Here is a 60948-nt window from a genome sequence, read left to right on the forward strand (position 1 = left end):
CTCTTTTTTTTATTTTATTTTTTTTGCATTGCTGGAGATGAAACCTAGGGCCTCACACATATTAGGAGGCCCTAGAGCTCTACCACTGAGCTACATTCTCAGCCCTGGCCTGTTTTTCTTGACTATAACTTGCTTTGTACCGTCCCCAGATTCCTAGGAGAAACTTCTGCTGCATCAAGTTAAGGATTCCAGAAGCAAGTGGTTTTGTTCTCAGGAGAGTTAAATTCTAAAGTGCATATCTTCTCTTAGTTGGTGTTACCTGGAGAAGAGCTAACTACAATTCATTAAGCTCCATATAGAATATTTTCCCTATATCTGATAGAATCAGTTTTATTACTATAAATGTGATCTCTGGTAAGGGAAAATTGTCTCTCTTTTCTTTAATCTAAGATAAAGAAAAGAGTTGGAAGTATAGTGTCATAAAACAAAACATACAGAGCCAGATGTGGTTGTGCATGTCTGTAATCCTAACTACGCAGGAGGTGGAGATTGGGAGGATTGTGGTTTGAGACAAACCTGGGTAAAAAGTTCACAAGACCTCTATCCCAACTACTAGTTGGACATGGTGGTTTGCGTCTGTCATTCCAGCTATTTGGAGAAGCACAAATAGGAGAATCGTGGTTCAAGCTGGCCCAAGCCTAAAGCGAGATCTTATCTCAAAAATAACCAATACAGCCATGTGCCGGTGGCTCACACCTGTAATCCTACCTCCTTGGGAGGCTGAGATTAGGAGGATTGCAGTTCGAAGCTAGCCTGGGCAAATAGTTTGCAAGACCCCATCTCCAAAATAACCAGGGCAAAATGGCCTGGAGGTGTGGCTCAAGTGTTAGAGTGCCTGTTTTGCAAGCATGAAGCCCTGAGTCCAAACCCCAGTCTCACAAGAAAATAAAAATGCAAGAAAAGGCTGGAGGAGTAGCTTAACGTGGTAGAGTTGCCTTCCTAGGAAGGTGGTGGTAGGATTGTGGCTTGAGGTCAGCCCAAGCAAAAGCCTGACATCCTATCTGAAAAACAAACTAAAAAAGCAAAAGGACTAGAGGTCAAGTGGTAGAGCGCTTGCCTTTAGCAAGCATAAAGCCGTGAGTTCAATCTCCAGGACTGCCAAAAACCTAATCAAACCAAAACCGATTCAGTAGCTGGCTCTACTCTACTCATTGTTCAGGTTACATATAGTTAATGATATTGGCTCCAAGGTGACAGGCAAATGCAATTGCTTCTGGATGCAGATGCTTATAAAACATCTCAGGTGCTTGTAAGTTTGTATTGATAAGTGAAAGTTGAGTGAATTTTATGTTGGGTTTAGTATTGCCCTAGGCTTCCAAAGACCAGTAGCCCAGGACCTTTATTTAGGACATGATGTTGCCCGTGCATGTTCCTTTTCTGCCCACTGAGCACCTTGCCTGTGACTGCCATGCTAACTTCTGCAATTAAGGAGCTGATCTTCCTTAGGGTTTTGCAGCATGGAGTTGAGGGTTTGCTGGATTTTAGAGGTGGGAGGAGTTTGTTGATGTCACTGTAGAGACTTGGTTGTTCAGCTGAGAATGTTGTGGGTTGGCTGGCTTTCAAAAGCATGGGGCCATTTCTGGCCAGTTTTCAGAAGTGTGTTCTCTTCGGCAGGTTGCCACTGGTTCATAAATGGAGGCAAGCTGTCATGGATCCAGTCAAACAGTTTAGAACTGATTCTGGTAGTTACTTGTTTCCATAACTACAGAATATTTCATCTGTTTCTAAGGAGAGTGGGAATTATTTTATTTACTAGTCTCTGCCTTCAAGAAATCAGAATCAATGTGTAAGCTATACCTAGAAACAGCATAATTGAAAGGGTAAAAGCACAGGTGTCTTGCTGAACACGGAAGACTGGATGCTTGCATTTACTTCTGCTCCTTCTTGAATCTCCACCCAGATGATTCTAAAGGGATTAAAAAGGCATAAGCCTAGAGGAGGAAGTGGACACAAGGGAGACAACAGGAGGGGCAGAAGAACAGTTGAGAGATGCCAATCAAATTTTGGAAGACAGAAACTCAGTTAGCAATTGGTGACTGAAGTAACAGACCACAGAAAGCTGAAACCATGCTGTCTGCAGGGAAGCCAAGAATGGAAACACTGGACCACTTGAGGAAGTGGTAGTACAAGTCATCTCTGATGGCAAGGGAGAGGAGTGGGACTGGGGACAGATGATGGGTTCAAAGTGTGTAAATGAAGTAGTTAGGACCTTATCCCTTTCTATACCACAGGCAACCAGGTAACCCACTCCAGCAAAATGTAGAAGGGCCCTGAGTGGAGGCACTCTGGATCAGGCATAGGTTGAAAGGCAGGGAGCTCTGCAGAGTCAGGGGGATTAAGTGGAAAGCAGTGTATCCCAAAGTAAGTTCTAAAACCTTTCCTAACTTGGCTCCTAGAACTCTGTCAAGTTGACACCCACCATGGTTAAGAACTGGAAAAATTTCTCCCTGGGGAAAAGGAGCACCCCAGGGAGCAACCCTGGAGGTGCTGACACATTTCTGGGGGGAAGGGGAGGCCAAGGGGAGGTACCCCTAGGGAGTTCTGGGCCCCTGCCCAATCAGTCCTCAGTAGTCTGCACTCAGTACTTTTTACTCCCCACAAAGATCCTCTTGTTAGGTTTTAGTGCCTTGCTCTCAAATGTGAGTGAACAGGTAGAATCAACAGACATTTGAGGAAAGTTTCAGCATGAAAAAATAGAGATAAACAGAAAAAAATTTGGAGGAAATAGAGACAGTACAGGAATCAGAAAAATGAAAACCTGTAAGTTATGGTCTCAGACAGAAAAAGTAGTTGCTGCGTTGATGAAGAAAGAATAAGATGTTTCCAGAAAGCCCTATTTAGAGGATTTAAAGATCTCTTGAAAATAAAATCATGGTAGAAATTTAAAAAATCAAATTGAAATACAAAGAACCAAAAGATGGCACATATGCTTCTATGTCTTGGAATGCTATTCAACCTCTCAATATCTTAGTTTCCTTTTCGATGAAATAGGATAGCAGTTACAACTAACTTAAACTGTCGTCATGAGTGTTAAATGTTGGTACACGCAATGTGGATGTAGACACTGCTACATTATTTTTCTCACTTGTTATTCTGCCATTTCTAACAGCATTTACCAGTGTCTAGAAAGAAATTATATGGATCATTGCTATTTATGGCTTCTTAGAAAAAAATTATATAAACAATATAGAAAAACATGTTATATTATTCAAAAGTACCTTAAAAACTAAAGCAGTCGTTATCATCTTTCTCTCTCTCTCTTTCTCTCTCTCTCTCTCTTTTGACACAGGGGCTTGGTATGTAGTCCAGGCTGTCCTTGAATTTGTGGTCCTCCTGCTTTAGTCTTCAATATGAGGAAAGTCTTTACTATCAAAGCGTGTTGGTACTTGCAGTTCTGGGTTATTGTTCACCGAGCTCCATTTTCATGCTGAAATTATTACCTACCCCACTCCCAGATTCCACATGTAACCTTAGCCAATCCTGACCAAGCTTGACCAATCCGAGTAAAGGGGCAGGGCCCACAGGAATAAAAAGGAGGATATATTGTCTGCTCCTGTGCCTGTGCACCTGCACAACCCTTCTGCAGAAGTAAATTTTGCCTTGCTGAGACAATTTTCTATTTCTGTGTCTTCAATTATGACTCCAGTGGTCCTCAGGGGTCTTATTTCTAACACCAAGTGCTGGGCTTACAGGCATGGAACCCCCATGCTTGGGTATTGGTCACCAGTTTCTCAGAACAAGAGAGCAATGGAAAATTCATGAAGCCTGTTGTCAGCTGTTTTGATCTTTAAACTTAGAGTGGCAGGTTTGGTGTTGCAATCTACTTACTTTTCAAAAATTATGTATTCAGCACCTATTCCCACATGCCAGGCACTGTACCAGATGCTGGCATTTTCTGCTTTCATAATTGCACTTTAAGGAATATAAAAATGGTGTCTGCAAAACTTTTTCAAAGTGTAGGTTTGTAAATTAAAGGTGAAGAAAACTCTCTCAGAAAGTAGACAAAAGAACAGAGGTGGAAAACCGGAAAGCAAAGATAAGAAAATCAGAAACTCAGCTCAGGTGATACAACATCTGAATAACACTGAATGACAGAAAGAAAGGGGAGGGAGGGAGGGAGGGAGGAAGGAGAGAGAGAGAAAGAGAGAGAGGGAGAGAGAGGAAGTTATTCAAGAAATAATTTAATTTTTAAAAAATTCTCCGAATTGAGTTTCTGGTTGATAAGGCCCACTGTGTACCAAGTTGCCCCATCTTGGTATTTCAGATCTTGGAGATAAAAAGGATCATAAAAGCCTCCAGGTTAAAAAACACAAAAGGGTCACATATAAAATACTTAGGTACTCAACAGTGATATTGGAAACTGGAAAGAAACAGAACATCGTCTGCAAAATTCTGTGAAGAAACAATTTCCAACTTGGAATTATAAACTGAGTGCTCCATGAATCACATGAGAGGATGGAATAAGGTATTCTCTGACAGTTCACTCCTAATGTTCCTGTCTTTCTTTCTTTTTTTTTTCAGAAAGCTACAAGAAATGGACTCAAGAAAAAGGATTAACATAAAATCCAGAAAACAAGCAATCACTTGCAAAAAAGAGACAAAGGAGCTTCCAGGGCAGTGTGGAGGTCACGTCAGGCGAGCTGCAGCACTAGAGGATGGAAGTCCAGACCAGAGCAGCTAGAAAACGTGGGAGAGATACCTCCAGGAAAATGAAGTTCCTACAGTATTTGAAGGGATAGCATATTGAGATATGGAGGTCTAGGCCAGAGTTTGGAATGGTATGGTGACTGAAAATTAAGTCTGTCTTCAAGGAAAAAGTGGAACTCACAAATTTCTTTTTTTCTAGGCAAACAAAAACCTTAGGCAGGTTTCAATTCCTGAGTAAACACAAAGGTGTATAAGACATACATCTACCCCGGCATGTGGTTCCAAGGATCCTGCTATCAAAGACAACCCGTGCATGCTCAGGATGTACAGAGCACTGTGCTGTGGATGCTGGGTTATATTTTTATAACGCTGCCCATCTGCTAAAGACATGGTGCCCCCCTCTGTATCACTTAATATTACACGCTCTTTTTGACTTGGCGGGGGGTTACTGTAACTTCTACCTTGCTTTCGGGGCACCATTTGCTTTTTTGGGAGGGAGATTTTCACAGAATGGAGGGCAGAGAACAGTCAGCAGATCATACAATGGTTTAAGTCCAACTGAGGATAATGTGGAACTGACTTAAGAGTGTCTCTGCATCCACTGAGCTGCAGAATGCCTGTGTAGGAATTAACTATTCTTGTTTCTGAAATATTTATTTATTTTTTATTTTAACTGTTTTGATCAAAATTACATGTAATATATCCATGAATAAGGTGAACTTGCTATAATCTTATGGCGTACTCCATGTAACTAGCTCAGCTATGCCTGGCATATAGTATAAGCTTAACAAATTTAACTATGTATTAAGTGATGTAATAGAGAAATATATAAACTTGCATAAGAAGACTTTTGAAAATAGAACTTAATTTTATCAGAAAGAGCTAAGAAAGACTCCAGAGTGGTAGAAAGTTGCCATTGGCCTGAGATGGATGAATAGAGTCTGGAAAGGGCATTTCAGTGGAGAAAAATATAGCTGATAGTCTATTACATGTTAGCAAAGAAAATGTGAGCCAAGGATGTCTATCCTACTAAATTTACTTTCAAGTATAAAGGCTGTAGACAAATAGTTATAAGCATTTAAGAATTCAGGGAATATGAGTGGGAGTGTAGCTCAGTGGTAGAGAACTTGCCTAACATACACAAGGTCCTGGGTTCAATCCCAACACCACAAACAAACAAACAAACTTTGGAATACACTAGAAAATTAATTTGAGAGAAAATTTAGAAGCACCTAGATGCTTAGTTCCAATGAGGGGGAGGGAAGGTTGGGCGTCAGAGATTACTGAGACTTCTGGTGTAGGTCACCTTTGAGAATGTAATCCAACACTTCTTACCTTTAGGCTGGTGACACCATACCTCCTGTGATCTCTGAATCATACATTTTTGTTTTGCCTTAATTCTGGCTCTTCCATGTAGAAGATTGATTTAATCAGACGACTCAATTCCTAGCACATTATTATCATTAGTAGTGCAAGGTCTGACTCCTGTTTTATTTATTCTTTATTAACCCCATTGTTCACTTGCATTTCCTTCCCCTCTCAAAGACAAGCTCTCTAATCTATTTAAGGTGGTTTTGTTTGTCTGATTCTTACAAAGTAGGCATAGGGGTGTGTGTGTGTGTGTGTGAATTTTTGTTCACAAAATCTGTGCATCATATACATCTTAGCTTTGGGCATCCTGCTGTAAGCCCAGCCACGGTGTAGCAGCACGGATGACCTGTTGCTCCTGATTGCGGCACGGTATTCCATGTGTACAGTCATCAACTTCACTAAGCTATGCCCCCAGGCACACACACTCACGTTAGCTCCCACTCAGTATTGCACAACCATTGTTACAATGAACAATGAATACATTCCTTTATGGACCTCTGGAGGGAGCTTTAATACTGCCCAATGTACTTACTGAATGTTACTTGTGGCACCAGGCACTGTTTAAAGTTCTAGACATATACTGGGAAACAAGATAAACAACATCCTTAGTCTCAAATAACTTACATCTCAGGGTAGGGAAACAAAGAGAAAAACTTGCAATAGTAACAAAGAAAAAAGTCCTGCACAGAGAATTAAAATATGATGTCTTACTGTCAGAATTGCTACTTATATTAGGCAGATAAGAATAAGCATTAGAGCTAAGACTTTGAATGAGAAAAAAAAAAGTTAGCTAAGTGAAGAGCTAGGTTAAGAGCCAGAGGGCATGGCTTGTGCAGAAGCCCTTAGAGAGGAATAACCTTGACCTGTAGGGAGAGCAGCGAGAAGCCCAGGGTAGGCAGACTAGACAACATAAGGAGTATGGTGGAACTGACTGTACTAGTTATCTATTGCTATGTAGTAAGGTTAGCACAAGTTTAGCACCTTAAAACAATTGATTATCTCATTGTTTCTGTGGATCAGGAATCCAGGCACGGCTTAGCTGTAAAGCAGCAGTCAAACTGTTGGCCAGGGTAGAGTTCTCATCCAAAGTTCTGCTTCCAAGCTCCAGCAACTGTTGGCAGAATTCAGCTCCCTGCAGGCTGTTGGTCTGAACACCTTGCTTGCTGTCAGCTGGAGGTGGCTTTCAGTGCCTACCAACATGGCTGCTTGCTTCCTCAAAGCCAGCAAAGGAGAGAGAATCTGGCAAGACAGGGTCCAGTCTTACCCAATCTTATTATGGGAGTGACTTCACATCACCTTTGCTATATTCTATGATTAAAATCCACTCAGGCCACTACCATTCAAGGGGATGGAAATAGACAAGGAATGAATACCTAGACATGAGAATCCAGGCTCTACCTTAGAGTCGGTCAACTATACTAAGAGCAGAGACTTTGGGAGTGGGGGCTTGAAGGAGGGCTTATATCATTTTTGTTTGGTTTTTGGTGCTAGGGGTTGAACCCAGGGCTTCCTGAATACTAAGCACATGCTCTACCACTGATCTACACTCCAGCCCCACCATCTTAAGTAGCATGGATTTTGTTTTTTCTAAGTAGGATGGAAAACCATTAGGAGTATTGAGCAGGGAATTTTATAAGACTTAAAAAAACTTAAATGTCCCTCCGCATCAGTGTCTAGGAAAAATAATAGTGGGAGAAGCAGGGAAGCAGGAAGTCCAGAGGAGGCTGTTGCTATACCATGTATGGGAGATGGTGGCCTGGCTGCAGTGGTAGTGTGTACAGGAAGAAGTGGATAGAATTGTTGTCAACTTGATTTATTATGGACTGCTCATGGACAAATTAAATTGTTTGTTCAGGTTCAGAAACTGTCATTGGAAGAGAGTCAGAATTAGAGCTATCCCCGTTTGATTCTTGGTCCATTTCTCTTTCCACTGTGCCAGTAGAGATGTCATGATATACACAGTATAGTCTCTCTATGCCAACTTGAATTTCCTTCCCTCTACTTCTCACCCCAAATTTACCTTTAAACAAAGAGGTGAGCAAATGAACATTGTACAAGCTGCTATGAAGGAGAAGCAGTGTTGCTATCACTCTAAAGGATCTTTTTGGAATTGGTAACTGTTTTAGTTTGGATCTAAAATGTCTCCAAAGGCTCTCTTAGAAGCCTGGTCTCCAGATGGTGGTGCAGATGAGAGATGACTGGATCATGAGGGCACTGACCTTACTAATGGGTACATCCATTGATGAATTCATAGCTGAATGGGCTATTAGGAAGTGGAGTCCGGTAGGTTACTGGAGGTATGCCCCTGAAGGTTATATCGTTTTTTTTTTTTGGCAGTACTGGGGTTTGAACTCAGGGCATAAACCTTGAGCCACTCCACCAGCCCTTTTTTGTGATGGAGTTTTTCGAAATAGGATCTCACGAACTATTTGCCTGGGCTAGCTTTGAACCGTGATCCTCCTGATCTCTGCCTCCCGAGTAGCTGGGATTACAAGAGTGAGCCATTAGCACCTAGCAAAGGTTATATCTTATTCTCCCCCACACCCCACTGCCACAAGATCCCCCTCCTTTTCTCTCTGCTTCCTAGCTGCAATGAGGTGAGTAGGTCTGCTCTACCTAAATGCTCCCCACAATGATGATTCTGCCTTATCACAGACCTAGAAACAACAGAGCCAAGGGATCATGAATTGCAATCTCTGAAATTGTGAGCTAAAACAAACCTTTCTTCCCTTTAAACTATTTATGTCAGGTATTTTATCACAGTGATGCAAAATGAGTAATTCAGTAGCAAAGTGATAGTGGTAGGTAGGGCTAGCAAAAACAATTGTCTTGAAGAGAAGTCCTTCCAGGGCATGTTTACCGAAGTCTTAACAGCTCCCACAATGCAAAGCATGTGAAGGGAGACTGTGCTGTCTTCTGAGGTGAAGGGTTTCTGTCTTATAAACTCTACATGTAGTGTCCTACTTCCTTTCCTTAGGCTGCTTTCATTGTCAAGAACTTTCCATGTGATGTGTTCTCTGGCTCTTACTCATCTTCTACAGTAGATATTGGCATAAGAATAGAAGCTGTCTTTGTAAGAATAACTACCAACATTCGGGTATTATATACCAGTTAACATGCTAAGTACATCTACTAACTCAATCACCATAACACCTCTGTGAATTACTCTCCCATTTTAGAGGTAATAAAAGTAAAGCCCTAAGAAGCCAACTTACACTTAGCTCCAGCTTTTACTTATCTGTATCTGGAGGTGAATTTCTTTCTTAGAAAAAAGTGATTGGTATCAATGGAGAGACACTTAAGTGAAATTCCATTTAATCTCATTCCCCACTATGTTATTGTACTTATTAGTTGTTAGGTTTTTATTTGGGGCTGAGGACTGACCCAGGTCCTTGCACATGTCAGACAAGCACTTTACCACTGAGCTACAATCCCAGTCATATTGCTAGACATTTTGGAAAAAAAAAGTATGAAAGTTTTTAAAGTCTATCTTTTTTGTCTATTTCTTATGAAAAGTACCATGTTTGTGTAAGAATCATGTTATTGCTATCCTACAGGAAGCATATGTATTCTTTCAGTATTCCAGTTTAGATTAAGAGAAATATTCTTATTTTTCAAGTAAGTAATTCACTAATTTATTCTGGCACAGACATCTGCTTTGAAGCTTTAATTAACACTGCTTGGTTTTAACAAGGCTAGCTTCCAATAGATTGAAAAAATAACATTATGATGAATGTGAAATAGAAGTATGGACATTTATCAAATAACAAGAAGTGACTCAGTTATCTTTGGGGAGGGGTATGGCATGCTCTTCACACTTTTTGCCTGATATTAATTACAAGCAAAAAGAATTCAAGGTAAGCACTTCAAGCTGGGCAGCCAGAAGGGGGCACCGGAAAGGAAAGTATCAAAGTGCCACACAAAAGGTAAGGCAGCCCATGAGGTGTACGTTGTTAAACCAGCTACAATGCTCATCACTCTTCTAAAGAGTATTAATTCTAATACCAGAAAACAGTAGTAACAAAACTACTAGAAAGTATAATTATAATTTTGTGAAAAAACCCCACAGAAATATTAATCTTAGAAACTATGGAGTCTCTCAAACTCGAGGTGAATATGACAACATTTTTTTTCTCGAGGTGAATATGACAACATTTTTTTTCCTGCCTGGGGTCTCTATGCTTCAGCTCTTCACTTTCATGAAAAGTTTCTCTTCTCAAATATTTGAAGAGACCTGCACCCCCCCCCCCATGAATCTGAAAGTATGTGAAAATACAGTATTTCTCACAACCTCATGTTAACTGTTCCCCCAGAGTCTCTATCTTCCTTTCCTTTCTTGTCATCTTTCTTGGTTACTTTGCTTTTTTGGGGAGATTCTTTTTTGGAGTCTCTCTAGAAAGTCTTGTAGAGTCACTGAGAAAGAGACTTTTATCACTGTAACAAAATGTCCAGGATAATTTCTTATATCTCCTCTCATATGATATCAGCTTCTATATGCTTTGGTGAATTAATTTATCCAGTTTCAACAACATGAAGCTGCATTAATTGTAAGTGATTTTGGCGTAACATCCCTGCAGAGACTGTACATCTACTGGACAATGCATATTAAAGACCTTCACATTTTCAAGGGATATAAAGTCTGCCTGTTCTCACAAAAATCAAATCATCTGTTATGTCTTTCTATTTTATTGATTTGGTTGTTTTGCCATTTATATTTGTAGCTTTTCTTTTTCTTTTTTTTTGGCAGCACTGGGATTTGAACTCAGGTGCTTGCTCTACTGCTTGAGCCATACCTCCAACCCATACTTGCAGCTTTTATTGAATTCCTCAGCTCCAGGAGGGCAGGGGCTGTATCATCTCGGTCATCATTAGGTCCCCATCTCCCAACAAACAGCAGGTGTCCAATAAATATCTGTAGAATAAACTGACTGTATTCTTCCTCACTGATTTGAAACAACATTTTTTATCATATTTCAAACATAGTAGTTCCTTGCTGAGCTTGGAGGTGGCATTTTATAAATACTGCTTCCCAGCTGGTCAGACAAATCAACATATCATGGAAAACAGGGAATATATTTTTACAGTTCTCCTCTGGCTGGAAAGGTTTTTTTTTTCTCTCCTAAGGGTGGTGCTGGGGATGGAATCCAGTGCCTCATACCTCCTAGGCAGGCATTGTATCCACAGCTGAGCTCCTGGAAAGCCTTTCTCTCCCTCCTTCCCTCTCTCCCTTCCTTCCTCTTCCCTTACCTCCCTCCTCCCTCTCTCTTTCCTTCTTTCCTGCCCTCACTCCCTTTCTCCCCGCGCCAGCCTTAGACAGGTTCTCCTTATGTATCCCAGGCTGGCCTCCTGCCCCAGCCCCGAGTGCTGGAATTATAGGGGTGCACCACAACACGTGCTGACGTTTTTTTTTCCAAATCACCTTATTCATTTTTCAGAAAATATTGCTGCAACATTATAACATTATTGTAGTACATTCTCCTACCAATATGCTGTGGTTACACAGACTGTATCTTACTGGACTTGAAATTAAATTTTTTTTTTGGTGGCACTGGGGTTTGAACTCAGGGCCTCAGGCTTGCTAGGCAGGCATTCTTACACTTGAGCTGCTTGGGCCAGCCTTCTTGTTTCACTCTTCCTTGATTCATTTTCACAATCCATGTATTATATAGATTTATTTATAATTGTTCTACTTGGAATATTTAGAGTCTATGGCCAGATTTATATGGCCCAAGGGATAGTTTTTGCCTGGTCTGGAAATACCTTTTTGGTTGTTGCACTTTTGTGACAGGGTGTCACTGTATAGTCCAGGCTGACTTGAAACTTACTATGTAGCCCAAGCTGGCTTGGAATTTGTGATCTTAGTGGGTGTTGGCAGTGCCGGAATTACAGGTGTGTACCACCACTCCTGGCTCAGAGTATCATTTTTAGGTTCATTATTAGTTCAGGCTATAACAGGCATAATCTGTGTTGTAACTTTGTGCTAACTCCTTGGTCCAAATGTGTGCCCTTCACATTTTTCTTATTGTGTCCACTTTGTGTGTATGTGTGTGTGTGTGTGTGTGGTCAAATGTTAGGGATAAACTTTCTCTCCACAGCTTGTTCTTCTGGTTATAACCAATGAAGCACATGAACAACCTAATGTTTGACCTTCAAAGTTGCATATGGGATTCAGAGATTCAAAGCTAAAATGAAACATTAAGGGACATAGTATCACCAGGAGCTAAAAAGAATACAGAAAATAAGTGGCAAAATACTTTATCAGGAAATGCTACTAAAGTCAAGACAATTTTTCTGTAGACTTTGCCAGGATGTTTTAACTGGGGCATTGTTTATTACTATTGTTCTCCTCTGGCTAAAGAACTTTTTGTTTGTTTGTTGGCCTTGTGCTTGGTAGGCAGGCACTCTGCGGCTTGAGTCTCAAGGACAGAACCTAAAACAATCCTGTTTGTTAAAATGGCTGGGGGCAGAGTTATTGCCTTTTTTTTTTTTTCCCAACTCTCTTGGTACAAGAAAAATCGTCCTTTTTCCTTCAGAAATGCTGATGTCATGTTGATGTATTTCCAGACTTTTCTCCTAATTTTATGCACCCTTACAAGGATTTTTACCAGCTCTTTGCTAAAGAATGAATCCGTTTACAGTCTGAATAAAAGCAGTCTTGTTATTGAATGCTGATATGCACATTCTGCTCATACAGCCCGAGTCCCTTGCGAGAAAATGACGATTTTCCCATCCTACTACGAAAAATGTTACCTGTGGGCAAAGGTCTCCCTGCATTTCAAGAAGGCCCACCAAAACTACCAGAGCCCGAAGGCCAGTTGGTTCGGCAATTCCACAATGCACGCTCTGCCCTTTCCGAGGGATTGAGATCACCTGCTCAAGGTTGCGCAGCCAGGCGGTGCTGGATGCAATCAATGGGGCAGGGATGCGGCGTTTGCCTAAGTCTGCAGGGTCTGGGCCTCACCCGGGCCACCTGGTGTTCAGCGATCTGCGCAACCGCGGGAACACGCGCCCTCTACTGACCCACTGCCTGCCCCAGCTGGGCGGGGGGCGCCGGAAGGGGGCGGGGTCGGGGCGGGGCGAGCGCGCGCGTGGGGGTGGAGCGGGCGGGGTGCGGCCTATATAAGCCACGCACGGCAGAGAGGGCGGGCCTGGGCACGAGCGGCTGAGGTGGCGGATAGCTGGGCTTCGCGGACACTGCGGGCGAGGCCAGGGCGGGGCGGGGGCGGAGACAGGCGGAGACGAGACGCGAGTGCTGGTGGCTCGGGTCCACGTCCGCAGCTCGCCTGGCTCCCGCTAGCTTTCGGAGGCGGGCTCGGGCTGCGGCAGCGGCGGCCTGGGGAGGTGCAGCCGGCCTGCGGCGGCTTCGGTCGGCGCGGCTCGGGGAGGTGGCCGGCCCGGCGAGGGTGGGCAGGTCCCGGCGGCCGCGGTCAGGTGGAGCGGGGGGAGGCTCGGCATCCCTGGGGTGGGCGTCCTGGAGGGCAGGGACTCGCGCTTTCCCCCCAGGTCCGCCTTCCCATTGGCCTTGCACGAGTGGCTTCGGTGCCCCGAGGGCCGAGGGAACGGGGAGGTGTCGGTCCCTTTGGGGGCTCCGCGTGGAGGGGTTCCTGCGGAGACTAGAGCGGTCGTGGAAGGGTCCTTGCATGGGGATGCGCCTATAGGGAGAGCCCTGGGATACCTCGGTGCCCTTGGGGCAGTGCAAGGCTCGTCAGGATGAGCTCTGAAGCCGGTTGGGTGCGAGTGGCTATGGGCTAGTGTAAAAACAACCGAAAATCACCTTGCGCTGCAGCCAGAGCCACAAATGTGCAGCAGCGATGGACTTGTCTCTAGGTCTTGGAGCAGTCAAGGGAAAGTGAACATTCTTGTTCAAGAAACTGCTGGTTCACTTAGTGACAGTTTGAGATTTTTTTTTTTTTTATGTCATTAGTGCTTGAGGTTGGCGCTGGGCAGGGGTGAGGGATCAGGTAAAGAGGATCCCATGAAACCTTGTGTGTGTTTGTGGATATCACATGACCATAAAAATAATTCAGAATGTGGTTTGTCCTTATGCAAACAGAGAATCGCAGAAGCCATTGCTTGATTAGCAGTTCTTCCTCCCGGACTTTGTGGAAAATCGAACTTCTGGAACCATCCCTGTATTGTAGATTTTGCCAACATAAAGACTATCCTTATTGGCTACTGCTTGCCACTAATTACCTTAAAAGTAGTGGGATGGAAGCACAGTAGCTGAAGCACCATTAGGTCTTGAGCTCATTTCTGTGGAAGAGAATTTTAAGAAAGTGGGTGTAAGACTTTTCAGAGAAGTTAAAGCCTGGCAGTTTACTTTTTTTTACTTAACCTTTTTTCCCCTCCTTCAGCCTCATCTGTTTCAATGGTGCAGCTCTCTTCATCCCCTTTTGGTTACCAGTCACCTTCAGGCCATTCAGAGGAGGGAAGAGAGGGGAATATGAAGTCAGCCAAGCCCCAAGTGAATCACAGTCAGCATGGGGAAAGCCAGAGGGCCCTGAGCCCCCTGCAGTCTACTCTGGGATCTGCTGCCTCTCCCTCCCAGGCATATGAGACCTATATTGACAATGGACTCATATGCCTTAAACACAAAATTAGAAACATCGAGAAAAAGAAGGTAACTTCTTTTTATTACCCCTCCCCCTTTACAGCCCTGTATATGCATAGTCTTAAGCAAGGGTTAAGGACCTGACCAGTTTTCTTTATATCAAAGTCAATAGGTCTTCCTTACTGAAGATTTAACTAACCTTGTGATCCAGTTGCCTGAGAACAATTAAACACGCAGGCTAATTGCTGCATGTATGAAACATTTGTTTTCATTTGTCAACACAGCAGAATAACAAGATTCATAGTAAAATTATTCTACATGCTGCTTTCGAAATGCTCGAAGAGCTATTATAGGTCCCGAGTGTAATGTTTTTTCCTGATTTTTTTGCTTTGTTTTTCTGATATTTATTTCATATTTGCTTTATGGCCCAGTATATGATAAATCTTATGTCTCATGCTTAAAGCTGTACATTCTCGAATTATTGGAGCAGGACTGACATTCTCTGTAATTATTTAAAAATGTTTATTAGCATAAATTAATTGTACAAAGGGATTTATTTCATTGTGATTTTTATGTACATGCATGTGACATACTTTGATCAGATTCACCCAGTCCATATTACTCTTTCTTAGCCCCTCTCCCACTTCCCCTCCTTTTAACAGTCATTAGTGGTTATGAGTCTGAGCCTGATTTTTGAGCTTGTTTTCCTTGTGACTTTCTGCAGCAGTTGATATTGCAGTATAGCTGCTGCAGTCATTGGAAGCTTTAACCTCAGTTGAGCCAGAAAATGTTTCAGCACTGATTTTTGTTTTGCTAGGAACTGGTTTAAGATTGGTTGGTGAAAGTATTGTAGACAGCCTTGTAAAGAGACTCGGGGATTATGTTCAGCCTAATGTTACAGTAAATGCTGATATAAAGATCCAAAATCACTTCTCGTTTCCTGAGTCATGTAGCCTGTGAAACAGTACTGCATGTTACTTTGTTGTGTCATGATTCTCTTCTGCTTTTGACAGTAAGCAGATAATTAAGGCAAAGTGATAGAGTGATTAACTTTATGGACCTACATTCTCTCAGATAATTTTGTGCTAAGACCTTAGGGAAGTTGCTTTTAGTGGAGGGATGTGAAGAGAGTTTTAAGAATCTGGTTGTCTGTTCCCCTGCCCTCTTTTTTAAATCTAGGAAGGTAGTGAAGGGCCAGTTGCTAGCAGCTTCCCTGCAGCTCCCACCATTTTATCTTTTGAATGTATGCAGTTGATCACAAGTGTGAAAAGGTGAGTGTGCCTGGGTCAGCACAAATTCCCCACCACAATGGGAACTAGTGAAGCTGCTCTGTTAATGGAAATTCATTAATGACTTTCCTCAGGTGGAGAAACTGCCTATGTGTATACCTGTGCTCTCTAGCTTAACTATAGAACCTCTTTAATTTTGGATACCTATCTGATACTACCAGTGCGTTTGTTTCAAGCTTCTGGGGAAACATTTTAAGACTCTAAACCCAAAATAGGAGGAGACCGAGAAATGATTATAGAATATAGTAGGGTTTATGTCATAATGGAGCCAATAAATGCAGTTAATTTTTTGTGTATTTCCATAAATAGCAAATTGAAGATGAAAAATAGCTTCAAGTTGTGGCTGCTATAATGTTAGAGAAGAAATTTTTACATTTATGTACTTCCATTAGAAAGTTTTCTATTAGTAAAATGCCACATAATTCAATAGGTAACTGAATTAATAGTTTAAGCATGAAGATAGGCAGGACTACACAACCTCAAAACCATTGATTTTTTTTTTTTGTGTGTGTGTGATAATTCCTTGCCATGAGGGGCTACCCTGGGCATTATAGGATATTTAAAAACATCTGTGGAATCTAACCACAGATGCCAGTAGCATTGTCCACCTCCCTCTGGTGCCCTAAGATGTGACAGTCAAAATATCTCCAGACATCAAAAAATGTCTCTGGGTGGGGTGGGTGGGGAAATTAACCCTGATTGAACACTATTGGGTTGGGCACATATGGTTGTCTAGGTAAGTCCCCATGTGTCTTAAGTAGAAGCCATGAAGGGAAAAAGGCTTTACTGCTTAACTTTTGTAATTTCAGGTTAGTATTATTTAAAAAGTACTAAATACCTTTAGTTGAACGTTCTGAGGTAAGTTGTTTGTAACTGGCATAAAGGTTAATGTAAACTCTCAGTTACTAGGTATTCAGACTGGTTAATAGGAATGAACTTGTCCTAGCATGTTGAGGGTTCTGGAAACTTGCTAGACTGTCACATTTCTCCCCATATGAAAACTTTCCCTATCAACTTCAATATTTTCATATTCTAATGAGTCTTAACACCACTATGTCCTTTGTACTCTCTTTTACATCTCATTATCCTACATATATCAAGCACTTAACATGCTGACAGATACTCCTTTTATACTCAGTGTTGGGAAAACATTTCTAGGTTTACTGTTATTACCATGAAGAACTTATATTCTTAACAGCTCTACAATGATCCTTTCTCCCCAAACTGGACTTGTTTGATTTTTAAATTTTTTATTTGGGCTTCATGCTTGCAAAGCAGGCGCTTTGCCACTTGAGTCACACCTCCAGTCCATTGTGCTCTGGTTATTTTTGGAGATGGGGTCTTTCTGTTTGCCTGGGCTGGCCTTTAACTGTGATCCTCCTAATCTCAGCGTCTATTGGTGCATAGTTGAATATTTCTTTTTACTGTTACAATGGGATTCCATTAGTCATGTAGCTAAAAGCTACTCTTGTGAGGCTCCTTGTTCAGAGCTGTTCATATATGGTTGGAACTCAGCTACCTAAACCATTTCTTCATTTGTGAAAATGAGAGACTAGTACCTATGTCAGAGTTGTGAGAATTAAATGAAAGGGGAACGTGAAACCTGCCATACTGCCTATCACCATCAGCACTGTCCCTTGCTGTAACTTCTGTGCAGGTGCATACATCTTCTATATATAAGAGTATTTCACCTTATTGGGGCACTTTCCTATGTAACTAGAGTGATAATTGATGTAAGTCAGTTGAAACGTCAGCATCAGAGCATCCCAGCTTCAATGACTAATTGTAGTTTTCAGCATTTTCTTAGAGCTGAGTCTTTGAGACCTTGGAGTCAAACTCTTGGAGCCCAAGGTCAACCTTAGTCCTGGAAGTTCTCATTTCCATTGGCCAGTGCCTGGAATAGCCCACCTAGCTCCATGGGACATAGAGACCAGCTACCTGTTCAAAGGCAAAGAAACCAGACTAATGTTGCTCTGTGTACTTTTTTTCCTCCTGACTGGAACTCATCTACTATTGCTGTCTGCCTGTAGTAAAATGGTATTCTTGCAGATTGATAGCTTACTTCAAGAACTTTGTTTTCAAAGGGAACAATGTCTGTTGTTTTATTTGCTTCAGCATTTTATATCAGACTACAGTAGATACAAGTTTCTCTTTTGTAGCTAAAACTGGAAGATTACAAGGATCGCCTGAAAAATGGAGAGCACCTTAACCCAGACCAGTTGGTAAGTGGCTTTAAGATCTTTTGTCAGACCTACAGGGTTCCTTTTCTTAATAAAACTCCAGGTGGATTTGGTGAGGCCAGAGATTTGATGACCAAAAGGGAGTTAGAATCCTCTGGATTTCTCTAAAGACATTGTTGTCTTTGTCTATTATGGCTTACAGATTTGGCTTCCTTTCTGTTGCTCTGATGAATGATATGGATGAGGGTGTGGGTTAAATAGGAATGAAAATGAAGACTAGCTTAGTTACTATATAGCTTAATTTATGGTAGGGTGACTGAAGGAGAAGAGAAGGGAATACTCTAGTTTTTAGCTCTTCACTGGTTTAATCTAAACTTGGCATCTTTCTGCTCTAGAATAGCTTGCCTCAGATTTCTCCAGTTGCTTCCCCTTAATTCTTTTCATGGGTTTCCCCTACTTTTCTATGTTGGATTGTCATGTCCCCTGGTAGTAGGCATGATTATCTGGTAGATGTCTGCCTCTCTTTTGGTGCTAGAGATTGAACTCAGGGCCTTTACATTCAAATCATGTAGTATACTACTGAGCTATACCCTACAGCTCTGATAACTAGCCTTTTGAACAACTAACCTTACTATAAATATTAAAATAGTTATATTTTTTTCTTTTACATTGCATAACTTGTCTACAGCATACCTGGTAATTGCACATTTTGTCTAATTTGTGAAGAAGAGTTTTTGCAATATGGAACAAAAGAATGCTTAATTCATGTTTGCTGCTTTGACCTGATCACATTCCTGGCTTCTAAGAAGGGACAAAATTTCCCTAAAAGTTATTTGATCTAGCTTGTGGGTCTGTTACCTTTCTCAACTAAAAGTTTTTGTTTTATATCATAGGTACAAGATTCAAGAATTCCCCCCCCCCAATCATATTGGGTTATCTTTAGTGACTAGAAAGTTTTATGATGTAGTAAATAATAATTGTGCTGAAGCTCATATTTGAATTTTGTGAGCTCTGAGAATGGTGCGCTCACTTAGCTGCTAAGAGGACATACAGCATTTCAGTGTAGCTTTGTGTTCAAATGGTCATGGTATGTCTAGTAACACTTAATGTGTTAGAACTTTTCTTTGTGTAATTATCCTTGAAGAAATTATAATTATAATTACAGTTATGTTACTGAAATTTTTTTTTAAACATAGGGGTGTAAAAGTGTTGGTAGTTCTCATGGCAGCTAAGAAATGTCAGTTACATGCTATATTTCAGAGTTCCAGCCATGCAAACTTTTTTTTCCTTTTTCTTTTTGAGACAGGGTTTTTCTTTGTAGTCCAGGATGGCCTCAGACTCATAATCCTCTGCCTCCCAAATTCTGGGATTATGGGTTTGAACCACCACACCCAGCCAGGCAAACTGTATTCTTAATATTCATTGTGTCTTTAGAACTACATGTTGCTTCTATAATATGTGAAATTTGATTTCTCAGTGTGCCAACAGTTGCCAAATTTATATTGTTAAGAGATCAGTCCTCTGAGTATTTGACATCTCCTGATTTCCCCTATTCCCTAAAACTCATCCCTTCTCTAATTTCAGCTATCAACTAGTTGATGGCTTGATCAACTAGAAGAGTAGAGTTGCCAAAACCTTGAAAACACCTCATGTTTTATCCTCATCCCTTACTTATATCCATTTCATGAGCAAATCTGGTTAATTTTACCTTCAAAATCCAAAAGTTGACTATTTCACATGGATTCTTTTTCTGCCATCCTGGTCTAAGTTACATTATCTTTCATCTGTATCACTGATAGCCTCCTTACAGATTTTTCTCTTTGTACTCTATTTCTTCAGATCTGTTCTCAACATAGTAGCCTCACTGATCTTGTTCAGATGCAAGTCAGAAGGTTATTTCTCTGTTGAAAAGTTCCATTGGTCCCCATTATGGTGGCAAAATATTCTTGTTGGGGTCTACAAAGCCCTACAAAATATGCTCCCTCCTTCCCTTTTACATCTTTATGCATTTCCAATACTGTGCTTCTTTACTAGCTCCATTCCAGCTAGCCTCTTGTTTGCTAGGTGGGTGCTCTACCACTTGAGCCATGTTTTTTTGTTTTAGTTATTTTTTTAGGTTGGGGGTTTTATATTTTTGCCTGAGCTGTCCCCTATGCCTCCTGCATAGCTGGGATTACAGATATGTATCACCACATCTGATTAAGTTAGCAACTCTTGGTTTTCTTTTTTTTGGTGGAATTGGAGTTTGAACTCAGGGCTTCATGCTTGCAGACAGGTGCCCTACCACTTGAGCCACACCTCCAGTCCATTTTGCTATGGTTATTTTGCAGATGGGATCTTGAGAACTTATTTGGCCTGGCAGGCTTTGAACTTTGATCCTCCTGATTTTAGCCTCCCAAGTAGCTAAGATTACAAGCATGAGCCAGCTAAATTAGCAACTCTATTTTTTTTTTTTTTTTGGTGGCACTGGGGTTTGAACTTAGGGCCTCATGCTTGCAAGGCAGGCACTCTTACCACTTGAGCCCCTCTGCTAGCCATTTTTGGGATAAGGTTTTTCAAGATAGGGTCTCAAGAACTATTGCCTGGGGCTGGCTTTGAGCCTTGATCCTCCTAATCTCTGCCTCCTGAGTAGCAACTCTTAAGTAAGTAATCTGTCATTGTTAGCTATAGATTTTTAAGATTTCACAGGCCACGAACATAAATGATTTGTCCTTCGAAATAGTAAGACTGTAAGAATGTTTTTATTTATTTATTTTTTGGCAGTACTGAGGTTTGAACTCAGGGCCTCATGCTTGGTAGGCAGGTAATTACTATATGAGCCACTATTTTTATGTGTATGTTGCGTATTCTTGAGATAGGGTTAAGCTTTTTGCTCCCGCTGGCCTCAAACCTCAATCCTCCTGATCTTTGTCTCCCTAGTAGCTAGGATTATAGGCTTGAGCTACTCATGCTTTGCCAAGAAGAATGTCTTAATAAAATAGTTTTGTGTCCCATTTGTAAACTTATTATGACTTGGTTCAAATCTGGATTTGGAATAGAAAATCAAGATTCAAATGAATTTTTGAGCAATAGACTGGGACACTTGATGCTTTTTATTACACTGAAGTTTTTGTCATTAAAGAATTAGAATGGGTAGGGCGTGGTGAGCACATGTGTAATCCCAGCAATTGCGAGACTGAAGCAATAGGATCTTGAGATTGAGGCTAGCTTGGGCTGTATAGCAGGACCCTGGCTCTAAAAAAAGCAGAAGCAAACAATAACAACAAAAAGAATTAGGACTGGTTATTCATCCCTTGCTGCTAAACACTGACCCTGGGTTGTATTTTTTGCATCTGTCACTAGACTCATTAAATAACATGGCTCTTCTCTCCTCTGTAGTTCTACTGTTACTGGCCTAATCAAGGCAAGCCCCCTCATCTTTATATCTTCTCCCTAACTGGTCTCCTGGTCTTGGGATTTGATTTTCAGTTCATAAGTCATCTTGCCTCTAGTGTCCTTTATCTTGAACAGAAATCTCAGGACAAGTTGAGTATCTTTTATCTGAAATACTTGAGACCAGAATTATTTCAGATTTCAGAGTTTTTTTAGTTTTGGGATATTTGCGTAGTCTTTACTGGTTGAGCATTTCTAATATGAAAATCTGAAATACTCTGAAATCTGAGGCTTTTGAGCATGATGTTAGTGCTCAAGAATTTCAGATTTTAGACATTTTGGATTTGAGAAGGGATGTTTAACCTGCATAGGATTCTGTTCAGACAGTTTAAATTCTGTTCAGAATTTAATGTATTTGAGGCTTAAGATTATGTTCTGAACTACCTTTTATTTATCCAGCGAAATTTATTAAGTACCTACTTCAGGAAGTGCTGTGCTTAATGTTAGGTTATAATGGCCAGTGTGTTTCTTGTGTTCATGGAGTTTATAATGTGAGGGGAAAGAGGAAATAGGCAAATGTGTAGGACTGGAGGTGGAGCATTCAGTGGTAGAATGTCTAGAGATCTATCACCCGCTAACTGAACCTAATGAGCACCTAGAGAGACGATCTTGGACAAGAGTGCAGAGAACAGAACAGAAGCCTATGACAGAGTCCTGAGGAACGATGGCATTTAATGTTTGTATAATAATGGCTAAAAATACAGAGCACTTATTGGGGTCAGGCTTAATTGTAAGCAAGAATTAAGTCATTTAAATTATCCATCTTTCTGAATTAGGTCCTATTATAACTTTTACGGATGTAAAAAAACTGAGGTGAGAAGTTAGTGGAAATACTGTTGGTAAATAAGTAGCTGAAGAAATGGGAGAAAAATGGAAGTTTAGTGATATGAAAACCAAGATATTTGTAAAGCTTGAATGCTACCGAGAAGTAACCAAATAAAGAGCTATAAAAAAAGCCATAGCTTGCCAGACGTGGTGGTACACACCTGTAATCCCAGCACTCTGGAGACTGAGGCAGGAGAATCCAAAGTTTGAGGACAGCCTACATAGTGAGGTATTGTCTTGCTATCAGTGGTTCTGGGGTTTGAACTTGGGGCTTTGTGCTTGCAAAGGAGGTACTCTACTGTTTGAGCCATTTTGCTCTGGTTATTTTGGAGATGGGGGGGGGTCTCCTGAACTATTTGCCTGAGCTGGCTTTGAACTGTGATCCTCTATGTCTCAGTCTCTCAAGTGCTTAGGATTACAGGCGTGAGCCACTGGAGCCCGGAAAGTCCATAGCTTTAAAGGACAGGATTGATGCTGTTGATTTCAGCTAGAACAGTTCTGGTGGAATGGTAGAAACAGAATCCAGGTTGGTGAGATCTGAAGAGGAAATAAAGACCACTTTTGAAGGTTGTCTAAGACTGGAAACAAGTGGTTGCCAGAGAGGAATTTAAATTCTTCCTATTTAGGTTGGGGTTGACTTGGCCTTTTGAAATGTTGATTTAAGCATTAGCAGAAAGGGAAAAATTCTGTTAGAAGACATTAAAGAGGGAATCATAGAGTAAAGTTTCCTAGGAAAGCAGAATTGGATATGATCCAGTGCACAGGTAGAAAGATGTTTCCTACACTGGGTAAAGAAAGGATGGATGCACATTAGATGCTGTGGAGTCGAAGTAGTTTCCATCTGATGCTGCTTTCTTTGACTCAGAGCTAATAACATTTAGGAGTGGATGTGGAGGAGTGTTCCTTTCTAGTTTTACATTCTTTCTTACCTACCCATTCTGTGGCTGAAGGCCTCTCTGCCTTTTCTATTATCAAATACATGGTCCAAACAAAATGTTGCATATAAGTTACAATGCATAATAAGGCAAGCAGTAAAATTCACCTGCCAACTCAGTAGGTTAGTAGCTCAAATAGTAAGTTATCAACACCTTGATGCTCTTTCCCCAGCACCCTTTTCCCCCTTGTAACTATGATCTTGACACCCGCCCTCACATTCTTTTGCTTTAAATCTGTTTATTGCCCTTAAATCTGTTACAGAGTTTTTTCTTTGCACCTTACAATCAATGGTATCATGCTATGTATTCTGTAGTTTGCTTTTTTTCACGCAACTATTTTTAGGATTTTTATATTGATATAAGTGGCTATATTTCATTGTTTTTTTCTCTACTTGTATAGTCTATAAACAGATGGATGTTTGTGTTTCTTGTAATTTTTTAAGCATTATGAGCAATTCTACTTTCATCAGCATTCTGTGTGTTATCAAGACATGCAAAAGACGTTTTTCAGGGTATATAGCTATCATTGGGCTATAGGGTCTACCCATAGTTAATGTCTTAGATAAAAATGCTAAACTGTTTTCTAGAACTGTACCAATTTATACTAATACTGATAGTACATAGGAATTCCTATTTTTATACACTTTTATAGAGACTAGTTTATCAGAATTTTTCTCTTTTGGTGCTGGGGATTGAACCTAGAGTCTTGCATATGTTAGGCAGATGCTCTGTCACTAAGCTACATCTTGAGTCTATTGTACTTTTTGGTCTGGCAGCTTTATTGAAGTATAATGAACACACCATTAAAGTAAGCCCATTGTAAGTGTACAATTTAGTGATTCATGGTAAAATTGCAGTTATGCAATTATTGCCACAATCTTGTTACAGAACATTTTCTATCACCCCCTAAATTTTGTTTTTTCCCTTAATTTTTGTTTCTATCTCTAAATTTGTCTTTTCTGAACATTTCATGTAAACTAAAGTCTTTTGCATCTGGGCTTTTACTTAGGTAGTATTTTGGAAGTTCATCTGTGTTATAGTGTATGTCAGTATTTTTTAAATCATCATTAGTATTTCGTTGTATGGTTGCACGTGTTTTGTTTTTTGCATTACCAGTTTCTGGATATTTGGATTGGTTTTACTTGGGGCTATTGTGAGAAGTGCTGCTATATGCATTTACATACATGTTTATGAGGATGCATGTTTCTCCTTTCGTTTGGGTGATACCCAGGAATGGAATATTACACTGATTTAATTCCTGAGGCTTTATACCTCTTTACCTGGTTGGGCAGGTTCACTATCTTCTGCTGTTCCAAACTGACCCCTCCCTCCCTTTTTTTTTTTTTTTTTCTGGATATATTTCAGTTAAATTCCCTTGGAAAACTCACTCTATCTCTAATTATCAGTTTGTTCATCTGTGAAATCTTCAGAAAACTTGCTCCTTTAATTGCCTCAAAGACATTACTTGTTTTTTCTGTTAAAATACTTAATTATGTCTGCACAGATCCTTATTTATACATATTTTCTACCATATTGTAAATGTCTTGAAGTTGCCTGTTCTGTGTGATACTTACCATGGTACTTGTGTACTGCATTTGAATGGTAAATGAGCATTGATGGAGGAATCCAATTGACTCAGTGCTCTTAAAAGCCACAGGCCTCTCTGACTTATACTTTGGATAGGATTAGGGCTCTGATTTCTAATACAGAAACTGAATTTATATAACTAAAATTGAATTCTTAGTCTTAAACTTGAATTTCTGCATTTAACTTTATGTCACTTGTACTGATACTCTTTATCCTTATTTTTGCTTATGTAAGTACTTTTTTTGTGTATGTTTAGTGAAGGGCTGGTTTGTAGTCTTCAATGTCTTCTGTTATATTTTAGGAACATTTATTTTGACAGTTCTTCTTAGATGGTCACAGAGTTGATGTTTTCTTACCCAATTTGACAGGAAGCAGTAGAGAAATATGAAGAAGTGCTACATAATTTGGAATTTGCAAAGGACCTGCAGAAAACCTTTGCTGGATTGAGCCAAGATGTGAGTATGTTTTCTTTGCTTTTCCTGAGACCAGTTGAACCACTGACTTGAAGAAAATGTCTAATAATGGTTTTTGTTTATCATTTTTTTTTTAATTTTTTTTAATTTTTTTTCTTTTATTATTCATATGTGCATACAAGGCTTGGTTCATTTCTCCCCCCTGCCCCCACCCCCTCCCTTACCACCCACTCCACCCCCTCCCGCTCCCCCCACCTCAATACCCAGCAGAAACTATTTTCCCCTTATCTCTAATTTTGTTGTAGAGACAGTATAAGCATTAATAGGAAGGAACAAGGGGTTTTGCTGGTTGAGATAAGGATAGCTATACAGGGCATTGACTCACATTGATTTCCTGTGCGTGGGTGTTACCTTCTAGGTTAATTCTTTTTGATCTAACCTTTTCTCTAGTACCTGTTCCCCTTTTCCTATTGGCCTCAGTTGCTTTTAAGGTATCTGCTTTAGTTTCTCTGCATTAAGGGCAACAAATGCTAGCTAGTTTTTTAGGTGTCTTACCTATCCTCACCCCTCCCTTGTGTGCTCTCGCGTTTATCATGTGCTCATAGTCCAATCCACTTGTTGTGTTTGCCCTTGATCTAATGTCCACATATGAGGGAGGACATACGATTTTTGGTCTTTTGGGCCAGGCTAACCTCACTCAGAATGATGTTCTCCAGTTCCATCCATTTACCAGCGAATGATAACATTTCGTTCTTCTTCATGGCTGCATAGAATTCCATTGTGTATAGATACCACATTTTCTTAATCCATTCGTCTGTGCTGGGGCATCTTGGCTGTTTCCATAACTTGGCTATTGTGAATAGTGCCGCAATAAACATGGATGTGCAGGTGCCTCTGGAGTAACAGTCTTTTGGGTATATCCCCAAGAGTGGTATTACTGGATCAAATGGTAGATCGATGTCCAGCTTTTTAAGTAGCCTCCAAATTTTTTTCCAGAGTGGTTGTACTAGTTTACATTCCCACCAACAGTGTAAGAGGGTTCCTTTTTCCCGCATCCTCGCCAACACCTGTTGTTGGCGGTGTTGCTGATGATGGCTATTCTAACAGGGGTGAGGCGGAATCTTAGCGTGGTTTTAATTTGCATTTCCTTTATTGCTAGAGATGGTGAGCATTTTTTCATGTGTTTTCTGGCCATTTGAATTTCTTCTTTTGAGAAAGTTCTGTTTAGTTCACTTGCCCATTTCTTTATTGGTTCATTAGTTTTGGGAGAATTTAGTTTTTTAAGTTCCCTGTATATTCTGGTTATCAGTCCTTTGTCTGATGTATAATTGGCAAATATTTTCTCCCACTCTGTGGGTGTTCTCTTCAGTTTAGAGACCATTTCTTTTGATGAACAGAAGCTTTTTAGTTTTATGAGGTCCCATTTATCTATGCTATCTCTTAGTTGCTGTGCTGCTGGGGTTTCATTGAGAAAGTTCTTACCTATACCTACTAACTCCAGAGTATTTCCTACTCTTTCTTGTATCAACTTAAGAGTTTGGGGTCTGATATTAAGATCCTTGATCCATTTTGAGTTAATCTTGGTATAGGGTGATATACATGGATCTAGTTTCAGTTTTTTGCAGACTGCTAACCAGTTTTCCCAGCAGTTTTTGTTGAAGAGGCTGCTATTTCTCCATCGCATATTTTTAGCTCCTTTGTCAAAGATAAGTTGGTTATAGTTGTGTGGCTTCATATCTGGGTCCTCTATTCTGTTCCACTGGTCTTCATGTCTGTTTTTGTGCCAGTACCATGCTGTTTTTATTGTTATTGCTTTGTAATATAGTTTGAAGTCAGGTATTGTGATACCTCCTGCATTGTTCTTTTGACTGAGTATTGCCTTGGCTATTCGTGGCCTCTTGTGTTTCCATATAAATTTAACAGTAGATTTTTCAATCTCTTTAATGAATGTCATTGGAATTTTGATGGGAATTGCATTAAACATGTAGATTACTTTGGGGAGTATCGACATTTTTACTATGTTGATTCTACCAATCCATGAGCATGGGAGATCTCTCCACTTTCTATAGTCTTCCTCAATCTCTTTCTTCAGAAGTGTATAGTTTTCCTTGTAGAGGTCTTTCACATCTTTTGTTAGGTTTACACCTAGGTATTTGATTTTTTTTGAGGCTATTGTAAATGGAATTGTTTTCATACATTTTTTCCGTTTGCTCATTGTTAGTGTATAGAAATGCTAATGATTTTTCTATGTTGATTTTATATCCTGCTACCTTGCTATAGCTATTGATGATGTCTAGAAGCTTCTGAGTAGAGTTTTTTGGGTCTTTAAGGTATAGGATCATGTTGTCTGCAAATAGGGATATTTTGACAGTTTCTTTACCTATTTGTATTCCTTTTATTCCTTCTTCTTGCCTAATTGCTCTGGCTAGGAATTCCAGTACTATGTTGAATAGGAGTGGAGATAGTGGGCATCCTTGTCTGGTTCCTGATTTTAGAGGGAATGGTTTCAATTTTTCTCCGTTAAGTATAATGCTGGCTGTAGGTTTGTCATATATAGCTTTTATAATGTTGAGGAACTTTCCTTCTATTCCTAGTTTTCTTAGAGCTTTTATCATGAAATGATGTTGGATCTTATCAAAGGCTTTTTCTGCATCTATTGAGATGATCAAGTGGTTTTTGTCTTTGCTTCTGTTAATGTGGTTTATTACGTTTATTGATTTTCGTATGTTGAACCACCCCTGCATCCCTGGGATGAAGCCTACCTGGTCGTGGTGAATAATCTTTTTGATGTGTTGCTGAATTCGATTTGCCATTATTTTGTTGAGGATTTTTGCATCAATGTTCATTAGGGAGATTGGCCTATAGTTCTCCTTTTTGGAGGTGTCTTTGCCTGGTTTTGGGATAAGTGTAATACTGGCTTCATAAAATGTGTTTGGCAGTTTTCCTTCCCTTTCTATTTCATGGAACAGTTTAAGGAGGGTTGGTATCAGTTCTTCTTTAAAGGTCTGATAGAATTCAGCAGAGAATCCATCAGGTCCTGGACTTTTCTTTTTGGGGAGACTCTTGATTGCTACTTCAATTTCATTCTGTGTTATAGGTCTATTCAGGTGATTAATTTCCTCTTGGTTCAGTTTTGGATGATCATATGTATCTAGAAATCTGTCCATTTCTTTTAGATTTTCAAATTTATTTGAATATAGGTTCTCAAAGTAGTCTTTGATGATTTCCTGGACTTCCATGGTGTTTGTTGTTATCTCCCCTTTTGCATTCCTGATTCTACTAATTTGGGTTTTTTCTCTCCTCATTTTAGTCAGGTATGCCAGGGGTCTATCGATCTTGTTTATTTTTTCAAAGAACCAACTTTTTGTTTCATTAATTCTTTGTATGGTTTTTTTGGTTTCTATTTCGTTGATTTCAGCTCTTATTTTTATTATTTCTCTCCTTCTATTTGTTTTGGGATTTGCTTGTTCTTGTTTTTCTAGGAGTTTGAGATGTATCATTAGGTCATTGATTTGGGATCTTTCAATCTTTTTAATATATGCACTCATGGCTATAAACTTTCCTCTCAAGACTGCCTTAGCTGTGTCCCATAGGTTCCGGTAGGTTGTGTTTTCATTTTCATTGACTTCTAGGAACATTTTAATTTCCTCTTTTATTGCATCGATGATCCATTCTTCATTAAGTAATGAGTTATTTAGTTTCCAGCTGTTTGCATGTTTTTTGTCTTTACTTTTGTTGTTGAGTTCTACTTTTACTGCATTGTGGTCCGATAGTACGCATGGTATTATTTCTATTTTCTTATATTTGCTTAGGCTTGCTTTGTGCCCTAGGATATGATCTATTTTGGAGAAGGTTCCATGGGCTGCTGAGAAGAATGTATATTGTGTAGAGGTTGGATGAAATGTTCTGTAGACATCTACTAGGTCCACTTGATCTATTGCATATTTTAGATCTTGGATTTCTTTATTGAGTTTTTGTTTGGATGACCTATCTATTGATGCTAATGGAGTGTTAAAGTCTCCCACAACCACTGTGTTGGCGTTTATATATGCTTTTAGGTCTTTCAGGGTATGTTTGATGAAATTGGGTGCGTTGACATTGGGTGCATGTTTATCATTCATCTAATTTCTCTTGATACTGTATTGGGATGGGAAGTTGAGGATAGCTAATTTTTCCGGTTTATGGAATCTCTAAGGAACACAAATGGCACCTGATACAAGACATTGTGAATAAAATATTAGTTGTCTGAAGTGTGTAATTTCATTGTGGAATTAAAGAAATCATTGAGAAGGGGAATAAAAGCTATTTTGAAGGTATGACTCACATGGTAGAGTGCCCACTTTGCAAGCACAAAGCCCTGAATTCAAACCCCAGTCCCATCCAAAAAAAAAAAAAAAAGCCATTTTGATGGGTAGTATTTTTAAAAGCTATTTTAGAGCATAGGCTTATAAATTTATATAGTATAAGCATGTTAGTTTAACATTATTTAACATGGGAGGAAATAGAATCAGGACTCTTATGAAGAGCGTGGAAATTATTACAGAAAATTTGTATTTCATCTTAAAATAGGGTTAAGTCTGGCCTCCCTACTTAGTCACTGTGTTGGCAATTCAAACTCTTACTTCTGACAAAATTAATCAGTAATTAGTATGAAGACTTCAGCATTCCTTAATGAAGTGGTCTTCACTGTTTCTGGATTTTAGCATTAGAAGACCCTTTAAAGGTTATGTTTAAACAATTGTGGAAAATTTTCAATAATTTATTCCATGGGAAGCATGCCTTATGTCTCTCTCTTTCTCTTTCTCTCACTCTCTTTCTCCCTCCCTTCCTTGCTCTCCCTCTGTCTCTCTTCTCTTTCCCCTCTCCCTTTCTTTGTTTAAAAACTTTTTTTTTTGGTGGCACTGGGGTTTGAACTCAGGGCTTCATGCTTGCTAGGCAGGCGCTCTACCACTTGAGCCACTGTGCCAGCCCTTCTCTCTCTCTCTTTTTTTTTTTTGACAATTTCTTTTTGTTTGTTCCCTTCCCTTCTCTCACCTCTTTTTTTTTTTCCTTTTTGAGACAGGGTCTTATTGTATAGCTCATTCTGACCTCAAATTCATGATTCTTCTTCCTCAGCCTTCAGTGCAAAGATGTGTGCCACCATCCTTGGCTAATTTCTAGGCTAACAATACATTTTTTTTGGTGGAGGGGAGGATGGTACTAAAGTTTTGAACTCAGGGCCTCGTGCTTGCTAAGCAAGTGCTCTACCACTTGAGCCATGCCCTCAAGCCCTGTTATTTTCCAGATATGGTTTTCTGTTTTTGCCTGGGTCAGGCCTTGAACTGCAATCCTCCTGCCTATGCCTCCTACACAGCTTGAACCACAGGTACCCACCACTATGCTTAGCTTGGTGATTGGAATGAGGACTCACAAACTTTTTGCTTGGGCTGGTCTTAAAGTGAGATTTTCCGTCTCTTCTTCCCTTGTAGCTGGGGTTACAGGTGTGTACCACCACACCTGCCCCTTATTTTTTGGAGGGGTGGTGGTGGTTCTGGGGTTTGAACTCAGGGTCTTGTGCTTGCCAGGTGGGCACTCTACTACTTGAGCCATGCCCCCGGTCCTATTTGCTTTTCTTATTTTTGGGATAGGATCTTCTGTTTATGCCTGGCCAGGTTTGGACTGCTATCCTCCTATTTATGCTTCCTGCATAGCTGAAATGACAGGCATGCACCACCATGGCCAGCTTTTATTGATTGAGATAGCGTCTTGTGAACTTTTTGACCAGACCGACCTCAAACCAAAATCCTCCTGATCTCTTCCTGAGTAGCTAGTATTATAGGCACGAGCCGCTGAGCACGGCTTTCTTTTCTTTTGATACTTTTAAGTCAATTTTTTTTCTTTTATTTGTACAATAATTCCCTCCCTGCTGCAGATCTGTTAAACTTATTTAGGTTTGGTCTATTTTTCTATGAAAAGAATTTTCATGTCTTCTCTCTGGTTGGATGATTAAAATATACTTGTATAATACTTAAGAATTTCCCTCTTCTCTCTCTGCTCAGTGTTACCCTATCAGATTTTAGTTTTCTCATATGTGGTGGTGTTTTCTTCTTGTTAGACTTAAATCTTTAAAAAAAACCCACCCATGATGTACTAGGTACCTATTTATATGTTCTTCCACAGCTGAGGTCTGGAGGTAGCTCCAACTCACCAAGTTTTGTTGATATTAATCAGATTAATTTTATTTGCCTGTACTTGTAAGTTCACCTTCACTTTAGGTGAGGAGCTAAAGTACCCTGGAACCCCCAAAGGTGATGGTTATTACCATCTGATTCTTTTTCCTGGTAATTTTTGAGTTCTTACTAAGTTTTGTTTTGTTAGTTTTATAGTTTGTGGGACATTTTTTTTTTCTTTGTCTTCAAACTAAAGTTAGAAGCCATCCTACCCAATCCAGTTACATTTTTCTTTGTCTTTATTTGATTATCTCTGTCCTTTGGCAAGAATTCAGGATGAGACAAAAAAAGTAATGTCTTCTTAGTTCCTTCCTAAATAAGGAGAAATAGTCTGTTAGTGACTTTTCATGGCATCTGATCATGAACTAGGAGGCCGTGTACTTTCTTCATACTTGATACATTCAACTAAAATTTGAGGTCCTATTATATGTCATGTTTCTGTGCTGGGCAGTGATACATTGATGAATAACTGAGGTATAGGCCGGGTCATAGATGCAGATAAAAAAATAGATAAACAGTAACTATTTAATGTGACAAGTACTTTGATAGAGGAAGATGAGGGTGGCACAATCCTGAAAAGAAAACCTAATCCAACCTTGGGAGATTAGCTAAAGAGAAATCTGAAATAATTGTGTGATAGTCCTAACCCTGGAAATCAATTGGTTTTCTTATACTATGATGAAATGGTGTCCCAGGGAACTCACTGTCTTAGAGAGCTAGAAAGGTCACCTCTTTTCCTTAGGCAGAAACAGAGACTCCTGTAGTTTTGGCACGTGTGATTGGTATAGTCCATATTGGGATTTTGGAAAAAGCCTTTGCCACTCCTGAGAAAATAGGCCTGCCCATATAAACATTAACCTGTTTCTCTTTCTCAAAATTTTACCTTTGCTCATTGTCTCCTGTCCCTAATAGTAACATGAATCTCCTACAAAGGGATTCATCATGCCACAATACATATTTTTCCCTGAGGTTCCCCTGCCATCTCATCTGTTAGGGTTTATGAACTTCTTTTTAAATTCTTTTTTTTTATTTATTTGTCTATTTATTTATTTAGAGAAGGGATCTCACTGTGTAGCCCAGGCTGGCCTCAAACTCACAAACCTTCTGAGTGCTAGGATTACAGGCATTTGCCAATACACCTGGTTTGACTCTCTGTCTCTTTTATAAAGTTTAAAATACTGATACTATATTAGCAACATGTCTGTAGGAAAAATCTTAGAGTTTCTTGTTTGTAAATCTTCATATGTCCGAAAATATCCAACATGATGGAAACATTACAATAAAAAAACCATGAAGGCAACACTGTCCTTTTTTGTAGTTTCATGGTAAGCCCTGTGTGAGACCTATGTATTTATGTTAGACTTCAGGGTATTATAGTTCTCAGTTTTAGAGTAGACCCAGAGCTTCTGGGTCTGCTTGGTCACAAATTATCTGAGGGGAAACTTAATAAAGATACGGTTTTCCATATCTGTTTTGTCAGCTTAATACAATATATGTCAATATAGACTGACAGGGCAAATTATTATTAAAAATGTTTTTATTATAAAACTACCTCTGTGTGAGGCCCTGGGTTCAATTACCAGTACCCCCCCAAGAAAGAAAGAGACCCCAAAAATCCCACCCTTAATTCTTTTGTAGAAGCTTGCTGTGGTTGTTTTTTGGTAAGATTGAGTACTTTTTTATCCAAAATGCTTGGGACCAGAAGTGTTTGAATTTCAGACTCTTTAAATTTTGGAATAATTGCATATATGTAATGAGATATTTTGGGGTGGACCCAGGTCTAAATAAGAAGTTCATGTGTGTTTCATATATACCTTATACATGTCATCTGAAGGTAATATCATACACTATGTTTAGTGTGTTTATGTTTGAGATCAGGTGTGGAATTTTCCATTTGTGATGTCATGGTGGTGCCCAACAAATTTCAAATTTTGGAGGATTTCTGATTTTGGATTTTTGAACTGGAGATGTTCAAGTTATGTTAACATTTGTGCAACATTTTATGTGTTAGGTTTTCAGTTTCTTAGGTTTTAGCCAGTCTTTAGTTAGTTGCAAACTGACTGTTTCAGTTTAAATATTTTTCCTTGGAAATTAAAAAGAAAACAAATTCTAAATTAATTTTAAAATTAAAATTAATTGAGATTAGTATGGACATTGTGATTGGTACTTTGCTTCTCATCATGTTGTGTTAGAGAACTTTGGAGCCCAGAGTTGATAGTCAGATATTCCGACTCCCTTGGTCTGTTTACCCAAGACAAACCAGTTTATTACTTTGCAACTTCTTCAGCTGAAAAAGGGAGATGAGTTAAGCTGGTCAAGAATTTTTTTTTTTTTTTCAGTACTGGGGTTTGAATTAAGGGTGTTTGCTAGACAGGTGCTCTACCACGTGAGCCACACCTCCAGCTCTTTTTGCTCTGGTTATTTTGGAGGTAGGGTCTTGCTTTTTTGCCCAGGCTGACCTGGACTTCAGTCTCCTCTCTATCTCAGCTTCCTGCTTAGCTTGGGATGACAGACACATGCCACTGTACCCAGCTATTTGTACAAACTTTTTACCAAGGCTGGCCTCTGCTTGCTATCCTCCTGATCTCAGCCTCCAAAGTGGCTAGGTTTACAGGTGTGAGCCACCAGCGCCTGGTTCAAACTGGTCAGTTTGAAAATTGTGATATTTATCATCTCATCTCATCTGTTTGGGGTTAGATTTTATACATATGAATTGCTAATGTGGGAAGTGGAGAGTTGTCAAACTGTGTTTGTTTTAACAGCTACTGAAAGCACAGAAAAAGGCCCAGAGAAGGGAGCACATGCTGAAACTTGAGGCTGAGAAGAAAAAGCTTCGAACTGTACTCCAGGTTCAGTATGTATTGCAGAACTTGACACAGGATCATGTGCAAAAAGATTTGAAAGGGGGCTTGAATGGTGCGGTGTATTTGCCTTCAAAAGAACTTGACTACCTCATTAAATTTTCAAAACTGTCCTGCCCTGAGAGAAATGAAAGTCTGAGGTAAGCTAATGAAAAGGTTTTCTTGAAATAGAACAGAAAGTACTTTAGTCTTTTGGTTATATACTGAGTCAGGAATTAAGTAAACATTAATTTGATAAGGGTAACTGATAGTTTTGATAGATTAGCCAGAAAAAAAGTGAATTTGAATGTTCTCATTAACATTGTGTTTATTGTAACACTGATTTAAAAAGTAACATCTGATCATCATGTTTTAATCACAATATTAATTACAGACATTCTTAAAAATTTTTCTTTAGTCTTTGCCATCTTACTCCTGCAGTATTTAAGTGGAGGTAAATACAATTTAACTTGATCAGTATCATTAAACTTTCAGAACAAGAATTATGCTGTGAATAAATACTTAGAAATAGATCTGATAATTTAAAATAAAAACCTCAGCAAATTGGGCTATCTAATTTCTTCCCCTACAGTTGGCCACTTACTATTTTTGTTTCACTGGAGTAAATGAGTTAACAAACAAACCTTTATGCTTTTGCTTTGTTAAGTACAGTTGGTTCCAGCTTTGTTAGCCATGTTAAAACACACTAGAAGTCAGCCTCATTAGGAAGAAGGCTAATTAAACTTTACTTGTAGAGAGCCATATATCTTTTTATTCCTGTGTTGGTATTCTACTCTGTCATTGGTTGCTTGTTGCTTGCTTCTCACTTTGGTGGGTTCAGGGAATGTGACTTACTTTGATATGTGAAATGTCAGCAAAACATAATTTGAAAAATAAGCTGTACTCTTTAGAGTTAAATACAGCTCTTAATGTTTCCATTCCATTTTCCTTTCATCTGGGACACTTGATAACTAATGCTACTGCACTGGCAATTTTAAACTCTTTTGGTCTATTCCTTGATAGTTATATTTGGTAAAATCGTTATTTTACAGAAAAGTTTTACCTTTGAGATTAAAGGTTATTTAATCTTTTTTTATTTTCAAAGAGTAAGAGGACAGCATTGACATTTGAATATGTTGGCTGTTATGGGTTATATTGTATAAATTGTACTGGTCCACATATTACATATGTACTTCTAAAGCCACTTTGTTCTGCTGCTGCTTTTCCTTGTCAGTGTTGAAGACCAGATGGAGCAGTCGTCCTTGTACTTTTGGGACCTTTTGGAAGGTAGTGAGAAAGCAGTGGTAGGAACAACATGTGAGTTTTCTTACTGTAGACTTATGCAGTAAATACTAAACTTTATGTCTAGAAGTTTAGTATGATACCAAAGGTCTGAACTGTGTCTGTCCATCAGAACTTACATGTCTGACAATACCAATTTCATTGGAGCAATGATTCCCTTTGTTTAGTTCTGTTAAAAGCAGCTATTGTATAGTCAGCCCTGCACTCTAAAATGGAGTAATAGAGAATTTTGAAGTGGCTAGTCAATATGATTTGGGACTGAGAGCTAAGTACTACTGCTGGCTTCAACACTAGCTTGATCATTTTGGAGTTCAGCTTTCTATTCTAAATGGTAGCACTTGTTCTGTTTAAGAATGTTAAATCCACACATTGTTAATATAAAGTCTTATCTACCACATCAGCATAAGAAAATGTGAATGGTTTGGCTAGTTTATTAAATCATTATTTTTTGTCTATTTGGAAATGATCTGGAGAGGGTGAGTCCTTATGGCTTTCTAAATAGCCATTGGCCAAATGACCAAGTACAAATGACCAGACATAAAGTATGAAATACAGAACTTAGGATAATAACTTACTAGAAGCTAATAAACATTTTTGTCATAAAGTTCTTCCTTTTTAGAAATATCCAAGTATATATAACTATCAACATGCCTAACTCTGTTTATGTTTTAATCACAAGTATGCCTAAATTCCCAGCTACTCAGGAGGCAGAGGCAGGAGATTACTTGAGCTCAGGAGTTTGAAGCAGCCTGAGCAACATAGCGAATCCTATACCTGGGGGGCGAGGGGGAAGAAGAAAAAAGAAAAAAGTAAAAAAAAAAAATGGTTTGGAAAATAGTTTGGCAGCTTCTTATAAAATTGAGTATACACTTACTGTATAAGCAAATAATTACACTTCTAGTATCCAAGTGAAATGAAAACATATTTATATAAGTACCTTTGCAAGAATGTTCATACCATCTTTATTCATCATAATCCCCAAGTGAACACAGTCTAGGTGCACATCTACTGCTAGACTGACAAAATATGGTGTATCCATTCAGTGGAGTCTACTCTGCAGTTTACAAAAGGAATGAACTATTGATATATGAAACAACATGGATGAATCTCAATTATGCTTAGTGAAAGAAGTCAGACAATAAATGAGTATATATCATATGATTTCATATGATATATGATATGATTCATATTTCGATATGAAATTCTATGAAAGGCCACTGGTTTTCAGGGGAGGGGATTAATTGCAGAAGAGACATGAGGGAACATGTTTTGGGGTTGATGAAAATAGCATGGGTCTGGTGGCATTAACGTGACTGTATGTCTATAAAACTATATACTTGAAATAGGTGCATTTTGTCATTTGTAAGTTATACCTCAAAGCTGATTTTAAAAAGACAAAATCTATGTCATAGTACTCCTATGAAAGGAATAGTAGACCCAAATCAATTATAGGAACTCTATTGAGTTTGGGAATTATGTTTTATTGGACATTTAAAATGATTTGTAATGCAGCAACTTTATCAAAGATTTTTCTTGGGGGCTGGAGGTGTGGCTCAAGCCACACCTGCCTTCCAAGTGTGAAGCTCTGAGTTCAAAACCCAGAACTTCCAAAAACAAAAAAAAAGATTTTTCCTGATCATCTCATGGTGATGTGCTAGGAGTGCCATACAGCATAGCTCAAGAATAATTATGGAATTTTATAGTTTAAAAATATTTAAGACCAGGATGCTGGTACATACCTATAATTCCAGCTATCCAGGAGGTGATGGTAGAAGGACTGTGGTACAAGGCCAGCCCCAGGCAAAAGCTCAAGACCCTATCTGAAAAATAAACTAAAGCAAAAAGGGTTGGGAGTGATTTAAGTGGTAGAGCACTTGTCTAAGTGCGAGGTCCTGAGTTCAAACCCCTGTCAACCCCTCTCCCCAAATAAAAACCCTTAAGGGTGAATTAATTTAACTGATATAGTGTAAGCATTTTTGTAAACGTCACAGTGTACCCCCAGTACAACAGTATGATAATAAAAAAAACAAAAGCAAAAACCCTTAAGAAGTTGGGCATGGTGGCGCACATCTATAATCTCAGTGCTAAGGAGGCTGAGACGGGAGGGTTGTGAATTAAAGCCCAGCCTGGGCTGATACAGTGCCTCAGAAAACAAAAGCTACCCCTTCCCCCGAAAACCCAATAGATTACCCAAGTTAAGGCTTTCTCTTGGACATATTTGAAGAACTAGCTTTTATTTCTCCAAGGCCTTAATAATGGGGAAGAATAGTTGCTAGTTATTATATCTTAAGGGCAGACAGGAAAAACTGTCTTCTCAGCTCAGGAAGTGTGTGCTTTTGTGACACTAGAGTCTTCAATTAGGATTTTTGATGTTTAGTCATTTTCAATTTATGGAAATAGAGGTCCAGAGAAAACTTAAGAAATTTGCTAACCTTCGAGATTATAATCTTTAAAATTTATGTTGATTCAGCATAAAGATGGATTGCCTATTTACTTTGCATGGTACTGATAAGTCTGAGTCTCCCCAATGTAAACTATATAATGGTGTACTATATGTAGGATAAAGTTAGCATCCTTATTCCCTGTAATTTTCAGCGAACTGCTAGGTTATGTAATAACTAAATCTTAATCACTCTTCCTTAGACAAACACGTGAAAGATCTACTGTCTAAATTGCTGAACTCAGGTTATTTTGAAAGTATCCCAGTTCCCCAAAATTCTAAAGAAAAAGAAGTATCTTTGGAGGAAGAAATACTAATACAATCAGAAAAGAAAAAACAATTACTGACGACTGAATCTATCAAAGAGTCAGGTTTGTTGTAATCTCTGAAATTCTTTAGTGGTTGCATTTTTTTAACACTGTACTTTTAAACAATTGTTTGAAATGATTGTGTGATTTTAATTTGTTGGGTCCTTGATACATGAAAATCTTTACTTGTTGCACGGTAAGCCTAGATTTAGAAAATACCTCTGGCCTTTATTGATGTGATTTATAGAACAAACCTTAACAGAAACATTAGTTTATACTCTGTTCTGAGAGTACATTGGTTTAAAATGAAACTTTATGGAATTTGTTAAACTATAGTAGGATAATTCCATTAAAATTGTAGTTTAAATGTAAGTTATAATAGAATCCAATACAGTAGCAGAATGAGAATATAATTTTAGGTTTAACTATTGATTTATGGAAAAAAATGACAAAATTAGAAAAAGAGGTATACTTTTCAATTACCATTATCTTGGGAAAGCAATATTTTAAGCAAAAGTTTGCTTTTGTTTGTTGAGGTTGGAATTATTAAAAAATATAACTTTACGTGAGGTAAACCAGGCAGGGTTCTGGGTGCCCACCAACAGGAGCCAAGTCATTTCCTGAGCTTACTTCCCCTTAGTCCCAGAACCAAGAAGAGGGCTTCAGTATCTACTCTCTCTTACCTACCTCCTGACCTTAACTTTACTGGCTCTGTTTCAAGCTGAGGTAATTAATTTTTACCCCATAAGACAGGAGCTATAATTGCAGTTTTAATAAAGCGTGTTTGTGGGTAGGAAGAGGTATCTTATTTTCAATGAAGAATTGTTTTTAGCTGGGTATGGTGTTTCAAACTTGTAATCCCAGCCCCCTTGAGAGGCTGAGGCAGGAGGATCATGAATTTGAGACTAGCCTTGGCTATATAGCAAGACCCTATCTCAAAAAAGTTGTTGTTTTAGCTGAAACTTGACTTGAGCAAAGTGTCTTATATGGGAGAGAGACTTGCAATTAGCTTCAGCTGGGCAAGTGCCCTGGTATTGAACTGCATCCCCGACCCCTGCACATGCTTTTGATCAACAAGCAATAGTTAGAATTATTCCTTCTATGAACATACTTAATGGTATCATCTTTTTTTTTTCTATTGCTGTTCTGAGTCCTCTGAAATATGTTGCTGGGTTGAATTCCAGTTGTTGTCAGTCTAAAAACCTATAATTAACCAAGTATTTATTTAATGTCCTTTTCTCTTCAGAGTCTCTTATGGAACTTGTACAGCCAGAGATACAACCACAGGAGGTAAGACTGGAAGGCCATTTGCTGATGTTGGTTTTTTGACTTTTGTGAGGTATTGTGGCTAGGAGATAAGACTCTGGAGCCAGACTGCCCGAGTTTGAATCCTGTCCATGTAGCTTATTAACGTAGTGACTTTGGGCAAGACTGTTATCCTCATATGTAAAATGAGGATAATGATAATGTCTGTTTCATGGGGTTATTGTGAGGATTAAAGGGGCTGACCTAAATTACTTAGAATTTGGCCTGGCACACAATAACTATTTTAGTGTTAGCTGTTACCGTTTTTAATCATGTGTTAAAATTTAAAGATGTGCAGGATTTTGATCTCTGCAGAATTCACTGACAATCTACTCACTGGTGGTAGAGGAGGGTATTTGTTCTCCTAAGTGGCATTGAAATTTATGAAAGAAGCAGAAACACAGTATAATTGCTATATGAGGGAAATACAAAGCAAAAAGGCTGGTGATTCAGGAAAGGTAAAGTTGAACAGTATGACTTCCTGTAGTTGAACTGTCCTCTGCTATAACTTGTGAGGAAGTCAAGTAGGTAGAAGGGTTCTCAGACTGGCAAAGGTTAAAATAGCCTTGGTAAAAGCAACTAAATAAGCATAATATGCAGTTGTTGCCAGTCTTAAGTGAATCAAGCATAACTTGCTGCTTTTGAAGCAAAGTTTATATGTCTGTTAATTGAGGAAAAAGAAATGGATGAAGAAGTAGAATAGTTTTTTCAGAATAATAGGACAGAAGTTTCATGTGAGCATGGCGACTCACACTGATGGATATATGAGTACTAACAGAGTTGAACATTAGTTTTAAGGTCTACAGATTTTATGACTTACAGTACATTATTTCTTTGGTTTAGTTTCTTAGTAGACGCTATATGACAGAAGTAGATTATCCAAGCAAACAAGATGAAGAGCGATCTTGGGAAGCAGATTATGCTAGGAAACCAAATCTCCCCAAATGTTGGGATATGCTTACTGAGCCAGATGGTCAAGATAAGAAACAGGAATCCTTAAAGTGTTGGGAGTCTCCTGTTAAGCACCAGGAGGTATCAAAGCCTGTGGTTTCCTTAGAACAGAGGAAGCAAGAGATTCCAAAACTCAGGTCAACTTTGCAGGAAGAGAAGAAGCAGCAGGAGGACTCCAAACTCAAGCCACCCCCCATCCAGTGGAAGCAAGAAATACCTAAGTCCAAAGCAGGATGCACTCAAGAGGAGCAGAAGAAGCCAGAGACACCAAAGCCTTGGGCAGTTCAGCTGCAGAAAGAACAAGATCCAAAGAAACAAACTCCAAAGTCTTGGACATCTGTGCCAAGTGAACAGAATGTCAGCAAGTCGTGGACCACTCCTAGGTGCAAAGAACAGGATTCAAAACAGCCAGGGACTCCAAAATCTTGGGAAAACAATGTTGAGAGTAAAAAACCCTCCTTAACACCACAATCACCGATTGCTCCGAAGACCTGGGGAGTAGCCACAACAGGCCTGCTACCAAATGACCCACTCCTGCCCAGGAAGTTTAATACAGAACCCAAAGATGTGAGTAGATTTGTATGTCTGTTGTCAGTGGAGGCATAAAAAAGGAGTTGTAATGATAACTTTCTAGTTCTCTTTTAATAACAAAATACATGTGAAATTAATGTAATATACCTAATTCTTTAATGATTAGATGTATTGTTTTTCTTAGAAAGTCAGAAGTTTTAACCTAAGATGAAATTTCTACAATTTTAAAATGTTAACTTTTAATGCCACAATTTTAATGACATGCTCTGACATCAAAGTGGTTGATAATTTAGACAAGACCCCAATGTGAACAAGTAAGTAATGTATATACTTGTCATAGCTGGGAGACTTTATTTCCCTGCACTTCACTTGGTGTCTCCCATGTGGCCTGGGTGATCTTTTCTGACAGAAATTTCATTTTTCTATATTCTCTTGCTTTTCTTTTACTCATTTGTAACTACTTAGATTAACCTGTACTTTTTTTTTTTTTTTTTTGTGGTATTGAGGTTTGAACTGAAGACCTCATGCTTATGAGGCAGGCGCTCTACCATTTGAGCCACTCTGCCAGTCCTGTTTTGTGTTGGGTATTTTCCAGAGAGGGTCTCGTGAGCTATTTTTTGGGGTTGGTTTCAAACCATAATCCTCCTGATCTCTGCTTCCCAACTAGCTTGTTATGAAGAATATACAAGATGGTTGTGGATATTCTAGTTGTTGGGGAACCATTTGAACTAGTTCTCTATTTCTGTTTCAAAATAAGAATCTTCCAGAAATAACAGATTGTAGCATTAGACATTTTGTAGTTAGGTTTTGGAGTATGAGATTTAGTTTAGAAGTAGGCCTCATTCTGTTAATGATAAATAACCGATTCCAGGAAGATGAGATTTACCTTGAATGTAATACTGCACTAGTGTTGCCTGTTAACTAAATTATAAATTACTTACCACTGTTCATAATGCGAACTGGTTACCACCTTATTTGCTAAAAATTTACCCTCGCAATGTTCTTCACCTCTGGATAGTAGTCTTCTGCTGTACCATTTTACCCAAAGGCTTTCTGATAAGTCTTTGGTCTTCTAACATTGTGAGGAATCATTTTGTTTAGGGAAGTGAAGCATTGCATTTTGTAAATAACTACTGTTAGCTCTGTTCTGCATTACGGGCATTGTGCTATTTGTCTCATTTTACTCTCCTTTCCCTCTCTTTTCTTTTTCTTTTTTTTCCCCCCTCTCTTTTCTTCAAGTGCTAGTATTAATTTTACCTTCTTCTTGACCCTGTAGAAAACTGATAGCCATAGTTCATTAATCGGTGGTAATTGTAGTCTGATAGCTGTTTTGGAAGGCAGCTGTGCTCATTACTATGCCACCAACGCCTCCATGATAGCTGTTTTAAGAAATTTATATTTAAAAACCCAATTTAATACCTCAATAAAGCTGTTTAAAAAATCTCATTTGAAATTCCACTAGATATAATAATGCTGGGCCTTTACCATTACTACTTTACCGTACTAGAATACTGATAACCTGTTCTTTGTTGAATGGGATTTAAAATGAGGGATGATTAGTTAGAAAGGTCAAAACTCATATTTAATTTGCTTTTATGGCACAGACAGTAACTCAGATAATACTTCTCTGTAATGCAGTTTCTTGTCTGCATTGCAATGTCAGCTGTCTAAAATATGACTAAGTATAGTCATGGGCAAAATAGAGTTCAAATCCAAAAGACTAGATAATATTAAACTAACCACTAAGGTTCATACTTTTCTCCTCAAAGAGGCCTTTATATATTCACTTAGGGTCTATTGACTTATCTGGTACCTTTGACAAGCTCAGCTGTGTGACTTAGTGAAGTGGAGAAGAGATGGTGGTGGAGACAGGCATGCTGACAGCTGTAAGAAGTAACGGTAATTTTTAAAATTAGGTCTAATTCAAGACGTGCAGCAATTTTAAGCACTTTAGCATGAAAGCTAATCACCTCATAAACATCAGTAGCCCCCAAGTACTTACGTTTTAATAAAATATAATTATGTTCTCAATTCTAGGAATTTTAGGGTGTATATGTGTATATACATTCTTATATATATAAACATATGCTCATATATGTATATATCTATGTACATAGATCTTAATGTTTCTGAAATCAGATGTGTCTTAAAAATGAGATGTATATTTAATGTGATAATAATTTTTGTCCTGGGGGAAAAATATCAAATCATTGGTATATGTCACGTTCAGTGGCATCTTATCATAGAACATAATGGTAACTGATGTCTGTAATGAAGACACTTAACAAGACATTCTGTTACTCTAGGTCTTCCCTTTAGAAAGATTTTTTTTTTTAGGTGGTTCTGGAGTTTGAACGCAGGGTTTGCTCTTGCTAGGCAGGCTCTCTACTACTTGAGCCAGGCCTCTAGCTCAAGAATGTTTTGTTTTAGAAAGATTTTCATTAAAGCTGTTCTGAAAGGGGAAAACTGAAATTTTTTAGATGGAAATTCTTTATCTGTGATAAATCTGTTAAATGAGCATTTCTGTTTGCTTTGATTTCAGTAAGATGTGATAACCTAAGTTTCCTGAACTAGTCCACTGACTTTGAATTTCACTCGAATACATGGTCCTGGGTTTGTCTTGTAGGTGCCTAAGCCCATGCCTCAACCTGTAGGTTCTTCCTCTGCCCTTCCAAAGGATCCAGTATTGAGGAGAGAAAAACTGCAGGATCTGATGACACAGATTCAAGGAACTTGTAACTTTATGCAAGTATGATCCGTTTTAAAAAAGAATCTTAAGTGATATTTGTGGAGCTACTAACTTCTGATCTGAAGTGTTTCAGTGAAGTTGTTAAGAACATAGATTCTCCTAGCTCTGCTGCTTCCTCACTCCTAGGGCAAATTACTAAACTCTCTGCCTCAGTTTCTTTATTTGAACAATTAAGATAATAATCCCTACTTCCTAAGTTTGTTGTGAGTAAAGGAATGAACTAAATATATGAAAAGCTTCAAGTGGTCAAGTGCTATTACTGCTACAAGTCATCAGTAGTACCACTCAGCCTATGAGAACCTGCTCCATGCTTGGTCTTCTGTTAGGTGCCACTGTGTATAGAAAATTAGAAGACATTCTGGGCTGGTGATGTGGCTGAAGTGGTAGAGTGCCTGCCTAGGAAATTAGAAGACATTGCCTTCAAGGAGTAGAAATTTATATTCCACTGTAGAAGATGGCAAACTTGTGCTAAATCAATAGTAAAATAGTAAATTGTGTGAAGGACTATGTTTAAACTGTTATACAAACCCCTACAAAATTTCAGAATAGTGTGATATTACTACCAAGGGCTGAAATAATCAAGATATTTTTGGTGGAACTGGGGTTTGAACTCAGGACTTAGTGCTTACAAAGCTGGTGCTTTACCACTTGGGCCACATCTCCAGTCCACCAATGAGATATTTTTGTTCAGCAAAAATATTTGAGCCTTGGATTTAGGCCTGGATTTAAATATCAGTTCTATCACTTACCTGCTATATAGTGCATGCAAGTTATTTAACTTCCAGCCCTCTGTTTGCAAAACGAAGGAATTGGCTACCTCTTCAGATTATTTGAAGATAAGTAAAAGAACTAAAAAATGCTTACTGCAAGTGTGTAGCTTAAGTATGCAAAATGTGGGAGATTTTTCTGAGGGAACCAAGATATGCAGGTAGGAGAAGAGAATACGTTCTCATCATCAAAGTTTTTAACACCACAAGCTAGTAAATGGTTGAGATAAAATAATTATAATCTGTCGTTGCCTGGGTATAATAAAAATTAGCCTTCAGACTAGGCTAGGATTAATGCTTTATGCTTAAGATCTCAGGTGAGGAGTGTCCTTCCCAGGTTAGGCCTTAGAATTGCTATTGTAGTTTTAATACTTGACACAATTAACTTCACAGTGACTTTAGAGTTTATTTTTTATTATTATTATTATTTTTTAATGTCATGGGGCTTGAACTCAGGGCCTCATACTTGCTAGGCAGGCACTCTACCACTTGAGCCACTCTGCCAGCCTGAGTTTTTGACTCTTAATTTCTTCTGTAAAGAGTAAGGTTTTAATATCTTGAGATAGTTATTAACTAGTTATCTACAGCTTTAGCTAGATACTTTTAGCTAATAAGCTATGGGTGACACTATGAATAATTTAATGGTAATAGTTATTAAATGAATAGTTTTTGTTCCTACTCACTACTTAAAATCTCATTTGTAGGAATCTGTTCTGGATTTTGACAAACCTTCAAGTGCAATTCCATCGTCACAGCCGCCTTCAGCTTCTCCTGGTAGCCCAGCAGGTATGTAATTCTAAAGACTTACAACAAACAGCCTTAGAGCTAGCAGTTATTTCTTTTACAAATAATTCACTCTAGACAGCTTAAGGGTTACCTATGTATGCCCTTCTGTTAATTTATTCTAATTGTATCCATCTGTCATTAATTACATATGGGTGTTAACCATTAGGACATTAGTGTGCTTAACCATCCTGTTTGCATTTCTTAGACAAAGTCACCAGATGGGTGAATGGAAATGCACAATAGCTGTTTTTGCAATTTTTTTTAATGTTCTTTTTGGAGTGACTTCTGACAAGAACTTGCTTGACTTCTTTGAACTCTAAATGCAGTGTGAAGGCTTTGGAGTGAGATTAACTCAGTGCTGTTTAGAACACTGACTAACATAGTAACTAATGATAGAGCTGAGATCTGAATCTGGTGCCATACTTCAAAACTTGGGCTTACTGCTCCATTCTAGTTCCTCTTAGGATGAGTGGCATAGTGTGCACCAGCTCAAGAATGGTGCAGTAGTTCCTGAGTAAAGGAAGGAGAATAAATGCAGAATAATTAGCAAAAGTGATGGACATTGATAAGGAACCAAGCTGAAAACTATGTAATTGAAAGGCATATCAATATACATAACCAGAGAAAAAACATAAGCTTTAAACAGATAGGTGACCCAGCTAAGTCTTACTTTGAAATTTTTGAAACTTTTAAGTGTATTGGTCAGTGACTATTGATGGTGACTCAGGTTTTCTTTTCCAGATTACTATTCCCAGTTATTTTTAAAAGTCATAGTTGTTTCTTTTGAAGCCTTGAAATGCTGCTCTTGCTTAACCTTGAAATATCACCATGTATCGAAGATGGAATTAGTAATTCTAACTCTTCTATAGCCTTTTCTGACTCTTTTAAGGATTTAATAGACAGTGTATAATGACTTGAGACCTAATTCTTCCAGCTGATGCTTATTCTGTAAAGTGTAAACTTGAGTTTCTTCTCAGTTGATAGCATTAACTTTTCTCCCCCTCAATAATTTTTGGTTTATTTCACTCTGCAGTATCCACAGAACAAAATTTGTCCAGTCAAAGTGATTTTCTTCAAGAGCCATTACAGGTAACTTCTCTGGATTCATTTTTTCCTTTTTGCTATTCAAGGAAGGACCTCTTGCTTTGGCAACAATGATCAGACTTACCGATTCTAATATACCTAACTGAATTATTTTAAATGTTGCAAGAATAACTAATCTTTTAAAGTTAAACACAATTTAAAATGATTCTCTAATGATTGTGCTGAAAACATCTGTTATAAGAGAAAAGGTTATCTGATTTTAGTAAGGAAAGTGTAAGCCTGAAGAATTCACAGGATCCTTGTCTGAGAATACTACTTTGCCATTGAGCACTTAGTTTCTCAGCATAGTAAACAGTTCGAAGAAAGAAAATAATTTTGTTTAGCTTGTGGTTAACTACTCCCTCTCCCACCCCATAATAGTTCACATTCTGAGGAACTAATTTTCGCAGAGTACCCTTAGAAATACAAAGAGATCAGATTATTGAGCTCTCTGCCTCACTGCATTTCCATCAGCAGCAAACCCAAAGTTCCACTGGCTTTCTGTCAATTACTTTTAAAAACGTTTTCTCAGTGTCTTCCCTTGCCAGTAAGTTAAATATTTTGACTGAGTAGTTCAGTAGTTGTGATCTTCCCTTCCAAAACTTCCAAGTAAATACTACTTGTTTATATATAGTTTGAAAAAGTATGGCTCAGTTTGTTGTTTAGGGTCTATAAAATCTTCTTCACTCTATTCACTACTTTCACTAAAGCATTTCCATTTTATCTGTTCCAGCTGTTAGGGGTCTACAAAGGGCTTTAAATTGACAAACTAAATTATTTTAAACAGCCAGTGGTCTGACTACCTTAGAAGTTGTCTAAGCAAGTCTATGAGATGGTTGAATCTCCTGGTAACTTTAATAAGAATATATATGTGTTTAGGTATTACCTTATATTTACTGGAGCATCATTTCCAGGGCTTTTATCTTAAGCATCTATGTGTGTGTGCGCACACACACACATTTTTGAGACAAGGTTCTCAGTATGTAGCTCAGGCTGGCCTCAAACCACGACCCCTGATCTCTGCCTCCTGACTAGCTGGGATTATAGGTGTGCACTACTGTGCACAGCCTTCTCTTAGTGTTTTATTGGTTACAGTTGTCACAGCCTTAGTTCCTGCTGTGCTTTTTCCAAATTCTTATTTTATATATGCTCTCAACTTTAATTTTTCACTAGAATTTGGTGTCATTTGATTTGTATAGAGCTTATCCTTTCTGTTTATACTTTGAACTATACCTTTAAGTATAGTTATGATCCTGGAGGATCAGTGCCCTGATCTCATCTTTAGTGAAGATGAGTGCCACGTTGGAAACTGGTCCCAGGCTTCTGGGCCAAGTGGTGATATGTGAAGGTGGGATTAGATGTGTAGTTTTGGTGTTCAAGTATGGAAACACAATGTAGGAAACCTGAGTTTGAATCTTAGCTCTGCCACTTAATTTTAATTTAACTTGATCTTCAGCAGATTGCTGCACCTTTCTTTGCCTCTGTCACACATCAGTGAGATGGGATAGTTGAACCTGCCTCTCAGGCTTATTGTTAGGATTAAATATACTAATGTGTGAAATGTGCTCAACATAGGGCTGGGTACAAATGAGTGCTAATAAGAGTAACATATGACGAGGCACAGGGCCCATGAAATACAGAGTGAACAAAACATGCCTTTTACAATATTTGTATCTTCCTGTGTCTAGGCTGCTGCTTCTCCAGTTACTTGTAGCCCAAATGCTTGCTTGGTTACTAATGATCAGGCTTCTTCCGGATCTGAAACAGAGTTTATGGCCTCAGAGACTACTGAGGTAATAAAAGACCAACTGTCTTCTTTTCTGTCTCAAAGAATAGTAGAACCATCTCATCTTAACAATTATAGAGATAATTAGTTGAATGATGTAATAGAAATATTTATTATGTATTACTTTCAATAGATGTTGTGGTCCTGGAATTTACAAAGGTAACTTTGTTGTGGCTTTGCCATAAAAGAAGATTTACTAGTGTATTGCCTTCTCTGATGTAATAAATATGTGATTTTTAATAATAAAAAAGTGAAAAGTTTTAGGTAGGATTTGATCAAGTTTCTCACTATATTTACACTGAAGTGAATACTGAGGAGAAAAATCTTTTATTCATGTAACTGAAGACTTAATTTTTATAAGGTTAGCATTAGTTCTGTTTGTTAGAATAAAATCAATTAGAATAAAAGAATGTTTTGACAATATTAGGTTTGTGCTTTCAATTCTAAGTTATTGTTTTTGCTATTTTAGCAAATCTTTGTGCTAGACATAATAAGTTAGGATTAATTTGGGGGGCAGTTTAGTGAGTATTAGGTTTTATTTTGGGGTGAACTATTATATAGGAGTATGCACTCACTTATAGAATATAAGAAAATATAGATAATGATTGGTTTTTGTGGTGCTAACTTGGTCTAAATTGAGATAATTTGGTTCCTCATTTGAAGAAGAGAAGGAAGTGATTGTTACTAGTCACCCTTATTGTTCAATTCACAATCTGGTTGGGATTGAGTTTTGATATCTCTTAAACTTTTGGCTATATTATCTGTTATGTTAAGAACTTGCTTGTTCTCTTAGATAAGGATTACTTAATTTAGATCAGGTTTGGATTTCTTTAGGCAGCTGATCTAGAAATATGCTAAGTCTTTAAAAATGAACACTTACTAAGAAACTAACCCAATTTTATATAAGTTGTTAACAATATTAGATTTTTAATTAGAAAATAGCATTTCAGAGTTTGAAAAGAATTAGGTGCTTGTAAAAAGTTGAGCCGCTCATTTGTTAGACTGAGTATTAGTAAGACTCTCACTTAGTCAGCAAGCTGTGCAAAGCAAATACTAGTGTGCATCCTCAGCAATCGAGATTTGAAATAGCAAGCACAAGCTATTCTCTGGCATTCCTATGTTCAAATGTCACTCCAAAGAACTTGCTGACTTTTGCCATTTTGGGGTTTAGTGTACATTAACTGCTTGTTACACAGCAGGTAATTGGCTGATGCTGCATTTCTCCTCTCTAGGCGGCAGGTCCCCCAAGCAAGCCACCGTCTTCACTAGTGTCTCCAAATCCTCCCATGTCAAAGGGCTCTGAACAGGGCTTCCAGTCACCTCCAGCAAGTAGTAGTTCAGTAGCCATTAACACAGCACCCTTTCAAGCCATGCAGACAGTGAGTATGAAGTGGGAATGAGGATTGCAGTTCACTGTACGCTTAAGAGTCATTGTTTTACATTTGTTACTGGTATTACATAAAAATTTGCCTTTTGTATTACTCCTATTTGGGCTGGTAGTATTTATAAGTTTTGTCCAGTTGAAATAATGTTTGTGACAGAGGAATCTTAAATCTACACCCCCTAGAATTTTGAATAAGTGATTAGAACATTTGTTCCCTTTATGAAAATCAGCAGGAAAATCAGCAGGAAGACCCATGTTAAATAAATGGAATGTGTAGGTGATTCAATGCCTAGTAACTCATCCCAGCAAAAAAAAGAAATAAGTGGGTGAGAAACATAATTCTCTGGCATTAGCTTAATAATACTAACCGTTACTAATAATACACTACGAGGCTCCATAGCATCAGTAATCTGAAATACGGGGCAGACTTGAGTCCACATGCAGGATTTCATCTTGATTTCATGCTGGTGCTGGAGATTGTCCAACTTTGTGTGGTGTTTAGAATTATGTACAAATGGTAGTTTAAAACTTTTAAAAAATATAATTGCTGTATTTATACATTCTCTAAATACAGACTAGAATAAAATAGTTCTTCAGGGGGAAAAGAGCCCTTAGTAAGACAATAGGTACCTTTCCTGATGGTGCTTAATGTCTCACTACAGGTCCTTTGGATTGATAGTGGTAGGTGGGGCAAGTGGAGTGGCAATGGGAAGCAGGCATCATGCAGGGAGGTCGGCTGCTGAGCTCAGACATCTGAGTCCACTGACCTTATCACTCTGTGCTTGGCCAGTTAAAATGTCTTACTTTCTCTCTTTCCCTGTCATTTCATTCTACACAGTATTGCCACTGTGGATTTGCTTTTTCCTTTTGTCTAACTAAAAGTGAACAGTGGTCCATTACAGAATGAAATTGAGTCATTTGTTTGACATTTAATACCTTTTGAAGTCCTGTATAACCTGCTAGACTAGTTCCCTGGGCTTGTCTTATACATTCTTGTCACAGTACCTTTTTATGTATACCTCTCTGTCTGTTCTGCTTGTTTGAAGCCCATCCAGTTCAAATTGGTTCTCATTCACTTATTAAATATATAGTTTTGAAGCCAGGCACTGTTTTGAATTACTGGGGTTGTAGCAGTTAGAAACAAAAACAAAAAACACAAATAATTCTTTATGCTCAAGAAACTTACATTTTATCACAAAGAGGTCTAGAGAGACAAAACTCATAATAAATCAGATGCTGTGTTCTATAAGGAAAAATGGAGCAGGATACAGGAGCTAGAAAATAATAGAGGTTTTATTTTGTGTAATGACCTGGTTTTGCCTACATTCAGTAAATAGCAAATTCTCTTACTTTTCTCTCTCCCCTTTTCTTTCTCCTCTTTCTTCCCGCCCCCCTTCTTCTTTTCTTTGTTTTTTTGCTCTGCTGGAAATGGAACCCAGGACCTTGTACATACTAGACAAATGCTTTTCCTCTGAGCTGTATCTGCAGACCTCATTTTTAGTTTTTGAATAAGGAATTTTTTTTCCTATATAACTTTCATTCTCAGCTCAAGTATTATGATAGCATAATAGGAGGATTAACTCTGATGTCAGTTTTGTTGGGAATCAAATAGAGGTTTTTGTTTCTTTACTGTGATGAAATACTTGTGACATAAAATTTGCCCTTAGTAACCATGTTGAAGTGTACACACTTCAGTGGTGTTCAGCACACTCAGTGTTGTCAGCTATTACCGTTATTTCCAGCACTTTCTCACGATCTCAAATAGAAACACTGTACTCATTCTGTGGTAACTCCTGTATCTCCCCTCTCCAGAGTAGTAACCTCCTTTTTACTTTTTGTTTCTATGAACTTAATTTACTTATTTTATAAATAAAATCATGTAATACTTATTTTGTGTCTGACTTGTTTCATTTAGCATAATGTTTTCTTGGTACTGGGATTTTGAAGTCAGGGCGCTGTGCTTGATAGGCAAGATGCCTTCAGCTCTTTTTGCTCTAGCTCTTTTGGAAATAGGGCCTCATTTTTTGCCTGATAATCATATTTGTGCTTTCCGCTGTATCTGGAACGAGAGGCACGTACCACCATACCCAGCTTTTTTTCATTGTGATGGGGTCTCATGAACTCTTTTCCCCAGGCTTGTCTGAAACAGTGATCCTCCTGATCTCAGCCGCCTATGTAGCTTGGAATGACAGCTGTGTGCACCAGCCTCCAACTAGATATTATTACAGGTGTGGGCCACAGGTGCCCACCTTAGCATCATATTTTTGAGGTTTATATATATTACAGCATGTATAGAATTTCATTCCTTTTTGTGTATACCTCATTTTGTTCATTCTTCTATTGATAACATTTGGGTTGTTTCTTCCTTTTGGCTTTTTTGAATAATGCTATTCAAATATCTATGCAAGTCCCTGCTTTTATTTCTTTATATACGTCGAAGTGACTTTTGTGGGTCATATGGTAATTTATATTTCACTTTTTTTTTTTTTTGTGGTCCTGGGGTCCTTGTGATTGTGATTTGGGATCCTTGGCTCTACCACTTGAGCCACGCCTTCAGCCCTGTGTTTTACTTTTTGAGGAACCATCGTATTGTTCTCCACAGTGGCTTCACCATTTTACATTCCCATTACCAATGCATGAGAGTGGCAGTTTTTCCACTCCCTCCCTGTGACTTTTTTTCTGTTGTTGTCCCAGTGGGTATGATATAGTATCTTACTGTGGTTTTGATTTACATTTTCCAAATGACTAATGCTGTTGACATGTTTTCCTGTTCTTATTAGCCATTTATCTTCTTTGGAGAAATGTCTAATCAAGTTCTTTGCCCATCAAATACAAGTTTTAGAATATTACAGAATTTTGCTGAATGTTACCCTTAGGCATTTCCTATGAGCCTTCGCAAGTAACTTAGTGTACTCTCAAGGGAGGTATGAGGATAGGTAAGACACCCAAAAAACTAGATAGCATTTGTTGCCCTCAACGCAGAGAAACTAAAACAGATACTTTAAAGCAACTGAGGCCAACAGGAGAAGGGGACCAGGAACTAGAGAAAAGGTTAGTTCGAGAAGAACTAATTTAGAATGTAACACACATGTACAGGAAAGCAATGCAAGTCAACTCCCTGTATACCTATCTTTATCTCAACCAGCAGAAACCCTTGGTCCTTCCTATTATTGCTTATACTCTCTCTTCAACAAAATCAGAGATAAGGGCAAAATAGTTTCAGCCTGGTAGCAAGGGGGTTGAGGGGGAGAGAGAGAGGATGGGGGTGGGGGTGGGGGAGGGAGAGGGTGGGGGAGAAATGACCCAAATAGTGTATGCACATATGAATAAAAGAAAAAAAAAGTGACTTAGTATACTCTTACCTTTTAAGGTATTTAATGTTAATGCACCTCTGCCTCCACGGAAAGAACAAGAAATAAAAGAATCCCCTTATCCACCCGGCTACAATCAGAGTTTTACTTCAGCAAGTACTCAAACACCACCCCAGTGCCAGCTGCCAGCTATACATGTAGAACAAACTGTCCTGTCTCAAGAGACTGGTAAGATCTTTGCATATTTTTTGAAGACTTGTTAGACAACAGGTAATTACATGGAGAGAAAATCTGTAGTGACACTTTAGAAGTCCTTTTCTCATGAGTTAGTATTACTTCTTCACAAGTTCAAGTGTTGAGAAGCACCTAATGCCTTTTCTTTTATTTAATTCTATCAGTTCTTGAGGTGGAACTTAGATGGTTGATTTAACCATGTAGGCTTATATTTTTAACTTTTAATTGCTTTGGTTACCCTGGACAGTGATGGTGGTAGATAGGGCACTATCTATCTGCTTTTATGAAGATTTGGAAACTATTCTGTTAACTGTTTTGGCATAGACAGATGGTTATCAGGTCTTTTCCATCTTATTTAAAACACTGGTTAATGTGAAGATACACTCAGTATGCTTATCGTTCTGTTTGCTTAGAGATAGAAACCTTTTGTATTATGCATTAAGAAGCTTACCCTAGACACCCAACAACATAGTAAAAAGATGATAGGCTATCTCTGTTCATGGCAGAACAGGTTTCAAAAGATTTCTTTTAAATGTATTCAGTCAGCACACAATCCTTATAGAACTTGTGTTTTTTTCTGTTAATACCTTCATTGTATTTGTAAGTACAAGATTCACATAACACCCCATCAGAAAAATTAAAACCCTTGTATCTATCTGTATGTGTTTCGTCCCTATGAAACTGTCAAAGGAGTGCTTTGTTAAAGGCAGGCTGTAGTTAATGGTCCAATGACTGTAAACTATTTTTATCTTTCATGCTGCTCTAAGTTATGAATGAATAGGCAACTTTGTACTTACTTCCTAATGTAAAAAGCAATCATAGACTTTTAGTGTTGGCATTTTAACCCTGAATTGATTTTTTCCAAAACTTAGGCCTTAAGCAAATGAACTGAACTTTTGGGATACTTCTTACTCAAATGATGAAGCGGTAGTAAATGTAAATCTGTGGATCTAGCCACAAAGGACCTTATTCTATTCTTACCTGTATTGGTGAAATATAGGGCAGGTTATTTATATAAGGGATATTTTTGTCAAATGCCATCTCAGTTATTTTAAAATTAGGATTCCTTTTCCTTTACTCCCTGATCTGAATATTTAGCTTTTTAAAAGTCATGGTGAAATCTGCATAACATGAAAATGACCTTTTTTTTTTTTTTTCTTGGTGAAACCGGGGTTTGAATTCAGCTTTGTGCTTGTGAGGCGGTGCCCTGACACTTGAGCCACAACTCTAGCCCATTTTGCTCTGGTTATTTTGGAGATGGGGTCTTGAGAACTATTTGCCTGGTCTGGCCTCAAACATTGATCATCCTGATCTCAGCTTCCCAAGTATCTAGGGTTGCAGGTGTAACCTGGCTGGTGCCTGGCTCCCATTTTAACTTTTTTTTTTTTTTGTGGTACTGACATTTGAACTCAGGACCTCATGCTTGGTACACAGGTACTGTACCACTTGAGCCACTCTGCCAGCCTTGATTTATTTGGGTATTTTGGAGATAGGGTCTTGTGAACTATTTGCTGGGCTTCCATTGAATCAAAATCCTTCTGATCCCTGCCTCCTAAATAGCTAGGATTACAATCATGAACCACCGGCACCTGGCTCATTTTAACCATTTTTTTCGCCTAAGAGTTCTGTGACTTTACATCCATATTGTTGTGGACCATAACCCCCTCCATTTCCACAACTTTGTCATCTTCCTCAGCTGAAACTCTGCTTAGCACTAATGCCTTCTCCTCTTCGTGTAGACCCTGGCATCCAGCATGTTACTTTATGACTTTATGACTTTGACTATTCTAGGTATCTGTTGTAAGTGGCATCATACAACATTTGTCCTTTCGGAACTGGCTTGTTTCATTCAGCATAATGTCCTCCAGGTTCAACCATGTTGTAGTATGTGCCAAAATTTCCTCCCTTCATAAGGCTGAATAATAATATGTATACACATATATAAAAATATGTTTTAAAGGGAGAGTACATTAATTTATATATGTGTATAGTGACTTTTAAGTGTAAAGAATATTGGACCTTTATTACCATTTAACTGTTGAACTCTAAACCTGTTTTCTTAAGCTGCAAATTATCATCCTGATGGAACGATTCAAGTAAGCAATGGTAGCCTTGCCTTTTACCCAGCACAGACGAATGTATTTCCCAGACCTACGCAGCCATTCATTAATAGCCGGGGGTCTGTGCGAGGGTGTGCTCGTGGCGGGAGATTACTGACCAATTCCTATCGGTCCCCTGGCGGTTATAAAGGTATGTTCTAAAGCTGCTTAAATTATGCTCAAGTGTTGAGTCTCTATCACCTGACCCAAGCCATTTTTTTTAACCTAACTTTGTTTCTTTGTGTCCTTGGCATAATGTAAGAGAGACTCCTCTGTTAGTAGATAATACAGTATTTTTAATATGCCTATTCTCTATAACAGAACTGACTTCCTGTATGAAAAACACATTAATCTTGTGACTGAAGTAGGAAGGCTGATTATCTTGTTTTTTAAGGAATGAATTTGGTTTTTATAGTTGACTAATTTCTTTTGTCAGTTAACTCTTAAAAATGTCATAAATTAGACAATTTTTTTAGTTATTTGTCTATCAAACTATACAAAGGTAAGAATTTGAGATAGTCTTTAAGATTTGGTGATACTCTTTAACTTTTAGTTGTGATTCCAAGTATTCTGGTCTCTGCTTTATATGAGCAAAGGTACTCAAGACAGGATACTTAATATCTAATTACTCCACCCCCAGTCTTTCCCAACCCCCACTGTATTCCAGCCTGGCTTGTTGGAAGTCAGTGAGAATGTATGGATGCATATTTTACTATTGAAGCAATTTTTAGTATGCCTTTACTTGAGGTATAAATCTAATGATAGCACTGTAAGATCAGTTTAGCTTTTACAGCTGAAAAGTTTCATATGCTTTTGCCCATCGTCTTATGTAAGTTGTTGTTTATTTAATAGGCTTTGAAAGTTATAGAGGATCTCCTTCAATTTCCAATGGAAATTACAGCCAGCTGCAGTTCCAAGCTAGAGAATATCCTGGAACACCTTATTCCCAAAGGGTAAGTAAGAATAGATGTCAGAGCTGTTGATGTTAAGCTGATGATTAAATGTAGCAGAGCCATAATTTGTTTTGTAGAAATGTACACTTTGTTTTAGAACTACTATAAGTCCTGTGGAGGTTTGAGTTGGACAAACTTTTCCAGTCATCCAAGGATAACAAGTTAACTGCCTAGTATATGGATTTAAAAGGTGTTAAGGACTTTATGAATCATGTTGTTTACATTAACTCATTTACTCCTCCACCTTATAAGAGAAACTGGGGTTCAGAGGCCAAATAATTTGTCTGAGGTCACTCAGCTAATAAGTGGCAGAACTAAGATGGGGTTGCAAGTTTAACTCTAGAGCTCATAGTCTTAGCTTGCTTAACTATCAAATGTAGCAGAGCTTGTCTTTATAATTTTAATTTTTTGTTTATTCTGATTTGAATAACTCAGCAGATCTTTTTGACATATGGTGAAAGATTGATGGGATGTTATAGACATTCCATATTCCCAGATTTTGAGAACTTCCTGTCATTGGTCATATCTGGATAAAGTTCATAGACCACATCAGCATTTTTATAAGATTTTGAGTATATACAGAAGTTGGTTTGACTTACAGTTTTTTTACTTTATGATACGTGAAAATGATAAGTGTTCAGTAGAAACTCTATTTCAGATCTTGATCTTTTTCTGGGATCTTTTTCTGTGGCAGGGAGCCACAGCTTCTAGTCACCTGCACAATCATAAGGGTAGATAACCATATTCTAGTGTACTGTGTTGCTTATCTGTGCTGTTTGGTAGATTAGTTGTTTTAGAAATACTTTTTTGTAATAAATGCATTTTTGACTTACAATATTTTTTCTTTGCTTCTCCTCCCTCCCCTCTTCTGTGAGTGAGGGGAGGCTATTGATTAATAGACAATTAAGTGATAGAACTCTCCATTCCTAATACTAGTATTCCAGTGTTTTTGTGTATTGCTTTAAATTTGTTTGAGGAAATTAAGAAATTGATAATAATGGTTGCTATTGGAAAGGGACTGGGAGTCTAAATAGAAAACTTTATTATTTTTATTGTGTCTCTTGCTCTGTTTTATTGCAATTATTAACTACACAACTAATTATTTTCATGAGTTGTATAGTCTCCACTTAGGTGTTAGTTGGAAGTATTTCCCTTTGAACATTTATTAATACTTTGATCACATTTCTGGGAAACAGATACATTTATACAATATAGTGTTTTTCAATTCTTCTATCCAAAAATAAAACAAAAACAACCAAGCTGGGCATGGTGGCTCATGCTTGTAATCCTAGCTTCTTGGGAGGCAGAGATTGGGAAGATTGTGGTTCTAGGCCAGCCCAGACAAAAAGTTAGAGAGATCCCATTTTAACCAATAAGAAAATGTTGGCTGTAGTGGCACGTGCCTATTTTCCCAGCTGCGTGGGAAGCATAAATAGGATGATGGGGATCCAGGTTGGCGTGGGCGTAAATGTGAAACCCTATTCCAAAATGAACTGGGGGTGTGGCTTAAGTGGTAGGGTACTTGTCTATAGGAAGTGTGACATCCTGAGTTCAAACTCTGGTACCACAAAAAAAGAAATGAACAAGAAAACCCACAAACAACCCAGCCTGACAGTTTGTGATAGTCTTCACAGTTTGACTTGTAATTTGAGCCAGACTGAAGAAATCTGTGTTCTTGTTCTTGCTTTACTATTGAGATGAGGGATAGAGGACCATGTTGTACTTCTGAATTCCCATAACCTAGCATTGTACTTTTTATGTAATGTTCTTTAAATGCTTTATTGTTTTTGTGAAGAACATATCTAACAGGTCAGGTTATTAACAGATGAAGCAAGAATTGCCACCATCACCCATGTTTTGTTTAGACTGCTGTTTGGGAACATGTGAGCATCTTTGTTGCTGGGGAGGGCCAAATGAAGAATTTCGAGGACTTTTAGCCAGGTGTGGCTGTAATCTCAGCACTAGGGAGGTTGAGGTAGGAGGATTGTTTGTGAGTTTGAGACCAGCCTGGGCTACATATCAAGACCCTGCCTCAAAACAAACAACTGAAATTAAGAGGACTTTAATCTGATAGATTTACCAGTCAATAGTCCTTTGTAATGATTATTGTTCAGTATTTTTGGTGCCATTGTGAATATTCGTGTGTTCATTTTAGGATAGTTTCCAGCAGTGTTATAAACGAGGAGGGACATCTGGTGGTCCTCGGGCAAATTCAAGAGGTAAGGGTAAAATGAGTGGTTTATTTACCCCAACCTTACTTCTCGTTCATTCTGTACCTTCTATCAGTTTCTCCTCAAAGCACACTGTTTCAACACTTACCTTGTTGAGGTTTTCAGTTTGCTTAAATGCAGTACTGAAGAACTGAGGGAGATATTAGACTTTTAGAAAGGCTATGGAAACCAAATGTCAATTTATTTAAAAATGTGTGTTTTCTTTAAAAGAAAATGCTTGGCACCAGAGCATAATTTAGCCATAAACATATATCTCTTCTGACCTCAAGTAGAGTCATGTGATGTTTCAGGATGATTTTTTAAAAATAATAAATGCATGCTTCTAGTTATGCTAATGTCAATATGTTAATAGACTTGAATAAGCAACACTTGAAGACACAGTGATTTGAAACAAAAGCAGAATAATCAGTTTTTAATATGTACCTTTCCATTTAAAAGATTCAGCATAACTGAGAGAATAAAGAAGTACTGAAGCTAACTAACTTTGTCCTAGGAAAACAATCTTTTCATTTTGAAAGGGTATCGAATATTCATAACTCCTTTGCTTATATCTGAGCAGTGTTTTTGTACAGCACTTAAAACATTAAAATTTCTTCATGTCCCAGTAAAATGGAAATAAAAAAACCCAAGCATTTATCATGTAGCTTAGTACCGTATCAGAATCTCTCTGAGTGATTAGTAGCAAGGTGGTTTCCATTATATAATCTAAGTTTTCTTGAGTCCTCTACATTAGTTCCTTTGGGTAGAAGATTGATCACTGAGGAGTTAATGATGTGAGAATTATGGGAAAAAGATAAGTAAAAACTGTTCAGTCATTTAGTTTTAGTCTTTGCCAATCTTAGCTAGTTTTGGTAAATTACCCAACCTTTTGGGTGCCAAAGGAAACAATTAGACTGGATTATTTAGGTCTCTTCTGGCTTAACAAGTGTTATAAAAGACTATTGCCAGAAAAATCTAGAAAAGTATAGTTACATTTTGTTGTTTTTGTTTTGGAATTTACTATTAAATGTATCCTTATCTGTGTTTCAGTAGCCGACTAATGTTAAATATTGTGTTCAAAGCTAACTGCTTCATTATGAGAAACTCACTGTTGCTAATAAAACAGCAGGGTGGAGTGATTCTTCTCAGGTGAGCAGCCCAGAAAGAGACAACGAAACCTTTAACAGTGGTGACTCTGGACAAGGAGACTCCCGTAGCATGACTCCCGTGGATGTGCCAGTGACAAACCCAGCAGCTACCATACTGCCAGTACACGTCTATCCCCTGCCTCAGCAGATGCGAGTTGCCTTCTCAGCAGCCAGAACCTCTAACTTGGCCCCTGGATCTTTAGACCAACCTATTGTGTTTGATCTTCTTTTGAACAACTTGGGAGAGACTTTTGATCTTCAGCTTGGCAGATTCAATTGCCCTGTGAATGGCACTTATGTTTTCATTTTCCACATGCTAAAGCTGGCAGTGAATGTGCCACTGTATGTCAACCTCATGAAGAACGAAGAAGTCTTGGTATCTGCCTATGCCAATGATGGTGCTCCAGATCACGAGACTGCTAGTAATCATGCCATTCTTCAGCTCTTCCAGGGAGACCAGATATGGTTACGTTTGCACAGGGGAGCAATTTATGGGAGTAGTTGGAAATACTCTACATTTTCAGGCTATCTTCTTTATCAAGATTGAAAAAGTCAGTACAGAATTGACAATAAAAGGATGATGTTCAAATTAGTGAGATTGAACAAAAAGTAGTCCTTGCCTGGTGACTGGTTTAGGAAAGTGTTTTCATTCCTAGAGGAAGGAGGAAGTCCTTAGTTTTTTTTGTTTCTTCTCTAGGTGAAAAATTTCAAGCTGAATGACAATTAGCACTAATCTGGCACTTTATAAATTGTGATGTAGCCTTGCTAGTCAAGCTGTGAATGTATATTGTTTGCACTTAACCCTTAACTGTATTAATGTTCAGCTTACTTACCTGACTGCTTCAAGTTCAGGCAAGTGACAATGCCTTGTTGTGCCTCAATAAAAAACTTACCTGCATCTTCAGTTGTTCCTTTTTGATTAAGCATTTGGTTAATAGGTAAGATATCTACTTTTTACAATTCACCATTGTTAACTCAGCTATTTATTCATAGGTTCGTGCCATTATTTTGAGAAGACTTATCTATAACAGACCCTTGTAAGGTCACTTTCTCTGATTTACATTTCATTCGTTAAAAAGATTTGATTTGTTTTCCACAGGGTAAATAACTCATTCTCCTTGAAGCTGTTATAGTTTTTGCTTATTCAGTTATCTTTGGGCACCTGCATATGTTTAATAGCACAAGATACAATAGGAGATACACTGGTGGTATTCTGGTTCACCTTCAGTAGGACTTATGCTTTCTAATGGATTTTCTTTTTCCTTTTGAGAATAGGGTCTCATTATGTAGTGCTCGCTGGGCTGGAACTTGCCCTGTAGCTC

At 38.4% G+C, this 60948-nt stretch overlaps 1 protein-coding gene across 10 annotated transcripts; it reads left to right on the plus strand.

The window, feature by feature from the left end:
- Window positions 1-13166: 13166 nt before the first annotated feature.
- Window positions 13167-60524, plus strand: Caprin2 (caprin family member 2). Of its 10 annotated transcripts, none has more exons than XM_074083018.1 (19): window positions 13167-13185; window positions 14373-14638; window positions 18018-18080; window positions 25186-25272; window positions 34202-34440; window positions 35514-35596; window positions 38225-38392; window positions 39576-39619; window positions 40478-41152; window positions 43743-43865; window positions 45337-45418; window positions 46452-46507; window positions 48190-48294; window positions 49520-49666; window positions 53042-53210; window positions 55281-55466; window positions 56168-56268; window positions 58424-58487; window positions 59605-60524. In XM_074083018.1, the coding sequence occupies exons 2-19, from the start codon at window positions 14387-14389 to the stop codon at window positions 60171-60173; spliced, it is 3213 nt and encodes a 1070-aa protein (XP_073939119.1). In that variant the 5' UTR covers window positions 13167-13185; window positions 14373-14386; the 3' UTR covers window positions 60174-60524. The 10 variants fall into 10 exon arrangements, with proteins under 10 accessions (XP_073939119.1, XP_073939117.1, XP_020033718.1 ...); XM_074083016.1 differs by lacking the exon at window positions 13167-13185 and adding an exon at window positions 13196-13421; XM_074083017.1 differs by lacking the exon at window positions 13167-13185 and adding an exon at window positions 13440-14294.
- The last annotated feature ends 424 nt before the right edge of the window (window positions 60525-60948 follow it).

This window comes from Castor canadensis, chromosome 8 (genome assembly GCF_047511655.1).
Source record: "Castor canadensis chromosome 8, mCasCan1.hap1v2, whole genome shotgun sequence".
NCBI classification, from domain to species: domain Eukaryota; kingdom Metazoa; phylum Chordata; class Mammalia; order Rodentia; family Castoridae; genus Castor; species Castor canadensis.

What these genes read in the sequence shown, in the direction of transcription:
- Caprin2 (XM_074083018.1), top strand. Translation starts at nt 14,387, where the DNA reads ATGGTGCAGCTCTCTTCATCCCCTTTTGGTTACCAGTCACCTTCAGGC. An exon ending in ACCTTAACCCAGACCAGTTG is followed by an intron (nt 18,081 to 25,185) that starts GTAAGTGGCTTT and finishes CCAATTTGACAG; the next exon opens with GAAGCAGTAGAGAAATATGA. An exon ending in TTGCTGGATTGAGCCAAGAT is followed by an intron (nt 25,273 to 34,201) that starts GTGAGTATGTTT and finishes TTGTTTTAACAG; the next exon opens with CTACTGAAAGCACAGAAAAA.